The sequence below is a fragment of the Lactuca saligna genome, chromosome 6 (assembly GCF_052625555.1).
Source record: "Lactuca saligna cultivar CGN05327 chromosome 6, ASM5262555v1, whole genome shotgun sequence".
Taxonomy (NCBI): domain Eukaryota; kingdom Viridiplantae; phylum Streptophyta; class Magnoliopsida; order Asterales; family Asteraceae; genus Lactuca; species Lactuca saligna.
This window is the reverse complement of record NC_136422.1, coordinates 57,956,610-58,027,938: the sequence shown is the minus strand read 5'-3', so window position 1 is coordinate 58,027,938 and position 71,329 is coordinate 57,956,610. Positions and strand designations below refer to the sequence as shown.

At 35.0% G+C, this 71,329-nt stretch overlaps 7 protein-coding genes, 1 long non-coding RNA gene and 1 pseudogene across 18 annotated transcripts; 7 read left to right on the top strand and 2 right to left on the bottom strand.

Moving 5' to 3' along the window:
* The first annotated feature begins 1,359 nt into the window (after window positions 1-1,359).
* LOC145000728 (uncharacterized) lies at window positions 1,360-2,625 on the top strand. Its single transcript, XR_013661339.1, has 3 exons — window positions 1,360-2,055; window positions 2,206-2,264; window positions 2,366-2,625. It is a non-coding gene; the product is annotated as an uncharacterized LOC145000728 (long non-coding RNA).
* Window positions 2,626-15,147: 12,522 nt separating this feature from the next.
* On the top strand, window positions 15,148-16,239 carry LOC145002603 (receptor-like protein EIX2). Its single transcript, XM_078961845.1, has one exon. It carries the CDS (start codon window positions 15,148-15,150, stop codon window positions 16,237-16,239), a length of 1,092 nt encoding a protein of 363 aa, XP_078817971.1.
* Window positions 16,240-23,085: 6,846 nt separating this feature from the next.
* Window positions 23,086-27,834, top strand: LOC145000628 (receptor-like protein EIX1). 2 transcript variants are annotated; one of them, XM_078959887.1, is made up of 2 exons: window positions 23,086-23,256; window positions 24,921-27,834. In XM_078959887.1, exon 2 carries the CDS (start codon window positions 24,948-24,950, stop codon window positions 27,672-27,674), a length of 2,727 nt encoding a protein of 908 aa, XP_078816013.1. In that variant the 5' UTR covers window positions 23,086-23,256; window positions 24,921-24,947; the 3' UTR covers window positions 27,675-27,834. The 2 variants fall into 2 exon arrangements, with proteins under 2 accessions (XP_078816013.1, XP_078816014.1); XM_078959888.1 differs by lacking the exon at window positions 23,086-23,256 and having other exon boundaries at window positions 24,804-26,810; window positions 27,000-27,834.
* A 6,510-nt stretch (window positions 27,835-34,344) lies between these two features.
* LOC145002602 (receptor-like protein EIX2) lies at window positions 34,345-38,319 on the bottom strand (annotated as a pseudogene).
* A 1,308-nt stretch (window positions 38,320-39,627) lies between these two features.
* LOC145000969 (methylthioribose-1-phosphate isomerase-like) lies at window positions 39,628-42,716 on the top strand. 2 transcript variants are annotated; one of them, XM_078960278.1, is made up of 8 exons: window positions 39,628-40,216; window positions 40,291-40,578; window positions 40,740-40,837; window positions 40,929-41,251; window positions 41,374-41,512; window positions 41,583-41,851; window positions 41,985-42,110; window positions 42,188-42,716. In XM_078960278.1, the coding sequence occupies exons 4-7, from the start codon at window positions 41,114-41,116 to the stop codon at window positions 42,093-42,095; spliced, it is 657 nt and encodes a 218-aa protein (XP_078816404.1). In that variant the 5' UTR covers window positions 39,628-40,216; window positions 40,291-40,578; window positions 40,740-40,837; window positions 40,929-41,113; the 3' UTR covers window positions 42,096-42,110; window positions 42,188-42,716. The 2 variants fall into 2 exon arrangements, with proteins under 2 accessions (XP_078816404.1, XP_078816405.1); XM_078960279.1 differs by having other exon boundaries at window positions 40,740-41,251; window positions 42,333-42,716.
* A 5,351-nt stretch (window positions 42,717-48,067) lies between these two features.
* LOC145001154 (uncharacterized) lies at window positions 48,068-60,822 on the top strand. 8 transcript variants are annotated; one of them, XM_078960504.1, is made up of 7 exons: window positions 48,068-48,398; window positions 48,498-48,623; window positions 48,882-49,515; window positions 49,692-49,776; window positions 59,742-60,181; window positions 60,267-60,566; window positions 60,662-60,822. In XM_078960504.1, exons 5-6 carry the CDS (start codon window positions 60,107-60,109, stop codon window positions 60,555-60,557), a joined length of 366 nt encoding a protein of 121 aa, XP_078816630.1. In that variant the 5' UTR covers window positions 48,068-48,398; window positions 48,498-48,623; window positions 48,882-49,515; window positions 49,692-49,776; window positions 59,742-60,106; the 3' UTR covers window positions 60,558-60,566; window positions 60,662-60,822. The 8 variants fall into 8 exon arrangements, with proteins under 8 accessions (XP_078816630.1, XP_078816627.1, XP_078816628.1 ...); XM_078960501.1 differs by having other exon boundaries at window positions 48,492-48,623; XM_078960502.1 differs by having other exon boundaries at window positions 48,489-48,623.
* Window positions 51,331-52,926, bottom strand: LOC145002601 (protein tesmin/TSO1-like CXC 5). Its single transcript, XM_078961843.1, has 4 exons — window positions 52,916-52,926; window positions 52,409-52,503; window positions 51,937-52,293; window positions 51,331-51,497 (listed from the first exon to the last, which is right to left on the bottom strand). Exons 1-4 carry the CDS (start codon window positions 52,924-52,926, stop codon window positions 51,331-51,333), a joined length of 630 nt encoding a protein of 209 aa, XP_078817969.1.
* Window positions 55,899-57,797, top strand: LOC145002600 (uncharacterized). Its single transcript, XM_078961842.1, has one exon. It carries the CDS (start codon window positions 55,899-55,901, stop codon window positions 57,795-57,797), a length of 1,899 nt encoding a protein of 632 aa, XP_078817968.1.
* On the top strand, window positions 58,015-59,704 carry LOC145003419 (uncharacterized). Of its 2 annotated transcripts, XM_078962541.1 has the most exons (4): window positions 58,015-58,125; window positions 58,205-58,531; window positions 58,596-58,695; window positions 58,777-59,704. In XM_078962541.1, the coding sequence occupies exons 1-4, from the start codon at window positions 58,079-58,081 to the stop codon at window positions 59,524-59,526; spliced, it is 1,224 nt and encodes a 407-aa protein (XP_078818667.1). In that variant the 5' UTR covers window positions 58,015-58,078; the 3' UTR covers window positions 59,527-59,704. The 2 variants fall into 2 exon arrangements, with proteins under 2 accessions (XP_078818667.1, XP_078818666.1); XM_078962540.1 differs by having other exon boundaries at window positions 58,119-58,531.
* Window positions 60,823-71,329: the final 10,507 nt, after the last annotated feature.

Below are 71,329 nucleotides of genomic sequence, written 5' to 3'. Positions count from 1 at the left end.
CTTAGTTCGATGGTCAAACAGTCGGACTGATCCAAAAACCCGGATGACATCATTATTATTTATAACTAAATATAAAATTATAAAAATAGTACAAAATATAAAAATAACCTCCTTGCAGCCAGTGGATGGAAGTTTCACAAAAAAAAACCTTCACATATTGTTTTATAAGAGTCCTCTTTACATATGTCTAAATAATATAATGTGATTAATATAATTATAAAAAAACATGTTAAGAGAGATCAAAGGGCATGTGTAGCATTCATTTTGGTGGATAGTTGTGTGTCCCACATTGACTCAACAAAGAAAGAAGTGCACAAAAACCGTATTCCCGGACCAAAAAAACCAAAACCTGTCTACAAAAATACTGAACCTTTTCGAGACCGGTCTTGGCCTGTTAATGTGCATATGATATTTGTTTCGGTCTTGGGCGTTGTGATCGTAAAACGACTTGTCTACCTCAAAAGGAAAATCAATAAAAAAGGAGTGGTTAAACCCATAGAGGAAAAACACGCAAACAAAAAACTACAATGGTATGATTCATAAAGTAACATACATACAAAAAAAATACTACTTCAAGAAAAGTTGTATACATATAGACCAGTAAATCCAAGATAATCAAGCAATCATGATCCGATCCTCAATATTTACATAAAATAAAAGCAATAACCAAAAAAAATATATTACAAACTGTCATAGTGTCATCGAAATTAATTGGTTTGAACTGATAAAAATATATTTAGAATATGGAAGTAGACTTACTTGACAAAATCATTGCCCATATGGGCCGGTACAATTACATTGGTTTTTCTTTGTAGGCGGTGGTAGTTTATTCTTTGCATGTTCCCATATTTTTTGTTGTTATGTAATGTAATCATTCTGTATGGGGCTTGCATTTAATGGGCCCTAACGCATTTGCCTAGCAAAACAGGCTACACTGTTTGTGGGCCAATTTGTCTTACTGTTTTTTGGTTCGATGAATTTCAAGCTACAAGGCACCGGTGAGAGTGAACTTATGAAGGTGAAACAGAAGCAGTAGCAGGCAAAAGAGAAATCGGCACTTAAAAATCCCCAATTCAAGCTTACTATTGATCATAGCTCATATCTTCTCCAAGATCTGGTACCATGTTTCTTATCATTACATTGTTGAATCACCATTGCATTCTTTTTACATTATTAGTCAACACTACATTCTTTTCTAACAAATACATTCTGATTGTTCATATTCTGCAACGTTCATAACATGATTTAATTTTATAGTTAATAAAGATGTAATTAAAATGTTTAAATGTTTAATATAGATGGTTAATAAAAAGAATTCATTTAATTTTTCTAAAATAGTTGGATTATGATCTAGTTGATTATTATCTCTAGATTGAATATAACCTTTAGGAATTATCTCCTAGATTAGGGTTATCCTTTTTTGAACTAAGATTAGTCTTAATTTCCATAAGTATTTATGTCTTCTAGCTTAGAAATTTCTGGAGATTGTTTGCTAAAAGCTTTTGTAATTGGCTTTTTTTTCCCTAAGTGCAAGAAATACCAATGTACTTTGGTATCAATAAGTGTATGTTGATTTGGTAATTGTGTTTGTAATCGTGTTTTTGTCCCAAAGAAAAGAAATAGCAATGTATTTTGGTATTTCTTGTATTTAAGGTTTTTTAGCACAAAATAAGTAGAAAGTAAGCTACCATTTCTTGTAAAATAAGACTATTTAATTTTAAAGTCTCATATATCTACATAATGATCAATAAATGCATGTTGATTATTAATTGTATTTGTCATTGTGTCAATGTTCCAAGTGCAAGGAATAGCAATGTACCTTGGTTTTTTGTCCCTGGTCTAAATTCTAAAAATAAAAATGTTACTTTTGGCATCTATAAATGCATTATGATTTGGTAATTATGTTTATGTCCCAAGTGAAACAAAATATCAATTTACTTTTGGTATTTCTTGTATTTAAGTGCAGAAAATAGCAATGTACTTTGGTAGTTTTTGTTTATTCAGGGAAACCACCAAGTGATGCTCAAGGAGGAAACGAGGGGAGTGAAGATGGTGGTTCGTCGAATTACTTTGTGTTTCATTAGACTTGTTATGACATAAATTAATAACACTTTTATTGTTTGTTTTGGTATTTGTTTGAAATTATAACACTTTGGTACTTAATTGGATGTTGTTATGTATTTTTTTTTTTTTTTGTGCTATCAGAATGTGAAACAGAAGCAGAAGCAGTGTTGTCTGTGACATAAATTAATCGTGTGTCTCCGGTAATAGTGTTGTCGGTAATAGTCATTTTTTTTAATTCAGCTCTTTTCAGGTGCAGAAAAACCGATACGTAACGACATTAATAGCTGAATTCCTACTGCAGTGTAGAGGCGCCGGTGACTGTGAAACAGAAGCAGAAGCAGTCAAAGAGGAATCAACACTAAAAGCCCCAAATTTAAGCGTACTGTTGATAATATTGATAGCAAGTTTCTCGTCGAAAATCCGGTATTATCTTTCTCAAATTTTATGTTTTACGTAGAATTAGAGCCCGCCTTCCGAAATTCCTGAAGAATAACTTATGCTAATTGGTCAATTGATGCTATTTGAGGCTCTTAATTTGATTTGTTGTTGTATATTCCACTTTATAACGAATATAGATCTCATGATCATGTTCATTTAGCTATTAGAGAATGAATCTAATCTAGCTGTTTTTCTCAGCGCTCTTCTCTTACATTTTAAGATCGAATCCAATATTGAGATTGAAACAAAAGATGAAAACTTTTCAGTCATTTTCTTATTCACATCACAATTTTTTATATACAGGGAAGAATTAGCCTAAACTAGGAAAGAGATAATCTACTCTAATTACAGAATTAAGGTCTAAAAATACATCTAATATAAAGACAATTAGAGAGCTAATTTAGGCTAATATACAACTATTAAATATAGCAGTCAACAGCTGTATAAGGTACAACTGTAATATTTCCAACACCTCCCCTCAAGTTGGTGAATGTATATCAATCATTCCCAACTTGGATACATTTGACTCAAAACTTATTCTCAATAGTGGTTTTGTCAGAATATCAGCTTCTTGATCGGTTGAGGGAACATATGAGAGCTTTATCTTTCCACTTTCAATCTCCGACTTGATGAAATTCCTATCAATACGGACATGTTTCATACGATGATGTTGTATAGGATTATAAACATTTGCAATCGCTGGTTGACTATCACTGTAGAGGTGTAGTTGACCGTTAACATCAATTTTCAATTCTATTAATAATATGTCCAACCATATTAACTCACAAATTCCTTGTGCAGTAGCACGATACTCTGCTTCGGTACTACTTCTTGACACGACTGATTGCTTTTTGCTTCTCCAAGTGACCACATTTCCCCAAAACTTGGTACAGTACCTTGTTGTTGATTTGCTATCTGACCAATTTGCATTAGTAAATCCCTCAATCTTTCGGTTCTCGATTTTTTTATAGAGCATTCCTTTTCTAGGTGTTCCCTTCAGATATCTAAGGATTTGATCAACTGCATTTTGATGGCGAATAGTTAGAGCATGCATAAATTGACTTACTTGGCTAACACTATAGGCAATATTCGGCCTAGTGAGTGATAGATAAATCAGCTTTCCCACTATTCGTTGGTATCTTTCTCTATTTGTTGGAGGGTCTTCTTCAGTCAACTTTTCTTTCCAGTTCTTTTCCATTGGAGTAGTTGTTGGTCAGCAACCAAGCCTTCCTGTCTCTTGTAGGAGGTCTAGGATATATGTTCTTTGTGAAATGAAGATTCCATCTTTGCTTCTAGCAATTTCTATTCCAAGAAAATATTGTAATTTTCCTAGATCCTTGACTTTGAATTCTGATTACAGTAGCCGTTTGAGGTTGTTGATCTCGTCGACATCATCTCCGGTGATTATTATGTCATCGACATATACAATCAAGATACATCGTTTTTTATTCTTTGAGTCTTTAACAAACAGAGTATGATCTGCTTGTCCTTGGTGATATCCAAAATTCTTCATTACCTTGCTGAAATGAGTAAACCAAGCTCTGGGAGATTGCTTTAGCCCATATAAAGCCTTTTTCAGTTTGCATACTGATCCGGTTATTTCTTTGTGCTTGAAACCAGGGGGTAGCTTCATGTACACCTCTTCTTCTAGTGTACCATTTAAGAAAGCATTTGATACATCCATTTGATGTAATTCCCAGTCAAGATTAGCTGCGATGGATAACAATACTCTTATGGAATTTAGCTTTGCAAAAGGTGCAAATGTTTGTTCATAATCGATTCCATATGTTTGAGTATATCCTCGAGCAACTATACGGGCTTTGTATCTCTCAATAATCCCATTCTTGCCAACGTTCACAGTAAAAATCCATTTACAACCTACTAATTTCTTTCCTTTAGGCATATCAACAACTTCCCATGTCTTGTTTTCATTTAATGCTTTTAATTCTTCAAAGACTGCTTCCTTCCACTTTGGATCCTTTAACGCTTCATGAATGTTTGAAGGAATAGTGGTGTCATCAAGTTGAGATACAAAGGCCTTGTGATTTTTAGATAACCTTCCATAGGACAAGTGTTTTGAAATAGGATGTTGAGTACAAGATCTTACCCCCTTTCGGATTGCAATAGGAGTATCAAGATCATCCACTTTGGATTTTTCTTGATGTAATTCTTGTGGAGGATCTGAAGTTGGTTCTGATGGCTGGTTTTGCTGAGTTACACGTGGTCTTCTCGAGTAGACACGTAAAGATGGTTCTTCTCTTTGAACAGGTTCTGAAATTTGAATTGGTTCAGGGATGATGTTTTCTGTTACCGGGGTTATAGATGGTGATATAGACTCAGAAATAGGCAACATTGGAAGGGATATAGATGGATCCCAATGATTCTCTTCATTTAAAGTCTCCCCCTGAAGAGAATCATAAGAGTAAAATGGCTGATTTTCAAGAAATGTGACATCATAAGATGTAGAGAACCTTTTTGTGTGGGGGTTGAAACATTTGTACCCTTTTTGTGTAGACGAGTAACCTACAAATACACATTTTGTTGATTTTGGATCAAGTTTTCCTTTGTTGGGATTGATATTGTGAACAAATGTTGAACACCCAAAAACTTTTGGAGAAAGAGAATTAATTACTCTGGACTCGGGAAAGGTTTTTTGAAGAACACTGATTGGTGTTTGGAATTTTAAAGGTTTTGAGGGAAGTCGGTTTATTAGATAGGAAGCAGTTAGGATTGATTCCCCCCAAAAAGATTGTGGCACATGACTAGAGAACATGATTGAACGTGATACATCTAAAAGATGTCGATTTTTACGCTCGGTGATCCCATTTTGCTGGGGAGTTGAAGCACATGAACTCTGATGCAAAATACCATTTTCTGAGAGGTATCTTCCTAAGTTACTAGAGAGATATTCCCCCTATTGTTTGTTCGAAGTATGTGAATATTGCTTTAGAATATGTTTTTTATCATGCTGTGAAATTTTATGAACACATCCGCAGCATCCGATTTGTTTTTTAAAAGAAAAACCCAACATACACGAGTATGGTCATCTATGAAGGTGATGAACCAACTCTTGCCACTTAGGTCCTTGACACGAGAAGGACCCCAAATATCACTATGTATAATATGGAATGGTTTTGAGGGTTGGTATACACGAATGGGGTAGTTTCTTCGTGTTTGTTTTGCAAGAATACATGATTCACATAAGAATGAAGAGACATCTTTATTGATGAAGAGGTATGGATACAAAAGCTTCATATACTGAAAACTAGGGTGTCCTAACCGTTTATGCCAAAGGATTACATCAGAATTTAAGATACTTGATGCAAATAGTGCTAGACACGAGGTTGGAAAATGAGAATGACCAGTGAGGTAGTAGAGACCATGTTGTACCTTAGCATTGCCAATCATCTTCCCCGAACGTAGATCCTGAAATACACAAAAATCACAAAGAAAAATTACTTGATAGTTTTGATCTTTTGTTTATTTTCTCACAGACAGAAGATTATGTTGAACACGACTCTTTGTATGGGAAACAACAAGACTTTTATTAAGACACTTAAGAAGACCTTACACTTTGTGAGACTACTACACACTTTGCTTTCTTTGAGGCTTTCTTGGATGGTTTGGAGCAAATGAGCTCCATACCTATTTATAGGCCTCTTAGGAAGGTTCTAGATACTAGCATACACTTACTACATACTAGATAACTCTAGAACATACTCTACATCCTTCCATATGTTTCTAGAACATTCTACCATGTTCTGGAGAAGTCTAGGTTGCTCCAGTGTCTTCTAGAATGATCCATAACCTTCCAGGGTCTTCCATGTCGTTCTAGAGTATTCTAGACTCTTCCGGTATATTCCAGAGTCTTCCATAGTCTTCCATAATGTTCTAGAATCTTCTAGAGCATTCTAGAACAAGCTAAAGTTTTCTAAATAATATTTTTTTTATTGGGCTAGTGATGATCTTTAACACTCCCCCTCAACACTAGCCCTCATTCTTCGTACCATGTTAAGCTGACAGCGAAAACCTTCACATTTTCCAGTACTCAGCCCTTTGGTGAACAAGTCTGCTATTTGGTCATCGGTCTTGATCTGCCGCATCTCAATTTCTTCCATCAAGACTTTTTCTCTGATAAAGTGATAATGCACTTCCACATGCTTTGTTCTAGCATGAAATACTGGATTTTCTGCCAGCCGAATTGCAGATTGGTTGTCACAGTGAAGTGGTACTGCATAGTCAACTTTTTGATGTAAGTCCTCCATTAGGAGTACCAACCATGTACTTTCTTGAGCTGCTACAGCCGCTGCTTTGTACTCCGCTTCCGTGGTTGACAATGATACTGTTGGTTGTCTTTTACTACACCATGATATTGGTCCTGACCCAAGCTTGAACACATACCCAGTGGTTGATCTTCGGGTATCATGGTCTCCTGCATAGTCAGCATCACAATATCCAACCAACTTGCAGTCTTCTCCTCTTTTATACAAGAGACCATAGTCAATTGTACCTTTGACATATCTCAAGATCCGTCGGGCAGCATCCAAATGAGGTTTCTTCGGACTTTGCATGTATCGACTCACAACTCCAACTGCATAAGCAATGTCAGGCCGAGATAAAGTTAGGTAGATAAGACTACCTACTAGTTGTCGATACATCGTTCCATCGTCTAACTCTTTTCCTTCATGAGCACATATCTTGGCATTTGGCTCTATTGGTGTTGATATTGGCTTACACTCCAACATGCCAAACTTTTGAAGTATATCTCTTGTATACTTTTGTTGGCAGAGGAACAACCCTTCCTTTGTACGATCAACTTCTAACCCCAAGAAGTGTTTAAGTTCCCCCAGCTCTTTCATTTGGAATCGCACCGATAGATTTTCTCTTGTTTGATGGATTTCTCTTTCGTCATCCCCGGTGATGATCAAGTCATCCACATAAACCAACACAATTGCCAACTTCCCTTCTTTTTCTTTGATGAATAGGCTTGAGTCTGCATGTGCAACTAAATAATCACTTCGGGTAAGAAATTCAGCAATCTTACCATACCAGGCTCTTGGTGCCTGCTTCAATCCGTAAAGAGCTTTTCTCAACTTGCACACATGATTGGGATTAACTTCATCCTCAAATCCCTTTGGTTGGTTCATGTAGATCTCCCGATCTAATTCTCCATGCAAGAAAGCATTCTTCACATCCATCTGCCATAATTTCCAGTCTTTACTAGCTGCAAGAGCTAACAACACCCGTACAGTAGTTATCTTCGCCACTGGACTAAATGTTTCATCATAGTCCAATCCATATTGTTGTGAGAACCCTCGAGCCACCAGACGAGCCTTGTATCTCTCAATTGATCCATCTGGGCGACACTTTATTTTATAAACCCACTTGCAGGAAATGGGTTTTAAATCTCTTGGTCTTGGTACTAGTTCCCAAGTTTGATTCTGCTCTAAGGCTGTAACTTCTTCTTCCATCGCCTTCTGCCAAGCTTTATTCTTAATTGCTTCTTCATATGTCTCCGGCTCTTTAACACCGTCTTCTAAAATGGCCGCATTAGCATACTTGGGATTAGGCTTTCGGATTCTTTCCGTCCTTCGAAGTTGTGGAGGCGGTGGCTCCCTTTCACCGGCATCACTTGTTTGAGTTACTTCTTGCTCAATGACATCAGTGTCGCTCGGATCTTCAGGTGTATCAACACTTGACCAAATATGTGCAGTTTGCTCCCCCATCTTTTGTTTTAAAACTTCTTCAATATTTTCCGAGTCTGGTAGTACTTTCTTCTCTGAGGACCACCATGAAGATGCTTCATCGAACACCACATCTCTTGAAGTGTAGCATCTTCCACTTGTTGGATCACAACATCTCCACCCTTTTCTTTGATTGTCGTATCCAACAAATATACATCTGACTGCTTTCTTGTCAAACTTGCTACGTAAATGACTAGGCACAAATACGTAGCAAACGCAGCCAAATACTCGGAAGTAGCTAACAGTAGGTTTCATGTTCCATAGTGTCTCAAATGGTGAGATGAAACCTAACCTTGGTTGGGGAAGTTTATTGATCACATGGGCAGCAGTTTGCATTGCTTCAGCCCAAAATCTTCCTGGGACATTCTTCGCGTGTAGCATGCTTCGACAAATTTCTGCAAGGTGCCGATTCTTTCTCTCAGCTACACCATTTTGTTGAGGTGTGTTGGCACATGTGAATTGATGACGTATACCACATTCTTGCAGATAGCGATTAAATTCTTCCGAGGTGTATTCTCCTCCATTGTCTGAGCGTAGACACCGAATCTTCTTTCTCACTTCTCCCTCGACCGTTGTCTTGAATTCTAGAAACTTTGAGAATGTTTCGGACTTTTCTTTCATGAAGAAAACCCACACATATCTCGAATAATCATCAATGAACGTCACCATGTACCGCATCCCGCTAACTGATGTCTGCTTGACTGGACCGAACACATCTGAGTGAATTAACTCTAGTGGCTTCTTTGCTCTAAAATTTGACTCCTTGTATGGTAATTGATGAGCCTTACCATACTGACATCCAGCACAAACACCATCTGTTTTAACTTCAAGTTGAGGTAAGCCATTGAGCATGGATTTCTCCATTATTACCTTCAACTTGTGATAACCAACATGTCCTAGCCGTGCATGCCATAGATCTGCTGTCTCGTTCTTACGAGTCTTGTCTACATAGGCAGACTCTGCGGAGAGCACATAAACGGACTCCACTCTCCGTCCTTCCATCGTTGGCTTTTCTGATATTTTAAGATCTCGATAGACCTTCACATCTTGTGGGCCAAACAAGACGTAGTTTCCTGACGATGTTAGTTGCGATACCGACAACAAGTTCTTCTTCATACCTGGCACGTGATAGACATTATGTAGTGACACCATGTCAGATTTATTACCAGGCATGATTGTTGTTTTTCCAATCTGAGCAATTGGAAGTCGTGCATTGTTGGCTGTAAGTACCATGCGACTCCCTTTGTACTCCTTCACGTCTTGTAGTTTGTTCTGATCGCCAGTCATGTGATTGGAGCATCCTGAATCAATGATCCAGTCATTTTCATAGTCGATACTCTCTCCCATAATTTCCATGAGTGCCAACTCGTTTTCTTCTATGGCACATAATGCCTCAGCATCCCATTCATCCTCTATTTCCTTTTTGGAAGTTACAACATTGCTTTCCACAGACTTTTTCTTTGACCAACAATCCTTGGACATGTGGCCCCACTTTCCACAGTTGTTGCAGTTGCCTTCGAACCTCCTCCCCCGAGAACTCTTATTGTCGGTCTTTTGAGATCTCCATGGTTGTGAGGTTCCTGGTTGACTCTTCCCTTTGTCAGCATTTTTGTATCCTTCTTTAGAAGGTAGCTTGAAATTCCTCCGACTTTTATTTGTGTAGAGTGCTTCTTCTTCATTCTTCAGCGTGATGCCTCCCATTTGCTTAGCCATAGCTTCTTGGCTGGCCAGTAAATTCTCAAACTCTACTAGTGATGGTTGAACGGGCCATCCTTGTACAGCAGTAATGAAGCTTCTATATTCTGGCCTGATTCCATGGATAATGATCCTTTTCATTCGAGCTTCTGCAATGACGGATTGCGAATCTAGTTCGGTAATCTCCCGACATATCGACTTGACCTTGTGGAAATATTGAGCAATCGTCATGTCACGTTGTGAGATTGATAATAGCTCGTTCTCCAAAAGTTGTAGTCTCGTATCATTCTTCTTTGAGAAAAGCATCACAAACGTGTCCCAAGCTTCTTTCGGGGTGTTCTCATCCCGAATATGCTCCAACATCTCTTCTTCGATTGTGGTCTTCAAGGCAAACATTGCTTTGCCTGCTTTGATTTTCCATTTGCGCAAAGCACCATTAACGTCTTCCTCTGGTGGCGTAGTTTCGCTTCCACCAACGACCTCCCATAGATCTTGTCCTTGTAAGTAGGACTTCATACATGTTTCCCACGTTTTGTAGTTGTTGTTGTTGAGTTTCTTGATTCCTCCGACGACTTGGAGATCACCCATCGTGTTGGCAGTACCTCGGTAATACCAAACAAGCTAGTTTCGACACTAAACTTGCAGAGTCACAAACTACTCACGATACAACGAGAATCACTCGTTCTCACTATCAAGAAACCTTGCTCTGATACCAGATTGTTGAACACGACTCTTTGTATGGGAAACAACAAGACTTTTATTAAGACACTTAAGAAGACCTTACACTTTGTGAGACTACTACACACTTTGCTTTCTTTGAGGCTTTCTTGGATGGTTTGGAGCAAATGAGCTCCATACCTATTTATAGGCCTCTTAGGAAGGTTCTAGATACTAGCATACACTTACTACATACTAGATAACTCTAGAACATACTCTACATCCTTCCATATGTTTCTAGAACATTCTACCATGTTCTGGAGAAGTCTAGGTTGCTCCAGTGTCTTCTAGAATGATCCATAACCTTCCAGGGTCTTCCATGTCGTTCTAGAGTATTCTAGACTCTTCCGGTATATTCCAGAGTCTTCCATAGTCTTCCATAATGTTCTAGAATCTTCTAGAGCATTCTAGAACAAGCTAAAGTTTTCTAAATAATATTTTTTTTATTGGGCTAGTGATGATCTTTAACAGATTATATTTTAAATGTGACACGTGAAGGACCGATTTAAGTGAAGTCCTTGAAACTTTGTATCACCCATTCCTATAACCGGTAACACAGTGCCATTTGCCACACATACTCCAGGTTCATCACCACATGTTCTATAGTTGCTTAAGTTTCTACAATCTCCGGTCATATGATCAGAGGCACCAGTATCAACAATCCAGTCATCTAAATCTGTTTTCTTTGTTAACAGAGACATTTTTATGTTACCGTGATGCGTAGTTGCTATTTTAGGTGCTGGTTCAAGTGCTCCAGAGCATTGTAATTCACGGAGAAGGGACCTTAGAGTCTCCATATTTTGTGGAGTGAGTTTGTTGATGTCGGAGCTTAGTGGCTGGGTTTGCTCGACTACATGAGCAGAAGGAGTTTCTCTACGCTGACTTAGTGACTTCCAATCCTTTGGCTTTCCATGTATTTCCCAGTAGGTTGCCTTCGTATGGAAAGGTTTCTTGCAATGTTCGTACCAATGACGAGCATCCTTCTTTGCCTTATGATTTTGAGAATGAGAAGACATAAGGGCTGACCCTTGCAGTTGTTCTTCCGGAAAAATGCCCTCGTTTGATGTGAGCATAACTCTACGTCGGCTTTCTTCTCTATGAACTTCAGAAAAAACTTCTCTAAGCGAAGGCAGCAGTTTGACTCCAAGAATACGCCCTCTTACTTCATCAAGATCCTTATTAAGTCCTTGAAGAAAATCAAAAACTCTGTCTTTTTCAAGCATTTGGCTATATGTGTTTCCATCATCACTGCACTTCTAAGGAATAGAATAGAATAAGTTCATATTATGCCATAAATCAACTAACCGGTTGTAATACTCAGTAACCATCATTGTTCCTTGGCGAGTGGATCTTAGGATTGAACGAATCTCGAAACACTGAGATGTGTTTTCAAGATCTGAGTACATATCTTGGACACCTTTCCAGTTTCGTGAGCGCTGTTGTAGAATAAAAATGTTCTGCCGATTCGTGCCTCCATGGAGTTGATAAGTAATGCCATGATAATGGAGTTTTCTGCTTCCCATTGTTGATAAGTTTCACCAGTAAGATAGCCTACTTTCCCTTTCCCTCGGATGACCAGCAAAACAGATTGATACCATTCTCAGAAATTCAACCCATTAAGTTTGTGTTGGGTGATTTGCAAAGTATGTCCGAGGTCAGGAGTAGAGAGGAGAGTGGATTTTGCTGTAGATGAAGCATAATCGCTTGTGACATCGGATTGGTTTCCTCCGGCCATAAGTAGTTTAAGTTAGAGAGAAAAAAAACTTAGGAAATAAACGAGAGATGTTTGATCAGGTCTAGGATGGACCTGCTCTGATACCATGAAACAAAAGATGAAAATTTTTCAGTCATTTTCTTATTCACATCACAACTGTTTATATACAGGGAAGAATTAGCCTAAACTAGGAAAGAGATAATCTACTCTAATTACAGAATTAAGGTCTAAAAATACATCTAATATGAAGGCAATTAGAGAGCTAATTTAGGCCAATATACCATTGTTAAATATAGCAGTCAACAGCTGTATAAGGTACAACTGTAATATTTCCAACAGAGATCAGATCAGGTTAGTCTGTCTAGAGCCTTTCTTCTCACTCAGCTATACAAGCCATTAAAAGTCTTGTTCTTATTTATTGAATCATCATTTTATTCTTTTTACATTAGTAGTCAACACGTCATTCTTTTCTACCAAATACATTCTGGGATGTTCATATTCTGCAAGGACAATGCTATGACTAAACATATTTAACAATGATATGACTAAACATCTTTTATGGTTGCATGTTTCTGAAATATCCCTTCATTTTTATATAAGAATTATCGGTGTACTTATGGTGTTCGCTATTTTATATTGTTTTGTGTGTGAAAAGAAAAAAATTATTTGTTTAACATAGTACCAATGCTAGGGAAGTCTAAGGGGGTGTTTGGATAGGAAAAAAAAGAGGTGTTTATTGCTTATTCCCACAATAAGTCAATTTGAGTGTTTGGATAAAATCCAGCTTATTAAGCTAAATAAGCTAATTTTAATAAGCATCCCTCTCCATGCTTATTGCTTATTGCTTATTCCCACCACAAATAAACGATAAGCAATAAGCTAAAAAGCTAATCCAAACACCCCTAAAAGTGTGGTCGTCTATTCTTTAATTTTGTAACTAATCCCAAACATTTTAGTCTAGACTGATTAATAAAAATAATTCATTCAATTATTTTTCAAAAAATATACATTGCAATTTGCAAGTTTGTTACCGTCTTGTTTTAGAATCACTACTAGGGTAGCACTTTTTACAAAATAAATAAATAAATAAATAATTATTTTTAACAATGTAGGAGACCATGGATCAAAGTTGAAATGTACCAACTTGGCTTGTTTCTAACAAGTTTACGATTTAATTAATTGAAGTGAGATAAGTTCATGTCATAGTCATTAAATTCTTGGACCAAATCATATATATTTGATTTCATGGGTTTGTATTTAGGGACTCATTTCATATAACTAGTGGATCGAAACTATCTCAAGATGGGAAGACTTGTAAGTCTTTAAATGTCTAAATTGGGGCAATCCGTTTCAATTCATCTTTTAATTTGTCTTTACTTTTTCATAGAAATTACGTATCACAATTGAGGTTGTTGATTTGAATAGGCCACCTGTTTGAGGTTGTTGGATTTGAATCTTTTGTCTTCACAATTGAGACTATATAAACCCCCATGAGGGCCGTTTGAATATGAATCACTACCAAAAAAATATCACCAAGATTTGCATTAACATAATGAATCCTTGTGTTTTTATCATTTTCTCACTTCTCTTGCTATGCCTTGAGACTATAACTTCCAACCAATTGGTAGCAGCGGGAGGAGGAGATGATAATGATGTTAGGAACAAGTGTTCTGATAAGGAGAGACGTGCTCTTCTTGATTTCAAAGCTCGCCTCCAAGACCCGGATGAAACTCCCTCTACATGGAGATCTGAAGAAGAAGAAGATTGTTGTAACTGGAGTGGAGTCACGTGCAACAACCAAACTGGTCGTGTCATTGAGCTAAATATTAGTTCTGGTGGCCTTGAAGGTGAGATAAGCAATTCTTTGCTTAACTTAAGCTACCTGACTCATCTTGATCTCTTCTCTAATTCTTTTCATGGAATTATTCCCACGTTCATTGGTTCCATGACTCGTTTAAGGTACCTTCACCTTGGTTGGAATCATTTGAATGGAACCATTCCCAGGTCCATTGGTTCCTTGAGAAAATTAAGGCACCTTGACCTTTCGGATAACTCTCATTGTGGTATCATCCCTCTAGAGTTTGGAAACCTCACAAACTTGCAAGTGCTTAATCTTGGATCCCTTGGAAAGTCTAGAGTTTGGAACCTAGAGTGGTTATCTCATCTTTCTCATTTAGAGGCACTTGAAATGGATGGGATTTCTCTAGCCAAACAAAATTATTGGATAGATGTGATTTTGCGTCTCCGGAAACTAATCTCTTTAAGTTTAGATAGATGTGAGGTCTCACAGGTTGTGTATCCATATTCTTCATTTCTCATCTCTTCTTCTTCATCTATTGAATCCCTTATTCTCAGCAACAACAATCTGACCACATCCATGTATCGTTGGTTGTTCCGATTAACAAGCAATAAGCTCCGCATTCTTGATCTCTCTGGGAACATATTAGATGGGATACCCAAATATCTAGGTAACCTTGTAATTTGGAACGTTTGTATTTCTATAACAACTTTGCTGTTGTCAAATTTCCTGATTTTCTCAACAACTTGTCTGGATGCACATCACTTACATTACAAGGGTTGCTTGTTGGACATAACCGATTGATAGGGACACTCTCTAATGAGACCTTAAGATTTAAAAATCTTTCCATTCTTGGTATGAAATTTTGCAATCTAGGGCCTCACTTCCCCAGATGGATTCAAACTCTGAAAAATCTTTCATAACTTGATATTTCCAATAATAGAATTTCAGACATAATTCCTCTAGGGTTTTGGGACATGTGGCCTTCTCAATTAACGTATCTGAATCTCTCTTCCAACAACATCAGCGGCAAAGCACCAGATTTATCATCAAAGTGTGGCTACATTTCAATGATAGATTTGAGTTCCAACATATTTTATGGCCCAATAACAAATGTCTCTTCCACTCTGACATCACTGCATCTTTCTAGAAACAAATTCTATGGTGGAATCTCCTTCTTATGCCAAATTGACCAGGGGTTTTTAGTTGTTCTTGACCTCTCCCATAATTTTCTAAGTGGTCAAATTCCAGACTGTTTGTGGCATTTCAAAGAACTAAAAATTCTTAATCTAGAGCACAACAATCTATCTGGAAGGCTTCCTACCTCTGTTGGATCTTTGATTAAACTCGAGTCATTGGATCTATACAAGAACAATTTCTCTGGAGAATTGCCTCTGTCTTTAAACAGTTGCACGAGCTTAAACTCATTAAATTTGGGGGCCAACAAGTTTTCTGGTAACGTGCCTCTTTGGATTGGGGAGAACTTACTGAAGTTGTATGTTCTTATCCTAAGATCAAACAACTTCTTCGGGACCATCTCTTTACAATTATGTCAACTTGAAGGTATTCGAATTCTAGATTTGTCAGTGAACAAGCTCCATGGAACAATCCCCTCGTGTTTGGATAATCTTACAAGCATGGTTCAAGAAGGATTTCTACCTACACATAATGTGCAATTCTATACACTTAAATTGTTTTATTCTGGAGGTTATCACTATGGTGAACGTGATGATAAGTATTTTGACCATGCAATGATTGAGTGGAAAGGATACGAACGTGAACTCATCAGATTGTTGAAGAACATTGACTTGTCAAGCAACAACTTAACAGGGCCAATTCCATATGAAGTTACCAAGCTCTATGGACTTCATGCACTCAACTTGTCAAAGAATAGTCTACTTGGAGAGATTCCTGAAACAATTGGTCAAATGAAACAACTTGAAACTTTGGATTTATCTAGAAACAACTTGTCTGGAGAGATGCCATCAAGCATGTCTAGTATGAATTTTTTGAATCATCTAGACGTATTATATAATAGCTTGTCAGGGAGAATTCCATCTAGCACTTAACTGCTGTCTATTGAAGTTTCAAGATACTATGGAAACCCGAGACTATGTGGACCTCCCCTTACCAAAAACTATCAAGGAGATGATGAATCAGAAGTACGACATGTCATTGGTGAGAGTGAGGATCGTGGGGAAGATATGGATGAACTTTGGGGGTGGTTCTATATTGGTGGGGGCACTGGTTTTGTTACTGGATTTTGGATTGCATGTGGTGCTCTACTTCTCAATCATCGTGGGAGACATGCTTTTTTTTCATTTTTATGATAGCTTCAAAGTTTTGGTTTATGTGAAGGTGATGGTGTTCTTTGCAAATTTGCAAAGGGTTGAACATAGTTTGTCTTGTAATTAAATCATGCTTCACTTGTATTTCACAGGAGTTTTTATGTCCTCAATATCAATAAAACCGCCACCAACACCATGGGTGGCCGTTCTCCAGCTGTGTACTCAACTAAGGCAACCTGAAAACTTTATATTTTAAATCTAGTTAATTAATGTTGTATTTGTTTTTAATAAACAATTTTATAGGAGAATTGTCAATGTAGGTTATCCGTGGAATTGATGTTAAAAGATGGTCCATCCATATACACTTGTTACTTACATGCTTTAGCTTGTGGGGTGTTTACAAAAATTGGTTAAACTGAACTAATAGATCTATACACAAAGAACATGAACTCTAAATTTAGGAATTTCAGTTTAGATTTTCTATGAAAGTAGGTTTTCTTTATATGCTAGAATAATTGACTTTTTGATTGCATTTAATTGGCATACATTAGATTTAATACGGAACTCCTTTCATTAGAGTATATTTCATACAGATTCGGTAGTTAAGATGTCTTTCTATGTATTTTCTCAGATTACAATTTATATTATAAGGTAAGAATGTTTATTAAAAAGAAATATCCAAATTCCAAGCAACAATTACATATCTTATTAGATAACCATCAATTTAGTCATAATACAGCTAAAAAAAGCTTAATTTATGTGAAAGGTGAATTTTTTTTTTTTTTTTTTTTTTTTTTCATTTTTTTTCATTTTTGTATGATATAAATTTTTAGTTTACACAATTATCACACAAACAATAATCATAAAATGTTTAGTTTTACAATTAAATCCACCGTAACCAATGTTTTGAAAATCGGACCAGCTGTCTCACCAGTTCGATGATTCAAACGGTCGGACTGATCCAAAAAATCGGATGACATCATTGTCATTTATAATTAAATATAAAGTTACAAAAAAATACAAAACATAAAAGTAACCTCGTAGCAACCAGTGGATTAGAGACCCAAAAAAAAAACCTTCACATATTGTTTTATAAGAAAAGTCCTATTTTCATAATATTTTAATATAATTAATTAAAGTAAACTAAATAATGTGATGATAATATAATTAACAAAAACCATGTGAAGAGACGTAGCATGTTGGTGGATGGTTTTAAGTTACGCATCAACTCAATAAAGAAAGAAGTGCGTAAAAACCATGAGACAGGACCAAAAAAAAGATCGAACTTTGTCGGTGTGTCTGCTAATGAAAAACGACTTCTTTGCCTCAAAATAAAAATCAATCAAAATGGTGTGGTTAAACCCATACAAAAAAAAAAACAGCAAACAAAAAACTACCAATGGTATGAATTATACAGTAACATACATACAAAAAAATCAGTACTTCAAGAAAAGTTGTATACATATAAACCAGCAAATCCAAAGTAAATCCAAGATAATGAAGCAATCTTGAACCAATCCTCAATATTAAATAACATTAAAGCAATAAGAGAAAAAAAATTACTAAATTGTCTTCTTAGAAATTAATTGGTTTGAATTGATAAAAATATATTTAGAAATTGGTTGTATACTTACTTAACAAAATCATTGCCGATAATCATTTTAAAGAGTTTTTAACTTTTTTTTTTTAAAAAAATTATTATTTTTTTTATTTTTATATATGGGCCAGTACAATTACATGGTTTTTCTTTGAAGGTGCTGGTAGTTTTTTCATAGCTTCATTGCATGTTCCCATATATTTTTTTTGTTATGTAATTATAATCATTAGGTAAGTACGGGTTGCATTCATTTTCCTAGCAAAACAGGTTACACTATTTGTGGGCCACTTCGTCTTATTGTTTTTTGCTTCGATGAATGATGAATTCAGCTACAAAGGTGAACTTATGAAGGTGAAATAGAAGCAACATCAGGCAAAAGAGAAATCAGCACTAAAAAAATCCCCAATTCAAGCTTACTATTGATCATAGCTCATATCTTCTTCAAGATCTGGTACCATCTTTCTCATTGTACATAAATTTAGAGGCCGCTTTCCAAAATCCATCAAGAATAACCCGTGTTCATTGGTTAATTGATGCCATCTGAGACTCTTAGTTTGATTTACTTTCTACATTCCATAGTAAATCATGAAGATCAATGAACAAAAAGAATCACCAAGTCAAGATAGTCATCAAGGATCAATTCTTGATCCAATCAAGAACACCCACTCTGATACCAATTGATGAATCAATGAACTGAGTATGAAATTAATCAAACTTGATATTGAAGAATGAATGAGTAACTGAATGCAAGATGTAAATAAGATTTCGCTTCAGCTCTATTAAGCTTTAAGTGTTTACAGAGAAAAATAGACAATGCTATTCACGTTATCTAACTCTAGTAAATGATCATATTTATAGGATACACAAAGCGTACAAAAAATATACTAAGACATTAACACTTAAGCTTCGAACAAAAGAGCCCTAGTAAAATACATTACAAATCATACGAAGAGTACAAAATAAGCTTTGACTAATTACAACAAAACAACCCTTACATAATCATTCAACATTAAGAGATTGGAAACTTTAATTGGGGTTTAGAAAACCCTAATATCAAGAGAACCCTAATTTTAGAGTGGTCGGGACCTGTGTTAAAACTATTAATTAAACCTAAAATAATACTTAATAATTCTCCACAATTAACTCGACGCAATACTGGACTTAATGGATTAAGTCATTAATGAGTTAATTTAGAAACAATAACCCTAGTTATCCTTTTATGTGAAAACCCTAGAATCGAGGAACTCTATTTTGGGCAATAATCGGAGTATCGGACGCGTAATTGGGTTGTTGACCAAATTATTATTTCAACCGAGAGTGACTAAGTCCTAATCGTCCTTTTAAATTAAGCCCTAATCGTCATTTCATGTGAGGTGGTCATTGTTGCAAGTGACTATAACTAGTGATCGGGTATTGACTCAAGTGTTATCCCTTAGGTATTTGGAAGTGAGTTGAAGCTTGTAGAGCCCTTCATTGCTACAGTGGTTATCTATGCACATATCGAGGTTAGTATTCCTTACTGTGCTCAAGGGTCTAAGGCACCAAGGATAACCCTTTTGGATTGTTATCCTGGTTCATCCTATGATTGAATATTGTTATGATCTATTAGATCCGTGTTCTGGTATCGAGTATGTTGCTATGTTGTAGTGATCAGTTAGATTTGTCTCTTTGTATTGTGTATGTTGCTTTGTGGTAATAAACTCTAGAACTGTATGTTATTTGTGCTTGTTGGTTATCATCTATAGAGTGTCCTTAGGGACTGTCGATGTCATGTAGGATAGCCTGAGAAATCTTGGTCTAGGATATCTTGCTTGTTCCTCGTTCGGTTGTGGCTCTAGAGTAGGACTATCTGTTCGGGTGGCTAGCTCACCTCCGGTTACTTATGGTTAAACATTCTATGGGGGTTAGCTGGTAGTGGGACTGTACGTTGTGAGAAGATTAGTAGGTAGTAGTGAGCTGTATGATTGTTGTTTGCCTGTATTATGTGCCTAATTGATCCTGATTGTTTATATGTCGACATATTGTGTTTGAATGGGTTGAGGCGGTCTTACTTCGTGTTGTAGCCAAAAAACCCTGGAGTATGACAGATATGAGATGAGGGCCAGGGAGGGCATGCCAGACTCATACTGAGGACTCATTAGAATTTCAAATGTGAGCTGAGGGCCGGGTAGGGAAAACCAGATTCATAATGAGGGCTTAGTGGTATCTAATTATATGTGCATAATATTATCTCCTATATGTCGACATATTATGTGGGTTGGGTAGTGGTTGTACTGCTCCGTGATGTAGCCAATAAACCCTGGAGCATACCAGATATGAGCTTAGGGCTAGGGAGGGCATGCCAAACTCACACTGAGGGCTAATCATTGGTATTTCAGTCCAAGGACTGAGGGAGCAAACCACACATAAGTTGTGAGCCAAGGAGAAAACCATACTTATGTTGTGGGCTCGGGACCAAGCCAGATATGAGTTGTGGGCCGAATTCGCAAGCCATTATACTGTGGGCTCAAGGAGTAATCCGATATTTTAGTTGTGGATCCAATACATGTTGTTATTTGTATATGTTATCTGTTGTGTGGTGGTACTTTGGGGGGAAACTCACTAGGTTTTGTGCTTACAGTTTTAGTTTATTGTTTCAGGTATTTCTGATTATTTTGGCAAGGCGAAGGCGTGACCGTACACATCCTTGGTTTTACAACAGATTAGATCTTGGGAAACACCGATTTTCAAATAATGTTTGAGAACACTATTTTTATAAACATTTTGTTAGTAAAAGGACCGTTTTGAAAAGTTTAAATTCGTTGAAATTTTTGGGATGTTATATGATTTGACTTATTTTCCTAAAATTTAGTTAATTTAATTTCTCTATTAATAAAATGATATATTTACCCTTATAATTAATAAAGTGTAAATGTATAGTAAATGCAAGTCCATGTTCACAACATGTACCGTACATTCACACCTTTTAATTCTTCTTAAATGACACGTTCAAACACAATTTATGATTCCATTTTGATCCTAGCCATATATATATATATATATATATATATATATATATATATATATATATATATATATATATATATATATATATATATACACACACAAGCAGTTTCATGCGAAAACATAAATATTTTGGGAAAAATGCAAAAACATATTTTATCTAATAAAAATCAAACACATGTACTATAAATTATAATTTATTAGCAATAAATTAAAGATAATAAGTTTATATTGGATGATGTTGTGGTAATATAGATTTAAAGAAAGTTTTAACGATTGTTTTTTTTTAACGTCGTTAAACACTTTTAAATTCAAGTTTTCATAATAAAAATTTCAAAAATCATGTTTTGCTAATATGAAACAACTTCTCATCTATCATCCATTATCTTCATGTAGTTCAAAGTTTGGATGAATTATTGTCCAAAATATAAGATTGATGTGACACAATCTCATAGGTTTTTCTTGTTTTCGTGTTTTCGTAAATTATTTGCATTTTCGCATGAACTATATATATATATATATATATATATATATATATATATATATATATATATATAGGTTGAAACCTTCAGGGAGTCGTGATATCAGGTGACACAAAAAAAATCCTCCAAATCGAACAAATGACTCCAATAACCTAAAAATATATATAAAAAAAATGCAGATTATGATTTAAACATTAGAGTTTGCTTTATGTATATAATAAAATTTGGAACTTTTGAGACGTATTATTCGAAGTATCACCCGGATTTTGGTAATGTTTAAGCCATGACAAGTTTGATAAAATTAATAGGAACAACATAGAGGTTCCTCTCTTAGTCAACGGCAGAAAAATTCTTGAAATTATGCATACAAGTCTCATGGCTTTCTGTAGATCCAATCAACCTGGCACCATGAACCGCCAGCAAACGACCCAATTTCTTTACCTGGTGTCCGATGAATTAATGCCTATTAAAGCCTTCAAATCTCTATATTCAACCACAACAATTTCCTTACCTTAAACCCTAAACTCTAAACCCTAAACCACAATACCAGGACCTATCTATGCTCTGCTTCACAACATTACACACCTCCCCTAACCTTTATTCCAACAAGGTTGCCCCTGAATTTCCATTACTAATATTAAGAATCTCATCTTTAATGGAAATAACAATTACAACTGATAATTCTAGTGGGCAAAACGAAAAGGCATCGATTTTGGGTTTCTGTAACACATCTAAGGAAATCTCAGTTGCATCAATGACGGATGGACCAACAAGTAGTGGGTTATTCCAGGTTTTTCCATGGTTTCTAACGAGAAGTTCATTGATTCTTCTACAAATTTCATTTTTTTCTTTCTAAAAACCCATTAAAAGGAAAACTGAAATTATTGATTAAATTACATAGGAAAATCGATTGGCCCCTAAAACGAAGGATTTGATGATCTGGCCAGACCTCGAAGGAGGGAGAAGTGGCAGATCTCGAAGGTGGGAGAAGTGGTGATGGGGTCAGTGGCAACAGATCGGCGGTAACGATGGTGGTAGAAAACTACTTGTGTCTCTGTTTTCTTTTTTAAATTTTTTATTTTTTATTTTTTATTTTTTTTCCATTCTAATTTCATACCTGCAACTTAAGAAAAAATGTGGTTGGGGACGAAAATGGGAGTGTTTTATCTTTTATCTTCTTTTTTTTTTTTTTTTTTTGAGAGAGAGAAAGAGAGAGGCCTTTAACTTTATTTAACATATATAAATATAAATACTTATAGAAAAAAAAAATGGAAAATAAATATTATAAAGGTAATTTAGTCATTTTAATTTTTAAGGTACCAAAACCGCATACAAACATGTTCGAAATGACCACCAATAAAAATTTTCATGATTTGATTCATTTTCCAAAAAAAAAATACATATCATATAAACTATTTTTGCATTTTTGTCTTTGAATGTAAACAAATATTTATAGATTTTGAGACAATAAAGCACTGAAAAAACAAAATGGTTCATGATATATTGGGCCTTCTATTTTTTTCTTTAGCAAACATCGGGCCAAGGCCTTATAGCAAACTTACTGAATTACCGTCGATCACCCGGTTATCGTTTGTTGCTTTGGGTCTGAAGATGAAGACTACACAGAAAAATGATAATTTCAGCAGGCAAAAGAGAAACCAGCAATAAAAAGCCCCCATTCAAACAGACTATTGACGATATTAAACCTCGTCTCCGGTATCCTCTAACCGCTTTATCAAACTTTAAAATTTTCTTGTAAACTTACTCCGTTTTCCGATTTTCATGAAGTTTAACCTGTGTAGATTGGTTAATTGATGTTATGTGAGACTCTTAGTTTGATCTTTCTTCATATTTTTATTCTCCATAGTACGCTTTCTTGTAGATCTAATCGTTTCCCATAATATTCAGTTAGCTATAAATGAATGAATCTAAACTAGTTTTTTTTCTTCATGTTTCTCTTATATTTGAAGATCAGATCCAATAATCAAGAACGATGATTCTTACGATATAAAATTATTTGTGCTGTCTCAGTCTTCTATAGCATTTCTTACGGTATAAAAAAAGAAAGAAGTCTCATCCGCCCTTTAGTGGTTTGGGGCCACCATTGTCAATTAGGGTTGTCCTTTTTATCTTATTGACTCAGCATTGAATTCTTTTTACATTATTGAGTCAATCAGTGCATTATTTTCTACATCGTACCTTCTTCACTTCCCATGAGATTTCCGTATTCTAAAATGATAATATTGTAATCAAATCTTTTTTTTTTGTTGCAATTTTACGAACTATCTAAATGTGAAACTAAAAAAAACAGTTACAGATATTGTTAACAATAAATGTCAAAAGTAAGTAATTGTTGAGTTGTGAGAGTTTTATTGGCTCTCGAGTTGGGGTGTGAATGTGAGATGGTTGTTGGAGGAACGTGGAGGGATGGAGAGACCTGAATGTAAGACAACCTTATCGTATGTGAATCTTGTGATTTTTATTTTTCCCCATCAGTTAAACGTGTGTGTGTTTGTTTGTCAATCATAATCATAAACATTAATCTACATAAACTATAATTAACTATACAAAAAATTAGTTTCAAAAAATAAATTTAGTAGGTTTAGATGAAATATTTTCTTCTCAAATTGTATTTTTCACTATACATGGTTATTTTGATGTGTTTGATTTTGTTAAAATGAAAATGACTTAAAAGGGATGAAAATTGGTGATGGTTGCGAAGTGCTAAATCAGTAAAAAAAATATGAAAAAAAGAAATTGTATTTTTCACTATACATGGTTATTTTGATGTGTTTGATTTTGTTAAAATGAAAATGACTTAAAAGGGATGAAAATTGGTGATGGTTGCGAAGTGCTAAATCAGTAAAAAAATATGAAAAAAAGAAATTGTATTTTTCACTATATATGGTTATTTTTCACTATAGCTCCTGACACATTATATAGTTATTACATTCTTAAACCCAAATCTTCATATCGGTATTTCATGGATGGTTACTCTATTTGATTCCATCATTTTGTGTTTTTTAGAATTATATCACATAATTTGATGACCAAAAAATATTACAATATTGGAAAAGATATTAATATTAAATACAAATTGCCATGACTTGCAAGTCTTCAAAAGGTCTACTTTGGGTCAATTTAAATTTCATGGAAAGTAAGTGTTGTATGCCCCATGCAAATAGGCCACCAATTTGAGTCCATCCACTTTAATAATTCATCTTCACGGTTGGCATTGGCTATATATATATATAACCTTCATAGGGGCATATTTGTATATGTATACATCAACACAAGCAAATTCACCAACATACATCTGCATTTACATCATGCATCGTTGTGTTTTTATAATTTTCTCATTTCTCTTGCTATTCGTTCAGAATACAACTACCAAGCAACTGGTAGCAATGGAAGGAGGAGGAGGAGATGATAATGGTGTTGTCACAAACAAGTGTTTGGATAAGGAGAGACATGCTCTCCTTCAATTCAAAGCAAACCTTCATGACCCTTATGGTAGTCTCTCTACATGGAGACCTGAAGATGATGAATGTTGTGAATGGAGAGGAGTCATGTGTGACGATGAAACAGGCCATCATGTCACAGGGCTTGAGATTAGATCTTTTGGTCTTGTAGGTGAGATTAGCCCTTCATTGGTTAACTTAACCTACTTGAATCGTCTTGATCTTTTCGGAAATTTCTTTAATGGAACCATTCCCAGGTCCTTTGGTTCCTTGACCGAATTAATGTTCCTTGACCTTTCAAATAACTCTTTTTATGGAACCATTCCTCAAGAGTTCGGAAACCTCACCAACTTGCAAGAGCTTTCCCTTGGATACGTTGGAAGATGTAGTGTTGAAAACATAGAGTGGTTGTCCCATCTTTCTCATTTGGAGATACTTGAAATGGATGGGATTTCCCTTGCCAAAGCAAACCAGTGGGTAAATGTGATTTTGAATCTCCCAAAACTATCAGATTTAAGTTTAGATGGATGTGAGCTGTCACAGGTCATGTATCCATATTCTTCTTCATTTCTCAACTCTTCTTATTCCTCATCTATTGAAGTCCTTTATCTTGGAAACAACAGTCTCACCTCATCCATGTATCGTTGGTTGTTCCCATTAACCACCAATAAGCTTCAAATCCTTGATCTCTCTAGCAACATGTTAGATGGGATACCCAAATATCTTGGTAACCTCTGTAGTTTGGAATATTTTGCATTTGATAACAACTCTGCTGTTGTCAATTTTCCTGATTTTCTCAGCAAATTGTCTGGATGCACATCCCTTACACTACAAGAGTTGTATGCTCGAAGAAACCAATTTAAAGGGTCACTGCCTGATTTCATCCAAAACTTTTCATCCCTATCATTTCTGGGCCTATCAGATAATCACATGAATGGAACCATAAGCGAGAAACTGTGGGAACTACCCAAACTTAAAAAGATCGACGTTTCTCAAAATTATCTTAGTGGTGCCATCTCTGAAAACATTGGAAAGTCGAAGGCTCGTATTATAAACCTTTCGAAAAACCCACTCCAAGGAGTTCCTTCCGCAGATCATATGTCAAACCTTTCTTCTGTAGAGCAGCTTGATCTGAGCTCTTGCAACCTAGGGCCCCACTTCCCCAAATGGATTCAAAAACTGGAAAATCTTACCCTTCTTGATATTTCCAGCACTAGAATTTCAGATGCAGTTCCTCCACAATTTTGGAACATGCAATTCAGCTATTTGAATCTCTCTTCCAACAACATCAGTGGGGAAGTACTGAATCTATCAAGTTTTGCCAAAAGTAAATTGATAGATTTGAGCTCCAACAGCTTTACGGGTCCAATACCGGATCTTCCTTCCAGTTTGGCATTGTTAAATCTTTCCAGAAACAAATTCTCTGGAGGAATCTCCTTCATTTGCCAAATTGTCGATGGGTTTTTACAATTTCTTGACCTCTCCCATAACTCTCTAACCGGACAAATTCCAGATTGTTTGTGGCAGTTCAATGAACTAAAAGTTCTCAATCTAGGACACAACAGTCTGTTTGGAAAGCTTCCTCCCTCTATTGGGTCTTTGGTACAACTGGAGGTGTTGTATTTGTACCAGAACAACTTCTCTGGAGAATTGTCTTTGTCTTTAAAGAATTGCACGAGTTTGAGTTTTTTGAATTTGGGGGCCAACAAGTTTTCTGGTAATGTGCCTTTTTGGATTGGGGAAAACTTTTCAAGGCTGTATGGTCTTATCCTAAGATCAAACAACCTCGTCGGAACCATCCCTTTACAGGTATGTCAATTACCGTATCTTCAAATTTTAGACTTTTCAAGGAACAATCTTCATGGAAGCATCCCCTCATGTTTGAATAATCTTACGAGAATGGCTCAAGAAGGATTTTTACCACCACCAAACGTGCATTCCTATACAGCACCTTCACCTTATTCATTTTATATTAATTCATTTCGCATTGATGTGAAGTATGTTGACTATGCGATGATCGAGTGGCAAGGAGATGAGCGTGAATTCACCAGTAATCTGGGATTGTTGAAGAGCATTGACCTGTCAAGCAACAATATAACAGGACATATCCCATATGAACTCACCAATCTTCATGAACTGCTTGCCCTGAACTTGTCAAAAAACGCTCTACATGGAGAGATTCCACAGCAAGTTGGTCAGATGAAAAACCTTTTGGCTTTGGATTTATCTAGAAACAGTTTATCAGGAGGGATACCATCAACCATTTCTCAGATGACCTTATTGAGTTACCTAGACGTGTCGTGTAATAAATTGTCAGGGAGAATCCCATCAAGCACTCAACTCCAGTCCTTTGAACCTTCAAGATATGATGGAAATGCAGGACTCTGTGGACCTCCCCTTTCCAGAAAATGTCCAGGAGATGAAGGATCACAAGTACCATCAATCGTTGATAAAAGCGAGGGTGATGAGGAAGACATAGATGAACTTGAGAGATGGTTCTATATTGGTGGGGGCACTGGTTTTGTTACTGGGTTTTGTATGGCATGTGGCACTCTACTTCTCAACCGTCGTGGTAGGCATAAGTTTTTTTACTATTTTGATGGGTTCAAAGATTGGGTTTATATAAAGGTGGTGGTGTTCATCGCAAATTTGCAAAGGGTTAGACATACATAGTTTTTCTTTTTAACTTATTTTCTAGTATGTATCTTATCTTGAACAGACCGTTACTGTTCTTTTTAAGGCTAGGGTTATCGTATTGTAATTTGGCAGGGGTTTTTAAGTTCCCAATATCAATAAAAATGCCACTAACACCATGGGTGTCCACTTTATTGCATAGGGTGAAATAAGACATGCTGAGAGTTCATACTTTTGTAGCAAATAAACAAAAGATGAAAATGAAGTTAATGTTGTATATTTTATTAATCAATCTGGAAATTTTCCACCCTCTTTACAATTCTTAGATTCCTTTAGTGTAAGGCTTTTTATAATCAAAATCTTTATTTGTCGCAACATCAAAGCGATGGATTGAACTCATTTACACTCCTATAGCAACTGCAACACGCATGTTTAGCATTATTTCTTGAACTACAATTCAGATTACCGAGTAATATATATAATAATGACATTTGATTTGAAAACTCTACCACTATGGGTCATCCATTCACAAAGTTTTATTTTATTTTATTTTATTTTTTTTTATGTGTGTGTTGTGCAATCTAGACTTTGTCTTCCATTCACAAAAGAAGTTGGGTCCATTTGCTTGGCCCATTAACAAAAAAGTATTTTTAAAATTTTGTTTTTTTTTTATTTTTTTTATTTTTTATTATTTTTTTTTATCATTCTAATTACATTATAGTTTTATTGTTTTTTTGGAAAGGGAACATCCCTAACGAGGGTTTGCAGGCCAGCTTTCGTGCACCGATTAACCCCCCGCTGCAAACATGATGTTTTGTCTTATACCCTGGAGTCACTGCAGCCGAACTTCCATGGCTATAAGGGTTGAGTTGTGTAAGGATTTGAACATGGGTCAATAGGTTATCCACCATATCTTCAACATTCTTCTTTCCAAGGCTCCAAGCTACCAAAAATGATCTTCAAAAGGTTAAGAACACATAAGGATGATAAGGGTTAGTTCTTAGAGTTTCTGAGCTTAGGAGGCTGATAAGGAGGCTGGGGCATGGGACATAATGAAATATTTATATGGCTTGAACCCTAAAAATTAGGGTTTCTCAAATAGCGTCCAACTCGCCGAGTTGAGGCTCGTCGACTTGGCCCATTAAATCTCCACAATTCTTCCATCTTCAACATGTCGAGTTGGCTCCTCCAACTCGCCGAGTTCAACTTGAATTTGGCTAAATTTCAACAATTAACCATCTAGATTCCGGGTGTTATATAACTTTAACACTTAAGTTAGGTCTATCAATGGAGGCATAAAGGTACAAACTTTATAGCTTCTGCAGATTAATGAGGGAGGGGAACTTCCAGATCCAAAGTTCCTTCAAGCTTCCATGCACTATCACCACCTTTTTCTCCTTTCAAAGTTGCCAAGAAACACAATCTTTAGCTCACAAAATTTATACTAGGGTTAGGTTTTCAAGAGAAGATGTTGGAGAGATTGAGGATAAGGATGGAAAAGGTCTAAAGGAGTTAAGGAGCTTAAATTGGGCTCAAAACCATAGATTTAGGGTTTGGGTTCTAATCGCGTACACCCAACGTACCAAATTGTACGCCTAGCACACGCTTCTAAGGGCATGACTTGACCATGCTGGTACGCCTAGCGTACCTAAGGTACGCCCAACATACCACCTTCTTTCCCAACGTCAACATACTTCCAAACCACCATAACTTCTTTGATTCAAATATGATTTTAGCGTTCTTTATATGCACGGAAAGGTATTGAAAATCCCCACAATCTAAGATAATTGATTTGGAGTAAAAACTTCTCAAAATAAAATCCATATTTCATGCAAGAAGCCCGACCTTATAACTTTTCCCTTTCTACCCTTCGGCCCAATACATAGTTCAAGGGTCAGATCTCTTAACCATTATTACCTCCATCCACAAGGACTAAACTTTACCTCCTTAAGGGCCAAAGCCTTTACAAAATCGAATTTCAGCCTACGACCCTGAAATAAGAAATGACACGAAATAGGATGTTACATAAGGGTTCATCATTTTCAATCCCACCTCCTTTAGAACATCTCTAATGAAATCATGGCCTCCATTAAAGTGTTTGGAGCTCATCCATCCATTTCAAGTACCTCTAAAGGAGAAATATGAGATAACCACTCTAGGTTCCTAAATCTATAATTTCCATGGGATCCAATATTAAGCACTTGCAAGTTTGTGCGGTTTCCAAACTCTAGATGGATGATTCAATAACAAGAGCTATATGAAAGGTTAATGTGCCTTAATTTTGTCGAGGAACCAATGGGCTTGGGAATAGTTCCATTCAGATTATTCAAACCAAGGTGAAGGTACCTTAAACGAATCATGGAACCAATGAAGGTTGGACTGGTTCAATGAAAAGAATTGTAAGAAAGATCAAGATCATTCAAACTTCTAAAATTAAGTAATGAACTACTAATCTCAGCTTCAAGACCATGTTCAGAAACATCAAGCTTCGTGACATGATTTGTTTGGTTATTGCATGTGACTCCTCTCCATTTACAATAATCTTCTTCTTCATCTCTCAATATATAGAGAGAGTTTCATAGGGATCATGAAGGCAACCTTGAAATCAAGGAGAGCGCGTCTATCCTTATTGGAATACTTGTTTATAACACCATTATCATCTCCTCCTCCCAAATTGGTTGGAAGTTGTAGTCTCAAGGTTTAGTAAGAGAAGTGGGAAAATTATAAAAACATAAGGATTCATTATGTATTTATGCTAATAAAATCTTAGTGTTTTTTTTTTCAGTAGTGATGCATATTCAGAATGAACAAATTCAACAACCTCAACTTAGGGTACCTCATCTGTGGTACCAAAAGTTTCATCAATTCATTATCTCATTTAGTTTTAAGGTAAATGAAGTAGATGATTATGTCTATCATAAATTTAGTGGGAGTAAATGTATCTTTCTTGGTTTTGTATGTTGATGACATATTACTTGCTATCAATATATTAAAGTATTTTTAGTGAAGGGTCTTAGGGAAGCATGTTTTGTTTTAGGAATGCATATTTAATGAGACAAATATTGTGGAATTCAAGGATTATCACATAAGAGGTATAATATTGATAAGATCCTTGAAAGATTTTTCATGCAAACTACAAACCAGGTGACACCCTTATTGCTAAAAGAGATAGATTTAGTCTTAATTAGTGACCTAAATTTCACCTTGAAGTTAGAGAGATGTAGAAGATTCCTTGTGTTTACTATGTTGGGAATCCGATGTATGCTCAAGTATGTATATATCCCTACATTATACGGATGTTGGGAAGATATCTAAGCAACCTAGTAATTGATCTAGATCGTTGAGAAGCATCCAAATGTGTTTTGAAATATCTATACATAAGAAAAGACTATATGCTTAACTATAAGAAATCAGATGTTTTAGAGAACATTTTTATTAGGAAAAATGACATAAATGCCCTACAAACTTTTTAGGGTTTACCCATTTAGTCCCTAAAGTTTTTGTCGGACTTTATGGGTCCCTAAACTAGGATATAACCCGCCTTTTTAGTCTCTATCAACCTGTAATAGCCAGTTCAGTGAACTTTTAGACCAAAAAAACTCACATTGTGTTCCTATAAAGCCAAAAAAAAATGTTGAGATTAATTCGTATTTTATAACTAAAAAAAAGTTCATTTGGCTCTATTCCATCTATTTCTATTTTCCAATATCTATTGGTAGTGTAACATTAAGTTGTGTCGACCGCTCCTCTAATATAAAAAGACCATGATTAATTTTGACTCTTCTAAATAATCAAGAAATGGCACAATTGGAGATCGAAGGTATTAAAATTTTGATTTATAATCAAATAATCAAGAAATGGCACAATTAGGAACCGAATGGGTAAACCCTAGGAAGTTTGTAGGGAATTTATGTTATTTTCCCTTTTTATTAAGAATCTGATTTTATTAGATGCTAAAATGGTAACCGATTCATATCGGCATACTTTTATACGTTAGCATGATGAGTCGTTTCATGGAATAGACTTCAGTAGTTCTTCCATAATGGCAACATAAATTATAGTATGTTATGCGGCATCAAATCATGGAATATGGTTGCGGAAATTTGTCACGATGCTACATATTATTGATATGATAAATCAGCAATGTTATGTTCCAACAACATAAGTTCTATTAAGTCGAAGCATATTAACATCTAGTTCCTTCTATTAACATAATAGTGCAAAATGGAATATATATATATATATATATATATATATATATATATATATATATATATATATATATATATATATATATAGCGCATATGAACAGACTCCATGATAAATGATCTACTCATAAAGGGATTACCTCCATAGGTCTTTCCTGATCATACTACATGTGTTGGTATGATATTTGGTTTTAGTGGGAATTTTATGGTTCTTTATGTTTTGTTTAAGAACAATTATGTTTTTTTTCTACAGAATGAAGAATTTGGTTAACTCCATTATGAATTGCACTTATTTGAAGTTTGATCTCGCTTCAAGATAACGAGGAACTCGTTGGAAATCTATTTTGATTTAAAACCACACATCAAGTTTAATCTATGTCGTTAGTTATATATGTATATGTGACCATTGATAGGTTTAATTATGTAAATTGTAATAAATACGGCTTTGATCCAATACTTGTATGATTAGTGGACAAGATTGTTCAAGGGTATCAATATTATAATAACATTTATTAAAGCGCTTATATATACATATGTACATTTAAATATCAGTGGTCCAGTGAGTGATTGTTCGATAACTATGGGGCCACTTCATAAATATATAATGTTATCATTAAATTCAGTTATTATGGTAAGACTATAAATTGTTGATGGACCGATTTATAGAATATCCATTTACCTTTTGTGGATTGAGTTTTCGGTTTGACTCAAGATCCTTAATATCCCATCTATCTCTCACATTAGGGTATATCTCCATCTATATATATATATATACACATGATGAGGAGCAGATGAAAATACGCGAAATAGACATGTAAATTCGTTTAGGTTTTGCTGAGGGATTCTAGAGAGACTTCTTGAGATAAACTGGAAAAGTCATTCCACTTTTCAGATCCGAAAATTTCCATGGAAGCAGGTATCTGATGTTCCTTCTTGTTAAAATTTTTCTTTTAGCTAATTCGAGATCAAAGATCTAAATTTTAAGCTTCCGCATTTTGTATTTTGGTTGTCAAACAACATACAAAAAAAATGTGTTTTTTTGTAGTGATGGGAAGCTGAAACTCAATCGGTTGAGTGCAAAAGATGCAATGGTATAGGTCATAAGGATGATTTATGGTCTCATTTATTGATAATGTAAAGATTTATGCACATGGAACCGAGCAATGAAATATGCTAAATGTGTTGGTCTAATATGGGTAACATTCATTCTGTTATCACTTATGGTTGAAGTTTGAAATATGTAAGAAGGGAAAGGCTCATTTTTCTCTGTTGTTATATGTTATGTTTAGTCTCTAAAAATTTCACATGAACATAGTGGAGTTTTTAAATATGTTTTTGGTGATACATGATACAACTTCTGTTCACAATTCTTTTGATGCAAATCTTTCTATCCAAGATGTAGGAACTCAGATGCTAAATGCACGCCTTAAGGGTTTTTTGATATATTACGAAAGCACATTATCTACAACACACTTTACAGAAAAAATATATACATTAGGCATGTTTGACAAAACGCTCCATTTTGGACAGAAAGCCCATTTGGCAATACAAGCTTCTAGCATTTAGTTTAAAAAAAATGTTGCAGATCCAAATGCTATTGCAGGTAACGTTTAACAAAACGCTACTGGCTACAAGCTACCTACTACCAGCTAGTTTTGCCGAACACTCCTATTATATTTTGAATTTGTTTCAAGGTATAGTAGCCTTCCTAGTATATTAGTTTGGGAAAATCGAAAATGGAGTCTAGGATTATGGAAATTTTGCACAACTGTACCGATCATGAAGGTGCTTAAACTTGAAAGAATTAAAACTCTTTCCATGCTAAAATGTAGGAAATAAATGTTTCAGACCCTTCCTAGCTTTGTCAGTAACATATACTAAATTTTATAACATAGATTAAAGTGACTTCTTTTTTATTAAAAACAGACATCAGAACCCCAAGAACACGGGAAACAGATTGAAAGAATTGGAAATTCTGCAAATAATCTACTTAGTGACCTTGCAACCAATAAATGTGTTCTTGAGTTTCCATCATTTTGTATTGCTCTTTACTGAACTGTCCCCTTGAGTTGGTTGCTGCACTGAACATTGGTCAATTCTGCCTCCAACTCCCTCAGCGCAGCCTTCTTCTTGTCAAACCAGTTTTTCCATCTTGCTATTTTTCATTTTTTGCCAATTTAAAAAACAACCTACGAACATAAGCATCATAGTAACATGTATATATGGATGTAATGTCTTTTAAACACTAATTCTTCAAATACTCTACACTGAAAATTATCCTAGAAATAGTCTTTTAAAAAAAAAATACAAGATCTTGTGTTTATATGGTTCAAAGATATGAACTTTTCAGGATGTTATTTTACAAAGCATGATAAAATGGCCACCCATAGTGTTTGTGGCAATCTTATTAATATTGGGGACTTAAATGCCCATGCCAAATTACATTCCTATGTCTCTAGCCCTAAATAAGAACAGTAATAGGCGTGTTCAAAACAACATACTAGAAAACAAGATGGAAAACTATGTCTGTCTAACCTTCTGCAAATTTGCAACAAATACAACCACCTTCACATAAACCCAATCTTTGAAGCCATCAAAGAACGTAGAAAAAGCATGTCTCCCTCGATGGTTGAGAAGTAAGACACCACATACTATCCAAAATCCAGTAACAAAACCAGTCCCTACACCAATATAGAACCATCCCCAAACTTCATCAACACCTTCCGCATCTCCCTCATTTCTACCAACAACAACAGGTGGTTCTTCAAGTTCTTCATCTCCATGACATTTCTTGTTAATGGGAGGTCCACATAGTCCTGGATTTCCATCGTATCTTGATGGTTCAAAGGACTGGAGTTGTGTACTAGTTGGGATTCTCCCTGACAAGTTATTATACGACACGTCCAGGTAATCCAAATAATTCATTTGAGACACGCTTGATGGAATCCCTCCTGACAAATTGTTTCTAGATAAATCCAAAACTGAAAGGTTTCCCATCTGACCAATTTTCCATGGAATCTCTCCAAGTAGAGTATTCTTTGATAAGTTCAGTGCAACCAGTTCAAGAAGCCTGGTCAGTTCAAGAGGGATTGTTCCTGTCAAGTTGTTGCGTGACAGGTCAATGGTCTTCAACAATCCCAGATTAAATCTGATGAATTCACGTTCAACTCCTTGCCACTCAATCACTGCATGGTCAAAATAACTTGTTGAACCATGCCAAAAATGTGAAATTGAATAGAAAAAATGTCCGATTTGTGTAGCTGAGAATCCTCCTTGAACCATGCTCATAAGATTATTCAAACACGAGGGGATGGTTCCATGGAGATGGTTCCTTGACAAGTCTAGAATATGAAGATTCGGTAGTTGACATAATTGTAAAGGGATGGTTCCAAAGAAGTTGTTTGAGCTTAGGATAAGAACATACAACCCCCATAAGTTTTCCCCAATCCAATCAGGCACATTACCAGAAAACTTATTGGCCCCCAAATTCAACGAGGTTAAACTCGTGCAACTCCTTAAAGACAGAGGCAGTTCTCCAGAAAACTTTTTCTTGTATAAATACAATGCCTCGAGTTTGATCAAACATCCAACAGCTGGAGGAAGCCTTCCAGATAGATTGTTGTTTCCTAGATTAATAATTTTTAGTTCTTTGAAATGCCACAAGCAGTCTGGAAGCTGTCCGGTTAGAAAGTTATCGGAGAGGTCAATAAATCTTAAATAGCCATCTTTAATTTGGCATAAAAAAAAGATTCCTCCATAGAATTTGTTTTTGGAAAGATTTAGTGATTGCACAGTGGAAGAAACATTTGGTATCAGACCGGAAAAGTTGTTAGATCTCAAATCTATCACTGAATTGTAGTCAAAATTTGACGATAAATCTGGTATTTTCCCGCTGATATTGTTCAAAGAGAGATTCAATTATTGTAATTGAGAAGGCCACATGTCCCAAAACCCCAGAGGAATTGTGTCTGAAATTCTAGTGTTGGCAATATCCAGACGGGTAAGATTTTTGAGTGTTTGAATCCATTTGGGGAAGCAACGCCCTAGTTTGGCAGAGCTCACATTAAGATACTCTACATAAGAAAGGTTTGACATGTGATCTAGAAAAGGACGTCCTTCGAATGAGTTTTGTGAAAGATCTATATCAAGAAGGTTGGGAAGTTCAAACAATTTCTCATTTATAGTGCCATTTAATTGATTACTAGATAGGGACAATCTTTCTAGGGAAGAAAATTTTTCAATCATATCTGAGAGTGGCCCTGTAAAATGGCTATGAGAAGCTTCCAACTCTGCTAATGTACGCAATGTGCATCCAGACAAGTTGTTGAGAAAATCAGGAAAACTGACAACAGCAGAATTGTTATGAAATTCAAAATGTTCCAAACTACAGAGGTTACCAAGATATTTGGGTATCCCATCTAACATGTTGCTAGAGAGATCAAGATGACGATATATATGAAGAAGAGTTGTTTCCAAGATTGTTGTTTCCAAGATATTTGGGTATCCCATCTAAATGGGGACAACCAACGAAACATTGATGATGTAAGATTGTTGTTTCCAAGATAAAGGAAAGATATATATGAAGAAGAGTTGAGAAATGAAGAATATGGATACATGACGTGTGAGAGCTCACATCCCAATAAACTTAAATGTGTTAGTTTCTGGAGACTCAGAATAACATCTACCCAATGATTTTCTTTGGCTAGGGATATCCCATCCATTTCAAGTTGTTGTACATGAGAGAGATGAACTAGCCACTCTACATTTTCAAGTCTACAACTTCCAAGATCTCGAAGATAAAGCATGTGCAACTTGGTGAGGTTTCCAAACTCTGAAGGAATGATTCCATAAAGAGAGTTATCAGAAAGGTCAAGGTACCTTAATTCGGTCAAAGAACCAATGGACCTGGGAATGGTTCCATGAAAAGAGTTGTGGGAAAGGCAAAGGTCGGTTAATTCAGTCAAGGAACCAATGAAGGTGGGAATGGTTCCATGAAAACGATTGTAGCAAAGATCAAGACGATTCAAGTAGGTTAAGTTAACCAATGAATGGCTAATCTCACCTACAAGACCAAAGGAGCTGATATCAAGCTCTGTGACATGATGACCTGCTTGGCTGTCGCACCTGACTCATCTCCATTGACAACAGTCATCTTCTTCGGTTCCCCATGTAGAGAGACGACCATCAGGGTCATGAAGGTTTGCTTTGAATTGAAGGAGAGCATCTCTCTCCTTATCCAAACACTTGTTCGTGATAACACTATTATCGTCTCTTTCTTCCACTGCTACCAATTGGTTGGCAGTTGTATTCTGAAAGCATACAAAGAGAAGTGAGATAATTATAAAAACACAAGGATGCATGATGAAAATGCAGATGTTGGTGATTTTTGTTTGTGTTTAGGTATATATGAAGATGCCCCTATGAAGATTTATATAGTGCCAACTACTTTGAAGATGAATTATTAAAGTGGCTGGTCTCAAATTTATGACCTATCAGTGCGGGGCATCAAATACTTAATTTCCATGAAATTTAAATTGGCCCAAAGTAGATATTTCAAAGACTTACAAGTCTTGGAAATTTGTATTTAATATAAATACCTTTTCCAATCTTGTGATATATTTTGGTCATCAAATTATGTTATATATTTTTAAGAAAAGAATTTGCAACCATCACCAATCTTTCATCCGTGTTTAAGTCATTTTCATTATAACGAAATCAAACTCATGAAAGTAACACTACTAGAAAAAGTTTAATAGAGTACGGTTGAAATTGTAAATATAGTACGTACATAGAGGGCATATTAGTAGAGGGGTGTATTAGATTACATGCATAATAGAGTACGGCTATTTGACCGTATTATATTATCCTATCTACTTTTTACAACCATCGCATACAATCATCTAATATGCCATATATACACATCTAATACACCAGTAAACACATTTAATACACCGATAAACAACCGTACTTGATGTCTCACATCCCCTTTGCATTCCAGAGCGTTATTAAACAGACAATTCCACTCCAGCCTTATTAAACAGCCAATTCCAGTCCATGGATGTTGTAACAAACTTTTCAATTTCTGCAAAGCTACTATATGATTACCATGTGAATTGTAACCGAAGGATCAATCTCTACAAAATACAAAACTACTATATGATTCCATTCCAACCATAAGAAGTGGGACATCACTGATCATGTTTTCATTTTCAAAAATAGAAAAAAAAAAAATTACAATGAACTTAGTTCATTAAACAGAAAAAAATTTGTTAATGTCACATCTCTAACCTTTCTTTCCTCTTTGTCACCTCTAACCTCTCTTTCCCCTTTGTCACCTCTAACCTCTCTTTTCCCTTTGTGGTTGATTCATTGTATGCCTACAAAAATTAACAAGAAAACTTAGGATTCAAAATCTCAAATAACTTTTAACGAAGAAAACTCAAATTATAGGACTTTCCTGCCATTAACAACTTCATCTATAGCAATGCAAGGGTGAAAACTTCTCCAGAACATAAAAAATATGAGCAAATACAACATGAAATACAATTTGTGTACCTTACAAAAAGGCTTCACTTTATCACCAAAAGTTCTCATCCATGTTTTAACACGTTCCTCCAATTCCTCACTAGAAAATGCTTTTTTGTCCTTCCAAATGTTCTACAAACAAATTAAGATAAAAAATTTGTTATTTAACAAAGGTGAACCTTTATTACAATAAACAAAAATGAAAAAAAAAATCTAACAATTAGAAATAGTAAAACATAATAATATTATAAATAAGAATAAACTCAAACATACCTCAAATTCTTCCGTGGATTTTAGAACAAGGAAATTTTTCCACATTGCTTTGTCAAGGTACGGGTATTTTTTTACTGGATTGACACCATTGTCCCACAACTTAAGAAGCTCCGACTTGTAGGCCTTCCAATGCGTGTTGCAATCTCTAAATACTTGTGCTTTATGATCATCATCTCGTATATGCCAATGATTCTGCTTTTTTAAATAAAAAATGAAGATAACAACTTTTAGGTATATGATATGATACAACTTGTATGATAGAAGAGAATAACATGGCAGGAAATTGTGATTGCTAGTATTAAATGATATCAAAAGTGTGCTGAATTTAGTTTTACCTTTATGTTTAACCACAATTGATCTTTGTCACATTGATCCACTAAATCCCAACTATCTATCAGGATAGAAATCATCTTCCTCGTAGTCACTCCACGATAACTGGTGAACTTAAAGCGGTTAGATCCAATAGCTCTACCAAATTGATCGAACTCAACTGTTAAATTTGATAGATATTCTTTGGAGTGATCTCTGATCAATGTCACACGTCTCTTTTTCTTTTCTGGACGTTCCATTGTATTCCTACAAAAGCATAAACACTCGTATAATTAATTCTAAGAGTCTCGAACACCAAAAAAAACCAAAATTTTATATAAAATTAAAGATACCCAAGGTAAGTTTATATCTGGCTTCAAGATGTTTCGTTTTGGGCTTACCAACACTTCTTTTTCTGGTTTTTCTTTCTACCATACGGATCTTCCTGCTCTTAGTTGTTTTCACTAGTACCTCATCCATATGTAATGGAAAATTTCCGATGTATAACCTCAGACCTGCACTACTGGAAAAAGGTTAATACAATACACCATAATATAATACGGATATAATAAAGCCCGTACTAGAAAGGGATGTATGTTTCTAGACTCTAGTTAAAGGTGTATTATATATACACTTAAATTTGGAGAGGCTTGTCTACAATAGTTATTCCATTCACCTTCCGAGTGTCTCCCACCGCCGTCGACTTACAATCAAAGACGACCGTTCTTCCCCATCACCATCTATATTCCAAATTACTAGATTGACCTCACGGTCTTTGTTCTTTACAGTTCAGAGCCAAAACCCTATCACCACCACCTCCCTATACGTTGCTACTCTTCGATTATAGGATATCTTGCCAACTGCGAAGCCTCCACAAACGCAACCCCGACTCCATTATCGTCTACTTCTTCCCAATGCCCATTCTTTGGTTAAGCCCTAAATACATTCCATCGCTCACTGCTTCGTCTTCCTCCTCAATCAAATTGAGAGCCGCTGATGTCGTAGAAAGACAATCCTCCACCGCCTGTGTCATCAAACTCAGAGTCGCCGGTGTCGTAGAAAGAGAATCCACCACCGCCAGGTCGCCACCTCTAAAGGCTTCTCGTTCGTCTTCGTCGCCAATTCAAAATCGTGTTCTTAGGTCACTCGAAAAGCACTCATGGTCGATGAAATCAAAATGCGAAATCATGTTCTTAGGTCACTAGAAAAGCACTCATGCTCGATGAAATCATCAATTACGTTCGGTCACTACAAGGTCAAGTTGAGGTAAGTCGATAATTTCAAATTCTTATAAATAAATCCACCGATTACCATCAAGATGATTGTAGTTCTTCTTGTAGATATTTGAGAACCTTTTTTTCGCCTTTAATATCATTCGCCTTAAGCCGCCTCCAACTCCGTTGATCACCTCACTCACGACTCATGTTCCTCCAGCAAGTTTCGTCTTCGTCTACATGTGTTCCGCGACTCAATCCAACTTATTTGTAACCGGCCTTTAATTCCAATAAGATTGGGTTACTTTTCTATTGAATTGCAGTTGCTTCCAATTTCCATCAATGGCATCTCAAGCCGATTCATCTCTGCAAGCCATCTGTTATCACTGTGGCTCACTTCAACTACTTGATCAGGTCCCCTTTCTCCTTCATATTCACTTCATTTCATCTAATTGTAACTATTGTTTTGAGCAGAGAAAACTTCCTTTTGATACGATCTATTTGGAGATTTGAGATGTTGCTGAAGTGTAGTGTTTCCTCATAACTTTTTCCTGATTTGTTCTACTGTTTCACAGTCGTCCAACAGCTGTGAATCTTTCAGATGCTGCAACTAAACTTACAGAGATTGTCGAACTCTGCTGCAACTGCTACGGGTGCTAACCAAGTGTTCCTTGTAATTCTTCTCTCTCCTTGTAACTCATATCATGTATTCGTGTTTGATTTAGTTACTTTCTGTTCTTTGCTTTTTCGGGCTTACATTGAAGCTGCTGAAGTAATGCTGGAAGATGATGTTGCTTCCAATAAAGCAATCGGGTCATATGGATCTTCTTTCATTCAAATTCAACAAAAGGAATCTAAGAAATTTTCTGTTTTGACACGTTGTAATACTGACAGGCTAGTCATCTCCCTCTCTGCATGACATACTCTAGATCTTGAGCTACATGTTCTTATGATTTGTTCTTTATTGTTTCATTTCAATAGTCTTGCAACAGCTGGATTTGGAACTACTCTTAGAGTAATCTGTGCACTACATGCTGATGGAGTACTTGAAAGAGCTTATTGTACAGAAACCCGTCCATTTAACCAAGTAAACAATCTTCATTATTACATGGAAATACGGAATAGTTCTTTAGTTGTGTGTGCACCCTAGGTGTTCGATGAAATGTCTGACTCGGTCAATATTGTTTTTGTTCATTCGTTAAAGTGTAGGGATCAAGATTAACAACTTATGAATTAGTTCATGACAAAATACCCGCGACTCTTATAGCAGATTTTGCAGCTGCTGCTTTAATGAAAACTAGATCTATCCATGTTGTCATTGTTGGAGTTGATCATGTTACTGCTAACGGTATGTTATTACTATTTTACCAACAAATCCTTTGTTACTTTTAATCTAAAAAAAATTAATTTGATTTTAGGTGGCACTGCGAACAAGATTGGAACATATAGCCTAGCGTCATCTGCTAAACATCATGGTGTTCAATTTTACGTTGCGGCCCCCTTGGCTTCAGTTGACTTGTCATTATCTTCCGGAAATGAAATTGTTATAGAAGAAAGGTCACCAAAGGAGTTACTTAACACACATGGTGGTATGGGAGAACAAGTTGCAGCTTCTGTGATTTGTGTTTGGAATCCAGCTTTTGATGTTACACCAGCTAATTTAATATCTGGTATCATAACTGAAAAGGTATTCTTCAATCTTCAATACAAAAGGCATTAATTTATGTTATGGGTATATTATATATATGATTAATTTATGTTACACACACATGATTTTGTTCTTATTATTCCATTTTCTAATTTTCTATCTATATCCCTAGGTGGTGAGGCTTTGTTTGCTTTTGACTGTCAAGGAATCTGCAATTAATGGGCCTAGAAATTTGAAGTATCACCTTATATATGAGAATGCCAAATCCTCCAATTGTCGGTAACATGGTCACATATAGGTTAGTAATTTTCCAACTATTCACTTATTTTATTCATCATTGTCCATAAGATTAGATTTTGTTGGTTGTGTAAACAGGAACTTCAGTGTTTTGACTCCATCTGCTCTCTATTCATAAGAAGGAAAATGAAGATGCAATTTCAATTATATTTTACCTCCAGACGATAGAAGATATATCAAGGTGTTTGTCGATATTAGTTTTGACTGTTGTCCCTTCATTTAGAATCAAAGATCATGAAGTTTGTAATTGGATGTTGAATATGGCTGGAATGCAATTAAGAATGGCCGCTAGGAAGGAGTCTGGGTTTGGTATCTTGACATCTAGTACGGTTGTATGAGTAATCTAGTACGGTTGTATGAGGAGATCGTATGGTGTATTAGATGGGTGTGTGTTTGAGAGGATTCATATCAAGTACGGTTATGTATGGGTGTATTAGATGTGTATATATGCCGTATTAGATGATTGTATGTGATGGTTGTAAAAACTAGATATGATACATATAGTACGGCTAAATAGCCGTATTCTATTAGGCATGTAATCTAATACACCCCTCTACTAATACGCCTCTATGTACGTACTATATTCATAATTTCAACCGTACTCTATTAACCTTTTTCTAGTAGCTGGTTATAAGAAAATGAGCATAAAAGTGATGATAGAAAATGATGAGGGTAAAGATATGTTAAAGATTATGACTTAATCCAACTAATGAGAAGATTATGACACGTTTTTTATAGTAGATCAAAACATAAAAAAAAAAATCATACTAAAAAAATGTGATAGAGACCTTGATGGTTATATAACATAAAAATAAGGACCAAAACTGTAAGAGAAAGCTTTTAAGGACCAAGATAGCTACCATTGGCACTCTCAAAAGAAATATGATGCAATTTATAATCAAATACAGCAAAAAAGAATTACATTTGATGGAAAAAAACAAATATGATGCAATTTATATTCAACGCCTATTGATGGGTACTGCAAGAACGGTCAAATAAAGGCAGTTGTCCGCATGGCAAATTTGTGTGAGGTTTTTGGGCATACGGTAAGATGTTTGAATGCTATAAATATAGGAAAGACAACTAATTTTGTATAATATTTGTGTGAGGTTTAGGCTCCCATCAATTCAGCCCATTTGTTTTTATCTATTTTGATAGGTTAATGGTGTAGCACAATTGCACAATGACATCTTAAAGGCAGAGTTATTTGTAGATTATGTGTCAATATGACCAAACAAGAAATTTGGGCATTACTCCTAGACGTTGGCTCAGATTTTGTAGTCTTGAACTTAATCAGATCATAACAAAATGGTTAAAAACAGACAAGTAAAACGCATTAATTCCATCTGCAGAAAATAGGTATCTAGTAACTACTTGTGGGTCTGCAGGAGGTACAAGTAACTAGTTTAAGTGCAATTAGATTATCTCACAACCTGCTCTTCCCTAAGCTTAATCTTTAACCCTAAACAAAAAATTTCAAATAAGAAACTAAGGTTTTTGGAGGTGTGTTGATTTTCACCATGAATGGTGATTTCAAACCTTGCAGATTAAAGAGATAAAAGTATGGAAGCAAAACCACCTACCTTTTGGACTTAATCTAGGAGAACTTGAAGAAGGTTTGAAGTTTTATGATGCTATGGATGGTTTTCCACCAAAGAGGTTAGAGAGAATGAACAAAATAAGATGCTACCAAACTTCTAATTCCCTTTCATTTACTTTCATTACTTGTAACGTGTTCATATGCATTGACATCTGTTTGAGAGTGCATTAAAATTGTCATATCCTTTAACAAGTTTTCAAACACACCCTGGCTTGGACTAAATCAAATATTACACTCTTATCATTGCATGCATAGTACACTCTTTTGAAAGGGTATCTAATATTCTAATGTGTTTATATTTACAATAATTATGTAGATTTATAAAGAAAATGTTGCAAGTAGAATAATTTCAGCAACCAACTATATCCTTTGCAAAATGTAGCTTAAGTTCAACCTTGAACAATTTCAAATTTCCTTATTCAATTTCAAACCTTCATACAAAAAGCTAATTTCACAGCAAATAGTGATTCTGTGTCACATAAGTGGCAAAATTGTGGTAACCTTGAAATCAGTTAACAGCTGATCAACTAACTCGATTGGAACAGAATTAGAAAGTTTGGCAACCAAGAACTGAATCATTAATAATAGATGAAGTAGTTTTATATTTATATCCAACAACTTAGCATAATGGGATTTACAGAATAACTATAGCACTATTGGTGTATACAGCTCCTCTTATACCAGGAAGTGAGGTGTCACAGCATATAAGTACAGCTGGAATGGAAGCTAATGGGATAAGTAATATGAAATTAGCACTCAATGGATGCCTGATTATAGGAACATTAGATGGGGCTAATGTTGAAATCAGGAAGGAAGTTGGAGAGGACAATTTTTTTTCTTTTTGGAGCAACAGCAGATGAAGTTCAAAACAGAGTCGATGATGCTTTCTAGGGTTATCAACCAGAAATATGAAGTAATATGTCGTACAAAGAGAAGACATTGTCATAAACACAACATTAATCAACGAATAAATCAACTACACCCAAAGTCCGAGCGTACCTGTAAACAACATGAAAGAAGGAGGCAGAAGCGGCTGTAGGCCGGAGTAGGAGACTTCGTCTGTCTCGTCGACCGGAGACCGGAGGCGGAGGCGTCGTTGGCCGAAGGCTAAGGTTTCGTATAAACAACTCTAAGTAATAGAGCTGGAGAATTTTATTCGTCGTGGAAGAAAGTCAAAATCTCTATTTCTGATGTACCTGCGAACATCCGTCTAAGTTTTAAAATAAACGTAATGAACAACTTTCTTATTTAATTTTTTATTTCAAGTATTTTTACTCATAACAATCTCCTATTGAATTTAATTGCCTCATGGTATTTTCTTCCCTTGTACTCGACATGGAATATATCAAAGCATTAGAATAGTAACATGATTTGGATAAGATTAAATACGAAATTTTAGTGTTTTTTTTTCCTAATAGTAGTCCCTGTGATTTCTTTTCATCATTCAACAAACTGCTTTTTTTTTTTTTATCTGAAAACCGATAACAAACCTAAAATAATAAAAAATAAAAATAAAAAAAGTCACTTGTGTTACCCTACAATTCTTCTTACATGAAACAAATCATAAAAAATAAATATTAGGATGAAAATACAAAAAAGGATAAAGTACAGAAAATAGTCAAGTGGTTGAATCAATAAACTGAACAAGAACTGCTACAATTATTATTATTAAAAATTGAGGGGTAATATTGACCTTTTGGCACAGTTATTCTACTAAACTGCAGCTTTCTGAAGGATGAGGGCAAAATGGGAATTCGATTATTGCTTGAACTGGTTGCCCAAACCTTGGGTCATTCCAAAGCTTTGTCCAAGATCGCCCGTTCGTGCTTTCATGCCCTATAAAGGGGCGAAATGGTCAAATTAAAAATATATTACCCCAAGGGTAAAATTATACTTTTATATCATCATACAAACCTGGACACTTTTTTGATGCACATCTCTATATGCTTCTGTTATGTACCTCTCTTTTGTTATGTACTCTTTTCTTTTCTATGACAGGAATGGAATCAGTCATTCCATTCGCCTATCAATTCCATTCCTTTGTGAATAATGGTTTTGTGAATAATCAGTCATTTTGTGTTTCCGGACAATGCAAATGGATTCCACTCAGCAGTGTTAATTTTAATTTTCTAGTCATTTGATTTTCAAGTTTTTACATTTACAATATAAGCTTTTTATACTTTAGACATTCAATTGTTTAATTATTTAAGTCACTAATCATAAAAAAGTAAATAAATAAATAAAAAATAAAAAATAAAAAACATCCGACTTTCCATTTGTTGACTTTTTGACCGACTTTGACTGAGCCCAATATCAAAATGAAGACCGAAGAGGAGTATGTTGAAATTTCTATTGCCCTTGCTTGTTGTTTCTTTATGTATAGATAACAACATCTAACAGAAGCAAATAACACAACACATATAATAAGCAAAGCAATTAACACATCTATCTAACAACTGCAAAGCCAATTACTGTTTGAGTTTGTGATGCTTAACTACTCCATGACTCAAAATTCTATCAACAATTACTATAAGAATTTTTTGAGACTGCTGATCAGGAATCCTCGGAGGAAGATATGCCAAAATGACCATATTGACCTTTTTAATTCTCTAATCCTTCTTTGATGTACCTGAAAGAAAGTGAGCAAACCAAACCATGAATGAAAGGGCATTTTGGTCATTTGATCAACACTCAACTCCATACATTTTTAATGAATCCATTAGTGGCATCACACTAGGAAAACTTTGCATCTCCATCAAAGCCAAAACGCTTCCTTGTCCTTCGTGAACAGTTGTAGTTCCTTTGTATTTGTATTTCTGCTCTTGTTTTTCTATTGCAAAAACAGAAATCAAATCTCTTACCTTTAAATTTGAACCGCTACCTGTGTTTGTCTATTGCAAAAACAGAAATCAAAGCTCTTACCCTTTAAATTTGAACCGCAGGTCCGGTGGTGGGATTTTCAGGTTGGTTGAATTATTGGAGGTGCCAAGTGAGGCGAGGCTGGCCGATGATGATGATGTTGCGATAGGGGAGATGGAGATGAAGGACCGATTAGTGTGGGAGGAGGAAGCTAAGTATGTGAGGAGGAGGAGGCGTATTCAATTTAGGTATTAGCTGTACTTAATCAAAATGGGAGCATATTTTTAGTTATTTGATTTTGTTTCTAGTACATCTCATTAACCATATTAGATGCTGCAATTAACCGTATTAAATGCTGCAATTGTGTGTATTATATTTATTTATCCCTTTATAATACGGGTTTTTTTACAACCGTATTAGATGGGGGTGTACTCTATAGCCAATTTTCCAGTAGTGGTACTTTCATTCATCTACAGATTTTTTTTACTAAATTAACGGTATTATATGTTGGTAATTATTTGTGTTTATGTAGCTTTGCTGGAACAAGAAGGTGCAAGCTTATAATTTTGAACGTCAGAGATGAAAGAAAAGAAGCTTGTATTCCCAATTCGACAATTATTTTGGATATAAACACTTGATTTCAAACTCATTTTGTTTTGTTGCTAATAAATTAAACTATTGCTCGTGACATGAGTTTTATTATAGAGTGTTTCAACAAGTTTTCATATTTAAGTTTTTGCCATGAAAATTTATAAATTAACTAAATACAAATTACAAAAATGCAATTTTTTTTGACATATTTGATAAATGCTACTTTTCATGTTCACAGTGAGTTGAACTGAGAACTTACCAAAATTCTATATATAAATTACAACTTTTTGAACCCATGCAGGGTCAATCTATACACAAATTCTACAAAAAATAGAAGTTTTTAAAATGTTACATTTTAGGTCTGTATATTTGTATGTTATTTGCTAAAATAAACAAATATTATTTTATTTCTATTTTAACAATATTAACCCGACTAAACCAACCTGGTTAACTCGAAACCCGACTAACCCTAAGCTGACTAACTCGAACCTTAATAGGACCAGGTTTAGGGTGAATTCTTAAAAAAAAAAAAAAAAAAAAAAAAGACCGACCCGGCACGTTTTGGTGGAATATCAGGCCCTTTATATGTACTTCACTGCAGCAACAATCACTAAAATATATCTCTGTTATGTTATGTGAGAAAAGAAGAAGAAGAAGGCTTGTTTATCGACTCAAAAAACTGCTGCACTATATTCAGAAAATAGATGGCTTTTATAGCCTACAAAAACCTAACGACTCCAAACAAAACAATCCCACGTTTACAATTTTTTAGCACCTTAACTACCGATCTGAAAGGCCCAAAAGACTTGGTCCATATGACTCATTCAACCCATGACCTACTACGTTTTATGCAATTACTAAATTAAATAGTAAACTAAAATAACCTGTCAAGATTAAACCCAACACGTTTAACCAAAACCCAATATACACGTCTCAATTGAATTCAAAATGTGAAATCCCCTTTCTCTTTTCTAAATTTATCTCTTGAATTGAATTCAAAATTTGAAATCCCATTTCTGTTTTTCTAAATTTCTCTCCTTAAACCCTAACAGAAGGCTTCCTGGGTTGCTAATGGTTTTTACATGCCGCTACCTTATCCACCGTCATCATCACAGTATGTTCCGACACAGGTTTCCAATCTTTGCTGCTCTCTGCACCAACGTCATTCAACATCGTTACGGCCTTCAAATTCATCTACCTATATCTCCAAATATTATATAGAAACTTTCTGTTAGAAAGGTGTTTTAACATTTTAGGAATATCATTTAAACTAATAAGGTGATCTTGATTGTTTATAAAAGTTTAACATGTTGATGTTTTTGATCCAAGAAGGTGCAGATGGCATCATGTGGTCATGCTTTACTTTTAGAATAAAAGGAACATTTACAATCTCTTTATTGGCACTTTTTGGGACATTTGTGTTTGTTGATGAACTTACAACTTATTTGGGAGGACACCATATAGGTATTTCCATTCTTCCACTCCCAGTTTCTTGTCTGTTGATGAATTTTTCTTGCTGATGTTGTCAAATAAAAAGAAAATTTTGCTAGCTTATGTTATTTGGGAGGACACCATATAGGCACTTCCATTCTTCCTCTCACAAAGCCCACAAGACCTTTTCCAAATATGTTTCTAATCTACCCAAATATTGTATTTATCTTCTTCTTCACATAATTTTTTTTTGTCAAATAAAGCATTGAATCATGTTGGTTTTTTTATCAGGTGTGCATACATATTACAACAATACAGATCTCTTCTTAATGGAATGGTGGAAATAGCCAATTATCCATTAGGTAAAGGAGAGACACTTGCCAATTTTGCAGTTGATAGAATATTGGTGGTGGTGCTAGAGATTTAGGTGTTGCAGGAGGTTTAGGTGCAACATATTGTTCACCTTATATCACAATGGACGGTGGTTATCATGTTAGGTCATCTAGCCAAACCTCTGTATTCACTACTAGAAACTTGAGTTTCAGCTATGGATTTTGCTACGGATTTGTTCTCTAGCAAAATTTAGACTTATAGCTAGGGAATTGCGATGGATCTACCATGTTTTTGATAGTTATTTTATTTGTTTAACATGTGGAATATTAGTGAGGATTTACCGAGGGATCAGCTATGCATCTCGCAAGTATTATCGATGCACCACTATCCCTCGCTAATCAGTCGAAAAATGAAGGGCCTTAGCTAGGGTTCAACGACGGATAAAAAATTGCACCAGCTGGTACGCGTTTAGCGAGAGAACATCGACGGAAACTATATTGTGGGTACGCGCGTTTTGTTTTTTCTATCGCCAATCTCTAGCTGAAATTGGCACAACCCAGTTCCATCTTCACGAAATGCATTGGAATTTCTGGTACGCGTTTCCTTCCCTCCAGCACTACTCACCCACTTCCATCTTTCAAGTTCACGAAATGCGTTTTGTTTTTTCTATCACTCTGGACTCTGGACATGAATTTTGAACAGATGACGGCATAGAAGTTCCCTTCAATCTGTTAACCCACTTCCATCTCACAATCTCTGTTTGAACAGATGACGATGACGGCACTACACACCCGATTCCGGCAACCTCCGCATTTTTAAGCTGAAAGTATTCTTCGTTAACTTTCGGATTCAGGTAAATCTCATCCCTATTAGGTTTAGTTTTAGTTCAATTGCACAATATACTTTGTTAGGGTTTAATTTCTCATTTTTTCTTTTTCAATCGATGTCCCTCTTATCTCTCAGCATTATATACATGAATAACCCTGAAAGTTAGAATTAGAACTTGATTTAGGGCTTGATTCATCATAGTTTGTCATCCAATTTATGAGAATTTAAGGATTCAGGAACACCAGTTGTAAGGACTGCTAGCAGGGATAAAACACTGCCCAACATGTTGAGTTGTAGGTCAGTTACAGTCGCAATACCAACTCCCATGAGAAGAACAGTAAGTGAGAAACGGATCTTCTTGCTGTAAAAAGTGATAAGTCACCTCAAATATGATTCATGAGGGTAAAATTGTCTGAATGGACAAGAAATTTCCGAAAAGTAAATCTTGAAGAGAAAATGGTAAGAAAAAGAAAGGTTAAAAAAGGTTAACCTGAATTGTTTGCTGAAGAAAAGAGTCTCTAAAAGAACAGTGCATGGGATGATTGCTAATTTGGTCATCTGAAATAAAACCATGAAAAAACAAACATTACATTTCCCTAAAACTAATGAAAATATTAAGTGTAAATGAACATTTTATACACTTTTGAAAGATTTTAACACAATAGGTAATGATTATTAAAAAAAATTGTCATCTTTAGTTGCATTTGCATGAGTTGTCTCAATTATGATCTTCCATAACCACAGGGAAGAATCACTAGCTTCCTAACCCTGAATGTTATTTCATTAATATTATAAGTTTTCACTTCCTTTTGGGGTATGTGTATCAAGAGATGTGGCTGCTATGTTTTTATGACTTATGTCATTACATTAGGAAGTATACGTGTTTTTACCAAAAAACTCTATTTTGCCCTTAATTTGCATTGGAAAGATTTGCCCCGATAATTTGGTGTTGCTCTCATCTTCTAGTTCTACATCATGTTGTGTTGGGTTGTTTCCAATAAAATCCTTTTGACACTTTTAACTGGGTTGTTTTAGAAGCTTTGTCTACCTGATTGGTTGTTATTATTATTTTTTTGGCCTCTATTTTGGCTGCTTTAGCTTCTTTCTACTATCTACTCCAGCTTCTTAAGCTAGTTTTATTTGTTTGTCTTTGTCGTAATAAAAAGATTTATGTGGTGTAATAAAAAGTCTTATTATAGATATATGGAGCAATATAGAATGTGTCATTTGAAGATATCAATAAAAAAGTTTCATTGTGGGTCTCATTTGTGTTTTGGTAGAAGCTTCTCAGATTTGAACTACAAATTGTAGTTATTTGACTATAATTATTTGTTTGTTTAAGGGGCCTCATTTTTGCCGTCGCCCTGGGCCCCAAATCGGCTTGGACCGATCCTGTCTCAAGGGCACAGAATCATAATCTTCTTCTTCTACTTCATATAAAATTACCAAAATACCCCCCGAAAGACTTGTTATAGGATGCTTACAGGTTCATCATCTGATTCTGATGTTTGCAAACACTCTTCGAACATCCTGACATCCTGACCTGCTGCTAACTGCTAAGTTTTCCATCTAAATCTTTTTATCTCTCTTTTTCTTGTTTTAATTTTAATTCTCCATTTTCAGCACGAAAAGGGATTTTCATATGTGTTCCATTGTTTTCAAAGCCATTGTTGACTTGTTCATGTTGATTTTCCATTTGACTTTGACCTCCTGAATCACTTCTAGCCAATGAAGAGCATTGTGTTTCTGTACTGGTGTTCAGTATCAAAATGAAAAAGATTAGACAATTTGAGTAATAAAAATTAATATCATTAAAAAAAAAAAAGCAAAGTCAGAGAAACCTGTTGCATGAAGGACCCATTATGCAGTTGACATGTGATCATAAATTTTGTACCATTATTAATATACATACCATTTTGTTAAAAAAACAAAAAAAGCTCAAATTTCAAACATTTTATGATCGCATGTCAACTGCATAATGGGTCCTTCATGCAACAGGTTTCTCTGACTTTGCTTTTTTTTTTTTTTTTTTTTTTTTTTTTATGATATTAATTTTTATTACTCAAATTGTCTAATCTTTTTCATTTTGATACTGAACACCAGTATGCTCAAGAATTTTTATTACTCAAATTGTCCATTGTTGACTTGTTCATGTTGAATTTCCATTTGACTTTTTCAAACTTACCTTTCAACTCTCCAAAAGTGATGAGGCGATTAAGACAATCCTGAAAAGCTGTCAAGACAATCTTCTCCTGAGCAGCATAAGTTTCAGTCACCACCTGTCCATGTGGCAGCTGAGCTGGCACGTGGGCCCCACCGGGTATAGAATTTGAAGCAGTGAAAACCGTATCTTGTTCATCACACATCAATGCTAAAGTTCCAGGGGACATGGGACTCCCTTTTGACCCATCTGGCCCATCTGAACCCGACCCATTTGGGCCCATTTCATCATCATCATTGTGGGCCCCACTTGAAGGTTCATCTGCCACCACTTTTTCAGTTTCAGGTTCTTCTTTTAATGTTGAGCTTTCTCTCTGATCATCTTTATTTTTACAAATAAACAACTCATTTTTTTTTTTAAAAATAGAATGTAAAGATATTATATTTTATAATAAACAAAAATAAATGAAAGTACATTGCTATTTTGTTACAATTACCTGCAAGCATTCTTGCAGCTTCATTTGCATACACCACTAAAACAGAACAAAGCTCCTTTATATCATCCGGCCTAATAAGATCTACTAAAAGAGACCTTCAATTTCAACAATTGATCAAATAGTTAGTTTTATAATAAAAAAAACATTGCAACTTAAAAGATTTTATAAACATGTATACATGCAAGAAACAACGATGTAGTTTCATTAATTTGTTGATTATAATAGGGTTAATCTCAAAAAAGACCTTATCTTTTTTCCAGATTAAACCTCCAAAAAAAGTTGTCTGCAAAAAACCTTGTGTTTTTTCATTTTTTTTTTTTTTCTGAAAAAGCCCTCAACTTTGTATTTTTTTCCGAAAAAAAAAACCTTCAACCTTCTAAATGCTTCCAAATACACCCTCAATTTTTTTGTTTTTCTCGAAAGAATCCTAACATTTTACAATTTTTTTGGGGGAAATTGTCAAATTAACAAAAAAGAACCGATTATTTCATTTTGGCTCAAATTAACAAAAAAGTCATTTTTTTTCTTTTAACAAGAAATCATTGTTGACCGTTTCGTCCTCGAATGACATAAAAGATTTGGGTGGCATTGGCAAAGACAAGATACCACACACTATCTTGATTCCTGGCTGAAACCCAATTTGTCCTAGTCAGCATCCGAACTAAAAAAAAAAGTATAATGACCTTAAATATTTATATAAAAGCTACAAACCTTTTCCCACATATTCCCTTTTACTTGTTTCTGTCCCTCTTCTAGAACTGATCCATCAGGACCTAACCAAACTTCATATAAAAGCTACAAATCTTTTCCCACATATTCCCTTTTACTTGTTTATGTCCCTCTTCTAGAACTGATCCATCAGTGCAATCTTTGTAATTGATCCCTACAAACTGCATATTTCAAGAAAGTTACATATTGACCAAAGAATAAATAACGTTGACCATTATTTTAAGGACACTGACCTTCAACATTTTGAGCTCCGTTTTAGTGATCACCCGATTGTTTATCTTTACTTTTGTGTTTCCATTGCTAGCATTTTACATGATTGAACCACCAAGTGACAGTTGAGGGGTAATTCTTTGAAGACAAGGCTTTGTTGTTTTTAGGCCTGGCAATTGGGTTGGGTTCGGGTTGGCAGGTCACGGGTTGGCGGGTTGGCGGGTTGAAATTCAGAAACTCAACCCAACCCATATAATATATGGGTTGGCGGGTTGTTGGGTCACGGGTTGATGGGTTGGAAACATCAACCCAACCCAACCCAACCCATATAACCTATATAAATATATGGGTTGGCGGGTTCACATGTCAGTGGGTCGAACCCAACACGTATAACCCATTTAATAAGCAACACATTTTAGGATGAAATTGAAAAATCCAATTAAAATGAAGTCTAAAAGTCGTAAACATTAAACATAAATTCATAAACATCCAAAATAAACATTAAACATAAAGTCATAAACATCCAAATAAAACTCTAAAAATCAAAACATTCATGAAAAGTGCAATTGTTCAAACATACTGTAGAGTGTAGATTGTTACTTACCGTAAAGAGAAAGGAAGGTGGGTCGAAAACGTCAAAGCTGACAAGAGTGAGTACGAACAACAATGAGCGAATGAGGAGCGGGTGACGATTGGCCCGATGAGTGATTAAATCATGAGTTCGTGATGTTGCTTCCATCGAAGATTGGTCCTTAACTCCTTAATCTTTATCCTTCGTTCGATCGTTCGTGAATGTGGAGACTGGAGCGGGTGAGGAACGATTTTTTTTATTAAGGCACACAAATACCTAATGCCTGGCTGCACAAGGACTCAACAATCAACACTCAAGGAGTCAAGGTCAAAGATGGATGATGGGATCATGAGACACAAGCCCAACAGTAGCCCACAACACAATGCCACATTGCCCAAACATATGGCTGATAATATACGAAATTACGAACGAATACCAAATTAAAATTGAAGGATATGATAAATAGAAACTAATAGTATAATATGATGTTAGATTGTTAAAAAAAATAGATAATTAAATATATTAGGCAGGTTGGCGGGTTGACCCGCGAACCCAAACAGGTAACCCAACCCAACCCATTAAATAAACGGGTTGGCGGGTTAACGGGTTGACGGGTTGGCGGGTCAGAAATCTCAACCCTAACCCGCTTATTTTCGTGTCGGGTTACGGGTTGGGTCAAGAGTTGCCACCCCTAGTTGTTTTCATCTTTTTATTGAATAAAAATAAAATATACCTTTTTTGCCCTTGCTTCAGCCATCCTCTGTTTTTGCCTCAGTTTCTTCTTTTGTGAAGTAGGCATTTTTGCTAGCTCATCATTTTCTTCAGTTGATTATTTTTTTATCAGATGTTATATCAAGTTGGTAGTCACATTGTAACTAAATTCTTTATAATATGAAGTGTGATTTATATTTGATTGAATGAAGTACAAATTGTGTACTTAAGTTAAAACAATCATAATAATGATTATAATAATAATTAATATATTTAAGTCACATGAAATCCAACAAAAACAACTGGCAAATCGATCATAAATCTGTCACATGCATGAAACCACATCGTTATTTAAGCTTCTGTTCCTAATTCTACCTTACTCACTTTCTTTGTTTTTATTTATTAAATCAAGTATCGCTTTTTTGAGTATTAAAATTAACACGAATTTAATAGTACTACCAATAACTAATCTCTTATTATTTATTAAATAAGATCTCATAGAACTAATAATATTATTATACAACTTGATATAACATCTTTATAACAACATTAACTAAATAAAAATTAGGTACAAGAAATTAAAATATATGAAAAATTATTTTTTTTTGAAAAGATTGTATAGTATTACGTTACATAACAAAAGATATGCAAATGACACTTTAAGTCCCTGTAGTTTTAATATTCCGGAATTATATTTTTAGTCCTTGTAGCTTTAAATTTTAGGAATTACACTTTTGGTCACTATGAAAGTGGGAAATAAGCAAAAGACACTTTTGGTTCCTATAGTTTTAGTTTTCCAGAATTATATTCTTGGTCCCTAAAGTTTTTAGTTTGCGGGAATTACATTTCTGGTCCTTGTAGTTTATTTTTACAAAATTACATTTTTAGTCCCTGTAGTTTTTAATTTGCAAAAGCTAAATTTCTGGTCCCTGAAGTTTTAAATTTCTGGAATTACAATTTTGGTCACTATGAAAGAGGGAAATAAGCAAGACACTTTTGGTCCCTATAGTTCTAGTTTTCCAAAATTATCTTTTTGGTCCCTGAAGCTTTTAGTTTGTAGGAATTACAATTCTTGTCCCTGTAGTTTTAATTTTCCAAAATTACATTTTTAGTCGCTACAGTTTTTGGAATATGATTGCATAGTTATAATAAAAATAAGTAATTCATATTGTATAATTGTAGTTTCCAAGGATGCTTTTAGTAATGTGCATATGATTACATTATCTAATTTCTAAATAGTAGTTATATATTTGGTTGTAGCTAGTCATTATGTCAACACGTAGTGATAGAGACTGGATGTACAAAAGGTTAGATCATGGGTATCTTAGCACAACATATCATGCATCCATCAAAGGATTTCTGGATGTTGCTTTTTCTAATGAAGCAACCGTTGATGGGGATTATATTAGATGTCCTTGTTTTAAATGCAAGAACATGTATTATAAAACAAGAGGTGATGTAGAGCTTCACTTGTTACAAAATGGTTTCACTCCTAACTACACAACTTGGTGGGCACATGGTGAAAGAAATACGATACCTCAACATGAGGAAGAATCTTCTAATCCGATGCAGGATCCGATGGAAGATGATGATGATGATGTTAATGGGTGTACACAAATGTTGATGGATGTAATGGAGGAACGCCCGAATCCAACTGCCAAGGGGTTCTATGATATGTTGGAAGACGTTGATGAACCTTTGTGGGATGGATGTGAAAATTATTCAAAATTACAAGTTGCAACAGAGTTGTTGCATTGGAAGTCAGAATACAATATATTTGAGGCTGCTTATGATCACATACTTCCTATAATTAAGCGGATGTTATCCAAAGGTGAGAAGCTAGTTGAGAACTTCTATGAGACGAAGAAGCTTTTGAAAATAGTTAGACTCCCAGAAAAAAAGATCCATGCTTGCAAAAACCATTGCATGATATTCTATGGGGCAGATTCTGATTTGACTAAGTGTCGAGTGTGTGATCATGATCGGTACAAGAGTGGCAGACTGCCATATCTGGTTATGAGGTACTTGCCGATTGCTCCTAGACTCCAAAGGTTGTATTTGACAAAAAAGACGGCAAAGCAAATGACATGGCACTATGAACATCAAATAGAACCGGGTTTGATGGTCCATCCAAGTGATGGTGAGGCTTGGAAGCATTTCGACTTAATGCATCAAGAATTTTCAAGTGAACCACGTAATGTTCGCCTTGGGTTATGCACCGATGGGTTCAGTCCAAATAATTCAAATACAACCCCGTATTCATGTTGGCCTGTTTTCCTTTCAATTTATAACTTGCCTCCTTGGATGTGCTTAAAAGAACCATATGTTCAGTTAAGCATAGTTATTCCTGGAAAAAAGAGCCCAGGTCAAAATATAGATGTGTTTCTCAGGCCGCTAATTGACGAGTTAAAGATGCTATATACAAACGGTGTTGTCACTTATGATGCTTCGACTAAATGCAATTTCACAATGAAAGCTATACTTCTTTGGACAGTTAGTGACTTTCCGGCTTATGCAATGTTATCGGGATGGAGCACACATGGCAAGTTAGCATGTCCGTATTGTATGGGTGAGTCGGGGTCGTTTCGGTTACACCATGGTAGTAAACCATGTTGGTTTGACTGCCATCGAAATTTTTTACCTGAACAACACACTTATAGGGGTTACAAAACAGGATTTCTGGCTAATAAGGTTGAGAGATCTAGCCCCCCACCAATATTAACCGGTGATCAGATTTGGGAGCAAGTACGACACTTTCCAATTGTTTATGAAGGCAAACCTTTTAGAGCGAAGAATGCAAAATTGCCTGGTTTCGGGATTACTCATAATTGGGTTAAGAGGAGCATCTTTTGGGAGCTACCATATTGGCGGAAGTTGTTAATACGACATAACCTTGATCCCATGCACATTGAGACAAATGTGTTTGAAAATCTTTTCAACACTGTGATGGACACTCCGAAAAGGAAAGACAACATGAATGCAAGAAAAGATATAGAAATGTATTGCAATCGAGTGCAATGGCATACATGGAAGAAGGGAAATAAGGATATGAAAAAGAGAGCATCGTTTGCTTTGAGCAAAGAACAAGTAGCTAAAATATGCCAATGGTTGATTAAACTTAAATTCCCGGACGGATACGCCTCAAACTTGGGGGGTGCGTTAATGTAGATGATAATAGCTTTTACAAATTCAAGAGTCACGAGTGCCATGTATTTCTTCAAAGATTGTTGCCTATTTCTCTAAGAGGTATGGTGCCAAATTCAACATGGGATGCAATTACAGAGTTGTGTACATTCTTTCGTGTAATATGTTCAAGGGTGTTACGCGTAGATGACTTACAACGCTTGCAAACTACTATTGTTGAAACGCATTGCAAGTTGGAAAAAATATTTCCACCTGGATTCTTTGATTCAATGGAGCATCTTGTTATCCACTTAGCTTGAGAAGCTATGCTTGGTGGTTCGGTTCAATATAGGTGGATGTATCTTTATGAAAGGTATATTTTTTTACCATACAAAATATTCTACCATAAAACCTATGGAATTTCTAATAAGTCTTTTCCAACATCTTTTTAGGAAGTTGGGATCAATGAAAAGAAAGATAAAAAACCATGCGAAGGTTGAGGGGTCCATTGTTGAGGCTTACATGATTGGAGAAATATCGACTTTTTGCTCACAATACTTTTTGCCTACAATTGAAACCCGGTTGAATCGTGAGTCGTGTAATTTTGCCCCAGACATTCCTAGTTATACCATGGTCGACTCTCGATTAAGCATTTTCAAAGTTCCATCTCGAGGATTATTCGAAAAAAGTGGACAACGGTGGCCTTTGACAGATGATGAGATGCGTATTGCTCATAATTACATCTTGATCAATTGTGTTGAGGTTCTACCTTTTTTAAGGTATGTCAAGTTATCTATTTTTCCTTGATATCGTGAATCTCTAAAATGTTTGTTATTTTTTAAGGTTTTTTGAAAATTATGTGATCCAAAGCCAACCTGATATGGATGATGGAGCATTTGAAAGGTTTAGGGATCAACATTTTGCTAACTGGTTTAAAGATCATGTGAGTATGATACGAGAAAATTTTGTGTTACCAAAGTGTCTTCCCCCGTGAATTAGTTAACAAATGAATTTATCAATGTAGGTTTTTCAACAATCAAATGATATCAGTCAACATCTGAAATGCCTTGCACGAGGACCATTACGACATGTTAGGTCCTATAAAGGATACTTTGTCAATGGTTACAAGTTTCATACTGAAAAATATGGTGATGGATGGGTCACACACAATAGTGGTGTATGTGTAAGAGGGACTTGTTACAATGAGACTGAGTGTGACTATTATGAGTTGTTGGATGAGGTCTTAGAAGTAGAATATCAAGGCATAGGGCGTTGTATCGTAGTATTGTTCAAGTGTATATGGTTTAACCCAACTGAAGGGGTACGTGTGGATCGAAAGCATAATTTGGTTGATATTAAATACAAATCAAGGCTAAGAAATGAAGATCCGTTTATCCTAGCGTCACAAGCAGAACAAGTGTATTATGCACCATATCCCGCAATGAAGGATTTGAAAGATTGGTGGGCTGTCGTCAAGACGAAGCCAAGGGGTGTATATGATCTACGACAATGTGTTATTGAAGAAGATGATGATGAGGATGAAGAGGACCAATTCTTTCAAGAAAGTGAAGCAATTTTACCTTCTACAAGTAGTGGTGCAAATGAGGTGGCAGGACCCCTTTCTCATGTAATTGAAGGAGAAATAGAAGAAGTTAATGACAATGACATTGAGAGAGAAGAGGATGAAGAAGTTGATGATAACTTGGATGATTCATCCCTAGATGATATTGAAGATAAAGACAACATATGTGATGATAATTCTGATGATGTGTAATTACTAAAAACGTGGAATGAAACAATGTATTTGGAACTATAGCCTAATGGACCTTATCAATAACTTTTTAGCTAAAATGATCGTTTTCTTTTTCTATATACCTTACACTTTCATTTATTTGTGTATTATAGCATGTTACCTTCTCTTACTTCTAAAATTTTCTATTATAATACATACTTGTTCTAACCAATAGTTTATTAATTCTTGATTTTAAGGGTTATTTTTTGACTAATGGCGTCACGAGGAGCCCGTCGTGGTGGTCGTAGTGGTAGTCACATTGGTGGTCGTGATGCTGGAGATAGAAATGCATCTCAATCACTCAATAATGTAGAAAGTCAACCTTCTTCTTCTTCAGTTAGAGGATCAAACATCTTGGAACAAGTTCCAAGTAACCCATCAAAAAGGAAGTTCATTGAAGTCGATTCTGAAAAGGAGTACTAATGTTAATTTTACAATTGTTTATGAAAACGAATTTACTTATTAATGATAATACTAATGCTAATCTTTTAATTATTTATTTTTTGCAAAATATACGGATCAGATTTTAGTGATCAGAGCCATCGCATGTATACTGAAGACGATGTTTGACGGCCCATGGACCTCATGGAAGAAGGTTGACAAAGAACATCGTGATGCAATGTGGGAACACTTCAAGGTTTGTACTTATTATTTTTATGATTTATCAAAGTAAAACTTGGTGTAAAATGGAAAAGATAACTGTATGCGTGATCTACATGTAGGGTTTGTATGTCTGGCCCGAAGCGACTGATGTTCTTGCTCGCAAGGTATGGGAAGACTGTATGAAGAAACAATTTCCTGACATAATGCGAAGAGCACGTGAAGAATCTTTAAAACTTGCCAAAGCTGCAAATGTGAATGCCTCACTAGAAATGGAAGCTAAACATCAACAAATACGTGAGGAAATGGATGCGAAAGCTCCAGCAATAGATGTCAAACAACAACAAATTGATGCAAAATATGAAGCAATGGAGAAGATGTATGCAACCTTGCAAAATATGATGAGAAATTGAAAATTAAAGGTAATATGATGTTAACCATTAGTATTTGATGTTTTTGAATGACTTGTTAACCTTTTGTATTTGATATTTTGATTATTTTGAATAATGTTTTATAGGAATGTGAACCGAAGACGATTGGATGGACATGAAATGAAGAGAGCATCTAAAATGTTATTTTGAAATTATGTTTTGTGAAAACTCATTTCCCGATGCATACTTTGGATTTCTTGGTGCTAAAATGCTATTTTGAAGTTAAACCTTTGGGAGTTTGATGTTATATGGATAGTTTTGGTTTTGGATGTTTTTTGAATGATACTTTGGTAAACTTTGATAGTTTTGGTATTGTAATGTTTGGTTGCATTTTTATATGATGTTTTTTAGTATAAAAATTTGATGATTGTAGTATTTTTTTTTTCTTTTAGAATCATAATAAAAAAAAAAAGATATTACAAGTTCGTGTTGGATTGGTGAGAATAAAAAAAGTATTTTAATGCATCAATTTTGCGAGGGATTAGCTACGGAAAAAATATCATGTCTAAAGTTTGAGACGGATCAGCGACGGAACAAAAAAAAATTAATGTATAAATTTTGCAAGGGATTAGCTATGGAAAAAAACCATGTCTAAAGTTTGCGATAGATTAGTGATGAAAAAAAAGAGAAATCAATATATAAATTTTGCAAGGGATTTGCTACGGGAAAAAACTGATCACTGAAATTTTGCGACAGAAAAGCGACGGAATGACTTTATCAAATTTTGTTGCTAATGCCCTGAGTAAATGTGTTGAGTGACATTTAGCGACGGATATTCTGTCGCTAAATTTGTCGCAAGGAAAAACCTCTCCGTCGCTAAAACCCTCGCTGAGAAATTAGCCACTTCTTAATTACCTATGGAGCGAGTCCGTCACTGATCCATCGCAAACAACATTTAGCGACAGAATAGCGACGGATACTTCGGTCTCTAAAACCCATGTTTCTAGTAGTGATTGCCTCCTACAAGGTCTGTTGCTTGTTCTTATAATTATTGTGAGGGTATTTAGGTCATTTAATCAGAAAGTTATCTTTTTTTTTTTTTCCAGTTTCATTGAAGTAAAGAAAACAATACAAATAAACCTAGTAGTGACGTGAAGCTTTCTCAGAGACCTGGTAAGACATAGATGATAAAGTATTTTCTGGATAATAAAGATTTGAGAAAATTGTATAAATAAGGGCAAATTTGGAAAAAATAAGTCATGATCTTGTTAAACGTTGTACTAAAAAAAGCGTTCGGTTGTATTTGATTTTGTAGAGATTGCGAATGATGAATTGAGGCACACAAAGACCGAAGCTCACAAGGATGTTTGAGTTCTAGACCTTATCAAATTGGCTTCTTTTTTTGTTTCTAATAAAAAGTACTAATTTATTATTGATTGTTACTTGTTATATAGATAGAAATGAAGTTTGATAAGTGAAGTATTAAATAAGTGAAAACCTATTCAAAAATTAGGTGTGAGTTCCAAGGGAGTTCCTGAGGAGTGGTACTTGTGGTGTTGCAGGACATAGGCTATCTTTGGTCTCCAATGCTCTCACTCTTTTGGGAAGGTGTTGTATTTCCCAAATATTTTTGGTACATCACCCTCACCCTTTTGTATTTTAATCATATTTTCTGTCTGAAAAATGATTAACTTCTTTCATGTGTGTTTATGTCTATGATTGTGGTAAATGCAACAAAAAGCAATGTGTTTGTTTTCATTAATTTTTTATATTTTAAGTAACAAATTAAAGAAGTTTTACCTTTCATCTTTTTTTATAAAGACATTCTACTTTGAAAAATCTACTCATTTATAACAGTAAAAAATGCTATAAATGAAAGTAGATTGTCATTTCATGCATTTATAAGTCATAACCCCATATATATCTACCTTTTTAAAGTTTTTTGTTGTGACATTGCCATGTAAAAATGCTATAAATGAAAGTAGATTGTTATTTCTGACATGCTTTTTTAGGTAGTGAAATTGCCATAATAAAATGAACCCTTTTTGAAGTTGTTTCTATTAAAAAGTATTTAAGAATCTATATCGTTGTTTATCAAATAAATATTTTTTATTTTTGAATTTTATACCCTTATTGCTTTCTGTTTTTACTTTTTTCTAAAATATTTTTGTAGTAACTTCATCTATTTTAGGTTTTGAATGCACCATGTTTTGCAGGTTTTATTGGAATGGCTATGCTTAATGATGGGTCCAATGAAAACTGGAGAGGGTAAAACATTGGTTTCTATATATGCTGCATATCTAATTTCTGACCTGAAGTATGTGATAACGCCCATAATTTTTTGATTTATTGTATGTATCCTCATTGTGGTAATAGTCAATGATTACCTTACTGAACGTGATGCTGAGTGGATGGGTTGTGCTCACGTTTCTTAGGTATTTCTGTTGGACTTATCCAAGTAAGTTGTTATTAATTCATGTAGCCATCTTCTTACATACACCAATAATTCAGTAAGTCTCTTTATGAGGATTTTTTTTTAAAACTTTCTTATAGAAGTTTAGTTGGGTATTGCCATAACTTATTATGGTTGTACATTTAATGATTCTAGGAACTTGGTTTTGACTATTTAATAGACAATCTTGCTAGCAACAGTAAACAAATTGCTATGAGATGGTATTACCATATTTTATTTATACTAAGGTTGATTTCATTTGAAGTGTCTCTTGGATTAATAACACAATGTTTATCAGGCCAAAACCATTCCATTTTGCAATGGTTGGTGAAGTTGAGTTGTCAAGTATATGTTAACCTTCTCAAGTGCCCAAATACCAAGATGATATTCATGTTTTGTATATACTTTGTTTTGAGCATCACAATTTTCTATTTCTTGCATTTAAGCTTCTTTTATCACAAATAAGTTGAAGTAGGTTTCCATTTCATGCATTTAGACATTTTTTGGTTAAAATACAAGAAATAACAACATACTTAATTTATTAAACTTGAAAACAAACATAAATTACTCTTTTTACTACATAAGTCATTTTATGTCCAGAAGTGCAGGAAACTTGTTGAAAAAGATTTAACATTTGAAGTTGCAAGGCTTAAAGATGTCATGAAGACTATTAAAGGAGAACTTATTCACGAGTACATTTTAATGTTGTGTTTTGTTTTTCTATAATAAATATTATACAATATTAGCAATTTATTACATTTATTTACTATTAGAATGATTATTTGTATTTGACATATTATATTTTGTGCAATGAATTATCTTTCTTATGTATGGTATTTTATTTTGTAATACAAAACTTCAAATGTGCCATTTAATTTGAAAATAACTAAATGTATTAAAAATATATAATTTTTAGAACATTTATAATTATGACACCCAAAAACGTGTGTCACTGAGGATTTAATGATACACATTGTGTGTCGTAATGTATGTCGTAAATGTGCGCCGTAAGGTTACGACATGCATATGTGTGTCGTCTTCCGTTATGACAAGGCTTTCATTGACATGCATGTGCGTGTCATCTGACACTTATACGACATGCAATGCGTGTCATTAAAGAATATTTTTCTAATAGTAGATAACGATAAGATGGTTGTCATTTGCCAAAAGGTCCTGTATCCCTTTCTTTGAGATGTGGATTGTATTGGTTTTCTTTGACTATCAAGAACCTAGGATGTAAATTAAAATAGATGACTGATCATGTAACAGTAACAATGCAAATAAAATGTTTTTCGGATCAATTGTAAGTAATTTTCTATACATGTCTTCGGTGACCACAATTTGACTCATTATAGTAAAAATTGTCAAAAACTATATTTTTATAATGTGTATCATGTATTATAGTGTAAAATTTTGTAGACACTCTGAATTGAAAAATAAATATTTGCAAATCTATTATTAATAATTACTATTTTATATTTCATATGATACTTTATTTTGTTATATGTTGTTTGCATGGGTTATAACCGAGTCTCTTATTATATAGTTCAACATACTGATAATATTTAAAATCATTTTTTAGATTTATTATAAAATTGTTATTCAATTGTTAATAGTAATACATATTTTTTCCTATTTTAACTTAACTAATTATATACCTGCGCCTGGTTACTTAATGGGTCAGGCCAATATGCTTTGGAACGCGCTGTTATGGCAAGGGGTAGCTCCCCTTTGACCCCGTATTGTAAAGTTTGAAAATCGTAGTTTTTTTTGGAAACGGTAAATTTATTAAATAGGTAACCCTCCACTAGCAAGGAACTAGAAGAGGGAAAAATATTTAAGGCCAACTGAAGTCGACTTTTTTTTGGAAACGGAAAATGAATTAACGGAGCCTACACGTACTTTTAAACGTGCATCCGAGGTTTGAGCTCTGCAAAGCGGGCAAACCCTGCCCCTAATGGGATTTCCAAGGAAAATTCCGTCACAAGAAACATTTAAAGAGGATTTATGGAGTCTCAAAGAGCAAACATCCAACCTCACCCCGCTGTGGGTTATAAACCCCGGTACATCACTACCAGCTAGTGGAGATCAAGAGTTTGGTAACTCTCCAGTCTCCACATCCCAACATTGTATGAATTGAAACCCCTAACATAAAGATATTTGTAGATAGTTAAAGGGCTTATGCAACCTTAGATCTTCTGTCAATGATTCTTGTCACTATGGGGACTACCAACTCCAATAACCAAGACACGAGTTTTGAGATGCTGAATATGTTGAGCCAATAACATTAATTCTTAACTTCATCTTGTCAATTTAAGTGCTGATTGAAGTCCCTAGTATTAATGGGAAAAATACCGGATATAGTAAAAAATGGGGCTTAATTTCAAATTTTGGACATTAAAAATTAAAATTCCGGATATAGACATGCATTCCGCGGAGGCCCCTCTGCAGACCTCCGTGGAACAATGAATCCTCCGTGGAGAGGGGTAGTTTTGTGATTTCACCCTCATATTTTTTTTGACAAAAAACACTCATCCTCTTCCCCCTGGTCCCGATTACTCTTTGGCAAAAAACGGTCCTCCGCATCCACACTCTATATCGACGATTCCGACCTCAAATCCGGCCACAAAGACATCAAACGACGTTGTTTTCCGGCAATTCGAGTACATACGACTTAAAATCGGCACCGATGGAGGGAATATTCCCCGATATTTTAGCCGATGGATTCGACTCCCGGGTAATTCTCACATTCCCCTCTTTTGATTAATGTCGTATATGATTCAATTGTTATGAAAACCCAACTCATGGAATATAGATAAAGATTTAGATTTGGGATGTTAGGATTCACAGGATTCGATTTTGGGGAAGGTCCATTCCGTGGAGAGATACGTCATTCTGCAGAGGATCCTCCGCGAAGTGATGTATTCCCTCTGTGGAATGATATAAGTGACCAGAATTGGGTCTCCGCGGAGGTGTTGGTCACTCCGCTGAGGGTTCTCCGCGGAATGACCTCAAAATGAATTTTCCAAATTTTTTATGTCCTTTTATATCCCTTGAAATATTAGGTATTTAGTTATATATAAAAAGTATGTTGCTATTTATTTCATAAACCGAATTAGAAAAGTAATTTTGAAACTTTTTTTTTTTTTTTTTTTTTAGCTTTAATTACTAACGTTCTGTATGAAATTAAATGTTATGTTTTGTAGCACCATGATCACAATCAAAAATCGGATTTAACTTTAAAAGGCGTGGTGGGTACTATCATTAATGCCTAACACAATCACAACGACTATTATTCGAAGCTCTGCCATTTGGAATATTCTTAGGAATGCATATCCTACATGGTGATCCCTTACTTGTGCATTTAATGATGTTGCACGAAGTAAGGTCTCAACAAGTATTTGAAATGGGGAGGTTTCTTTTTGATATACATGGATACAGTTGGATTTTGTGAAATTGAATATATTATCATTTGTGTTTTAAAAGTTGGTCGTTATGTGGATTTACTCCATGACAAAAAAGGCCGGTCAAATTCAAATCTTCGTGCTCGGTTGTTCCCAGACATTTCTGATGCACGTTTGCGGCTAAAAGATTTAGAAGACTACATTATGTCTCCGAATTGTTTGTCACTTCCATGTGAAGATTCTGTAACGGGACGTTAAAACGGGCATTCCCACGACACTATACAAGCTTGTTGATATCATAGATGATTGGAACAGGTATTACATTTAAAGATTGTGTATAAATAAAATAATAATAATTATAATAAATAAATATAAAATTGTAGGTTTCCATGGGGTATGTATTTCTGGACCTATACTTTGTGCTTGATGCATGGAATGTTTAAGAAAATAGAAGAATTTAGACTATTGAAGCAGGCCAATCCCGAATCCAATAAAGTACACAAGTATACTGTTGCCGGTTTTATGCTTCCGTTTAAGGTTGGTTTCTAATGCATTTAAATAGTTATCATAGTTTTGTTTTTTATATGATATAAACATTGAACTTCGGTTTGTAGTATATAATACCATTATATTATGATTTTTATACTATAATAGCATGATACATGCAATTTTTTTTCCATAGATATGGATTTTGGAGACATTCCCAGAGGTAACCCAGTTTTATATACGCACGCCGATAGAATTGCCACGGATGAGGTCGTGGAGAAGTAACACACGTCATCTTGGCTTCAATGTTGTCGAATGTGACAACCCGAAATTTCCATTATGTACAAACTATACCATTTCAATAGAAGTTATAGCAGTCACAATTAATTTTCAGACTTTTTCGCGTAAGTTTGAATAATTCAGGGTTTACACTTCAGGAAATATCAGGAGAGTGGGTGCACTAGGGTTTTGTGCAACACTGTTATTCCAACACTCTATTTTATTAGAGATCATTTCAGGAATAAAAATATTTTCTGCCAAAAATATCTCAGGACTATATATAGAATTCTTAACCAAATTCATTCATTATTCACATTTCCAACTAGAGAAAAGCCATTTTCTCTCTCATGGATCTTCGGGTTTTTATCCCAAAACATGAGTAACTCTTTCTAGTAGTGTTAGAAAGCTTATTATGTGCTTATAACATGATTTAAATGGGTAAATCGTTAGATCTAGGAGTTTACTCCCCAAGGTGTTCTTGGGCGGTAAACTCCCGAAACAAAGCCGAGACCGACCCTTGTGTTATGCAACTGTCTTAGACTCATTTGTATATGTGTTAGGGACAAGAAAACAACCAAGAATCACCCAAGTTTGGGAGTTCACGGCCCAAGAGTTTCTTAGGCCGTAAACTCCCTTTTCAAACCCAAAATGATGTTTTAAGGCACCTAAAGCTTTAAGACTTTTATCAAGACTTGTTCCCATTTAATCTAAGGCCTTAAGCACATCAAAATCACTTATCAAAGTGAGTTTACGGCCAAGACTTTATTCTTGGGCCGTAAACATGAAAGAATGGCACCAAAGTGTGGCTAATGTCTTCATATGCTTGGAATAAAAGCCTAGAACTTATACCACCTATGCTTGAGACTTGAAAACAACAAGAACACCATTCCAAGGGAGTTTACGGCCGTGAACTCCAAAGTAAATGGCCTTAGGGCCATAAACTTCTAAATGGAGTGTTTCTAGACCTTAAACCCTTTCAATAATTGAACCACCAAGTTGGAATAATTCTAGAAATCATTTGGAACTTCAAAACACACAAAACACCCATGGTTGGGAGTTTACGGCCGTAAACTCAAGAGTTTACAACCGTAAACTCCATGTGTGTTAGTATATGAGGAGTAAACTCATATATGGGTCTTTTGGAACCCTAAACAAAAGTGCCTTGTCCCACATTAGCTTAGATGCAATCCTTAGGGCCTAAAACACTTATATAAAGTGTTTATTATGTCTAGGATGTCTTAACATTATCAATTAGTGATTTGAGACTAATTGAGTGCATATATGTGTGATTATATGTTCATTAGGATTGTAGTGTGTGTACAAGTCCTCGCTTGACACCTAGCAATCCTATACCGTTCAGTTCATCCCAATCACCAACTACAGGTGAGTTCATACCCCTAATCAATGTTTTAAATGATTTTAAATGCTTTAAAGGGGGGGGGGGGGGTATACAAGTAGAGACAAACATGTTATTAAATCATTGTTATGTATTTTATAACTGTGTTTGTCATTTAACAGATTTCACATACTACAAAATGTGATGCATGAAATGGTTTTAAATCTTAAAAACACATTATTATCAAATGTTTTACCTTTGAAATGTATGTTAAAAATTGTTGGGTTTTAGCCATAAGAACTTTCCTATGTGCGCATGCAAAACCCTATTGCTTGGATCTAGGCTTTCTAATAAACATGCTTTTGAATCCAAGACTTCTAATGGCTAATTAGGTTAAACAACAATATTAAAACAGATCTAGAATCATACCTTTGAATCCCTTGTTGATCTTGTTTGTCTTGGAGCTTCTAGAGTCACAATTATCACTCCTCTAATGGCTTACAAACACCAATAGCAAGCAAGATGATTTAGGAGAGAGGAGAGGGGAGGAATTCGACCAGAGGTTCCTTGCTTTAGGTTGTGTGTCGAATTCCCTCATCCATAGGGTCTATTTATACTATTAGACTCCTTAAGGGTTTCACCCTAAACCCTAATTGGATAATCTTCTCTTAAGGCTATCCAAATCCATTCCATAGATAACCCTATGGACGATTTTTGAGCTATCCTAAATCTCTTAGAATCCGTCCAAGGTGTATCCTAATGGATTTATAGTCTAAAGTCTAACTATCAAACAATTGACAGTTTATACCCTCTTATTTAATTAATCTCTTTAAGTCACCAAATTAATACCAATTAATTTATGACTTATATTAATCAAATAGTCAAATATTATTCCTTATAATATTTACTCTCTCTTAACAAATCATCCTTCAAGTTGCTATGGTGAAGGCAACCCAAAAGGACCATGCACCACCGAATATAGTTATAGCCTTAGACACTATTCTAACAAAAATGACATCAAGTCATTGTTAATTATTGTTCAAAACCCATAAGATGTTTTACAAAACCATTTTCCATTCTTGAACTAAACTATGCATATACACTTATATTCTTATATATGTATTGATGTTATAGTTTACACCTTTCATTTTGTTTCCCACACCCTTGAGTAGTAAGAGTGTATAAACCTACATGATTAACCAATTATAGTTCAGTAAATTATCATAAGGATAATTTTCGGATATCAGACATTACTCCTATTACAAGGAGTCACACAAGAGTCAGTTCATTCATGAGTCCATACTAGTACATTACCTGATACATGAGTACATATACATATACTTACCTGTTACATGAACACAGTTACATGAATACCATATAGGAATCACTTTTACATAGGTGAATTATCCTGTATTCACTTACCTGGATACTTGTACTTAGGACTACGAGGATAATTTATTAGTACTTTCTGTGTAAATTATCTTTCCTATCCCGGTTCAATGGGATATCTAGGTGGGACTTACCATTCCGAACCCCACTGATTAGCACCAGTGGTCGATGATCATCTATGGAGGTCTAAGGTTACTACTTATACGAAGAAGATCGATAACCGAGGCTAACCCCTCCACCTACCTGCTGCTGCTACAAAGGACAAGTGGACAATCTTCGATTGTTCATAAGGTTATACTTTTCGCTTATTGCGATGTTGTGTTACTCCTAGTACCCATCGATGACACTTACATTATTACTTTTCTGGACAATCTTCGGATGTTCATTAGGTTGCATTTTTCGCTTAACGCGATGTTGTGTTGGTCCTAGTACCCAGTGACAACACTTACAGTAGTACATTTTCCTGTTTACTTTATTTTGTGATACTTTCACATAAACGATGAGTTTGACTAAGTACTTTAGTACTAAACAATTAAAGGAAAAACTATCATTTTACTAACAAAACATTCAGATCTTGGTAGAAGACTACATTGTCATAACAAAACATTTGGGTCTTGGTAGAAGACTACATCTCACACTGATAGAACATAAGGGATTTTCTAGGGTTTTTCATACTTACATCAACATTTACATTTAAAGGTTTGCATGAACTTTAAAACAGTTTTCAGTAAGCAAGAAAATGACACTTAAATACTTATGAATTCACTAGCTTTAAAGTTGATACTCTCTTTCAAAATAACTTGTATTCTCAGGTCATCAGTAGATATGTACGGAGGCCAGGTTTTGAGAAGACGGAGCAGACAAGTCTCGTCTTTTATTTTGATTGTATATTTTTGGTGTCTTATTACAATGAAGAACACACATGTATTAAAACTTTACTTATAATGCAATAGATGATGTTGTTGCTTGTTTACTATATTACAATGTTGTGATACTGTACATTACGTCCTCCACCCCTGAACGTTTCCACCATTCGTGGTTTTGGGGTGTGATAGATTGGTATTAGAGCTTTGTTTATAGTGAATATAGTATATCAACCCATAAAAGATATACTAACTATAAATACACGGGGATTAAAACACTCTGTCTAAGTGTTATACTTCTAAATAATAAAATATTTAAGTAAGTATACGTGCCTGCATTCATACTAAAACCAGTGTCACAATGACAAGAACAAAAGTATTACGATTATTGAATATCACAAGTAAGCCTGGGGATATATGGTCAGTCTTGGGAATGGCATAGCCTGATCAACTATGTTGGTCCGAGGAGTGATTAGCATATGCCCAAGAATGGTTGTGATGTGGCAACAAGTCTAAAAACTTACCAACATAACCATCAAGAACTACCATAGGGATATTTGGTCTTACTGTAATTATCTTAGTTAGTTCGTCTATTTTAGCTACTT

Excerpts from the sequence above, each read along its gene's own strand:
- LOC145001154 (XM_078960504.1), top strand. The coding sequence starts at position 60,107 with ATGTTTGACGGCCCATGGACCTCATGGAAGAAGGTTGACAAAGAACAT. Across the intron at positions 60,182-60,266 it reads CAATGTGGGAACACTTCAAG|GGTTTGTATGTCTGGCCCGA; the intron begins GTTTGTACTTAT and ends ATCTACATGTAG.
- LOC145002600 (XM_078961842.1), top strand. The coding sequence starts at position 55,899 with ATGTCAACACGTAGTGATAGAGACTGGATGTACAAAAGGTTAGATCAT.
- LOC145002603 (XM_078961845.1), top strand. The coding sequence starts at position 15,148 with ATGTGGCCTTCTCAATTAACGTATCTGAATCTCTCTTCCAACAACATC.
- LOC145000628 (XM_078959887.1), top strand. The coding sequence starts at position 24,948 with ATGGAAGGAGGAGGAGGAGATGATAATGGTGTTGTCACAAACAAGTGT.
- LOC145003419 (XM_078962540.1), top strand. The coding sequence starts at position 58,119 with ATGAAAGGTATATTTTTTTACCATACAAAATATTCTACCATAAAACCT. Across the intron at positions 58,532-58,595 it reads GAGGTTCTACCTTTTTTAAG|GTTTTTTGAAAATTATGTGA; the intron begins GTATGTCAAGTT and ends TTATTTTTTAAG. Across the intron at positions 58,696-58,776 it reads CTAACTGGTTTAAAGATCAT|GTTTTTCAACAATCAAATGA; the intron begins GTGAGTATGATA and ends TTATCAATGTAG.
- LOC145000969 (XM_078960278.1), top strand. The coding sequence starts at position 41,114 with ATGATTTGTTCTTTATTGTTTCATTTCAATAGTCTTGCAACAGCTGGA. Across the intron at positions 41,513-41,582 it reads TGATCATGTTACTGCTAACG|GTGGCACTGCGAACAAGATT; the intron begins GTATGTTATTAC and ends ATTTGATTTTAG. Across the intron at positions 41,852-41,984 it reads CTGGTATCATAACTGAAAAG|GTGGTGAGGCTTTGTTTGCT; the intron begins GTATTCTTCAAT and ends CTATATCCCTAG.
- LOC145002601 (XM_078961843.1), bottom strand. Across the intron at positions 52,294-52,408 it reads AGCTGCAAGAATGCTTGCAG|ATGATCAGAGAGAAAGCTCA; the intron begins GTAATTGTAACA and ends GTAAAAATAAAG. Across the intron at positions 51,498-51,936 it reads CACTTTTGGAGAGTTGAAAG|AAACACAATGCTCTTCATTG; the intron begins GTAAGTTTGAAA and ends ACACCAGTACAG.